Here is a 63,375-nt window from a genome sequence, read left to right on the forward strand (position 1 = left end):
TATACACTCAATTAGCATTTTCGTCACTCAATTGTCCATCAATTAACGTGCTAATAAAATGTAATGTGGTTAGTCCACCCTTTTACCTGCAAGGTAGGCTACAATGTATTCAGGGGCTAAACACATTAACATAAACATGCATATTAAAGGCCTGTGTTTACCCTTATTACATATTCCCTCGATATAATTTATGAGTCGCGTCTGGCATGAAAATCCTTGAAGATTGGAAGTGTATTCTTTGGAGCCCGAGATGTTACAGAAAATTTGTTTAATCTTTCTTCGTATAACCGACTGCACGAAAAAATCTGTCTCCCATAGAAGAATCCTTGCTACCAAATAACTGGAAAGTTCTACTTAATTGCAACAACAAGTAAGGTCGGAACAAGACCATATCTTAGATACAAAAGATATTTTGTTTAGTTATTATGAAGGTCCATTAATTTGACGTCTACCCCAACTGGAGCATCCAATCGCGCTAGAAATTTGACAAGAATTACACAACCTGGTATCCGGGCCATGGACGTCTTCATCTACAACGAACGCTTCCACTAGACAAGACGGTAGCTATAATAATAATATTATAGCTATTATTATATACTGTCCCACTGTTGGGCACGGGTCTCCTCCACTACTAAGAGGGATAAATTAAACAATATTCATAATCACAAATATCGCGTCACAGAATCAATAACTCGAAACTGCACCATATCGATTCGCATTTAAAAATTAATAGTATTTTGTTTTCCGCCCCTTGTTTTTCCAAGGAAATTGCCGGATCCGCTCCCCCCGGATAGGTACACTCGAACGCATTAGGTAAACTTGGTTTGCGTCGGTGTTAAGGCCAAGTTTTATGAAATAATCATTTAATTCGCCTCTATTATAAATGACTAGAAGTTTTTCTTAAGACACTCGTATTTAAGTCTTATTCCTTATCTATTATTGTTTAGTAATTCTCTTTTGAAGATTCAAATTAGACATTTATTTATCAGTTCTGTCGATTTAATTACCATGTTTATGTTAAAAGCTTTTTTACTCTATTAAAATGGAATGTTTTTCTTATACTTGAACGGAAAAGCGAACCCACTGCACCTTGATAGTAAGTGGAGTAAGATCCAATAGAATTCTGGCTAAGGAGAGATGATCACCCCTCAGCATGAGACATAATTATGCCGGCCTATTGAAAAGGGATATACACAGGCTGATCCTGGAATGCGACACATTTACGTGGGCCACTATGGTGGGTTTTAATACTTTGTGGTAGTCGCTATCCGTCCAAATATAAAATATATCCTACCACCAGCTCTACTTGATGACCATACGCATACTAGTTTTCAAGAAAAAGACTTTTATAAAACGTAGTAAAAATAGGTAGTTTGCAGTATAACAATGTAAATACCAAACTTGTATGAGCTATGTATGGGTCCTTAAAACTATTGTGAAATTTTAAACAAGATTCCCTTTAGCTTTATGGTTATAGTTTATCCATTAGCTGTTCTGTTACTGCATTGATCTCACAATTCATCAGGGATAGCTTTTATGCTAAGTATTATTACATTATAACAATTTAGGTCATAGAGCCATATTATAGTCAGCTTGGCTGTTACATATGGGTTCATGGAATGACCTTGTTATATATTACTCTTTATTTTATCTCTTTTAAAAATCAAATCAGACATTTATTACTAGCATTGTCGATTCAATTGATCATTCTACAACATTTTTAACTCTGTTAAAAACGGAATGTTGCATATATATATATATATATATATCCTTCCTTTGCCACACTATATTTATTTATTTCAAATTTCTAGCTTACACAGCCTATACATTTATATATTAAGTGCAATAAATAAAAATAAAAAGAAACCTCGTCTAAAATGTGCATGTTGACGAATGATAGACCATTTTCAAAATATTTTGGCCAAATGCAAAAAAAATGGTCTACTCCTTAACACCGGATCTATAGCAAAACGATGCATAATTAAATCGTAGACGTTTGATCTCCAGAAATAAACAAGATAATGCAAACAATAATGTATTTTTAACGTTTTTACCAAGTTTGCCAAAATGGGGAGATCCAAAAAAAATCGCTAAATATAAAATTGCTCGTGGAAACTCTGAGAGGGTACCGGAAATTTTATACTCCAATGGATAGCATTGTACATAATATATATTATAAGAAATCGGCTATAGTAACTAATTTAACTACCTGCATCCTTATAGGGTCACCCTATCTTCTACAGTAACATAAGTCGTCATTACTTTATCCATCAAAGGACGCAAACCTACCGCCACACCTGAAACAAATTACAATCACAAATAAACTTAGAGCTTTTTTTTAATTCCTTTGAATAACGAGACGAGTTTGCCGTTCGCTTTATCGTAAGCGATACGACTGCCCATAAACAGTAGAAACACCATCTAACACCTTGAATTACAAAGTATTATTTGGTATTCCACCGTGCTCGCCATCCTAAGACATGGGATGCTAAGTCATATATTGTCCAGTCGTTAGACTGGCTACAATGTCCTTCAAATCGGAACACAACAATGACTACACACTGCTCCTTGGCGGCAGAAATAAACATTGCGCTAGTACCTACCCAGCGGACTCTCACATATGAGACACCTACCACCAGTAAAATTTATATTCAATAAAAAAATTATAACAACCACTACCCAACTTATATCAAAACCAGTACCGGCCGAACACTCATCAACCCCTTTATAAATAAAACTTTATTAGTTTTAAATGATCGTAAATATATTCCTCTGCTCCATTAGGGCTGCGTTTGAAGCACATCAAGCTGTCCAGTCAAGAGTATACACAACGTTAATTACGCATTTTACGATTGCCACTTGTTTTACTGGATATAGCATTCAACTAGGGCGTGGACGGATGCTTTTAGATTTTATTCTGAATGGGCTAGGAGTTAGTATATTTTTATAGATCAAATGAGCAAGTCGCTTGATGGTTAGTGTTCGACACAGCAAATAAATTCTGTAATACCAGAGGAATCATCACTGCGTTGCCTTCAAAGTCTTTTAGGAAGGTCGGAAATTGCGAGTTTTAATGACATTACTCTTTAATATATTGGACTAGTTATCGTTTGCAAGCCAGCCGTGTAAAAGTCTTTTCCTAAATGAGTCATAATATTATTCATAGTCATAGTCACTTATTTTATTTGTGTGTCTTTTCATCGGATTCCAACTTCTAAAATGTAACTATCATCTCTCATTTAAAAATTATTTTAATAATCTATAACCAATGAAACTACTAAAAGCTTATTAAGGAACCAGAATTACATTAAGAACTATCGCAATTCCGACCACTTAATAGCTACCAACCTAAAAGAAAACACAAACACTTCAAATCAAAACATGAAATGGAAACAAACCATAACTCACACATCACAACGTTTGCATTATCATCACAAAGTTAATATCAACTCTGATATAAAGTATGTAAAGTCCAGAATTCAAGGATGAAGACTCTTGGAATGACATTGCTCAGTAAACAACTTAATGTAGCCGTAGACCACGGATTATGCAAAGCGGCGGTAGATAATTTCTTTCTTCTATTACCATAGTACATGGCAAAATGTTTGTTGTAATAAACCGACGTGGGAAAGGCTAACTACGTTTATTCGACAGTGCTGAATACTGGGCATACTTTGCACTCGACATGTCACGCTACAATTTAAAGCTGGTTCACTCGTGGCAGTTCTCTCATAAGTGAGAGTCCACCTAGGTAGGTGCATTGCACTGTCTATTTCTGCCGCCAAATAACAGTGTGTTGTCACTATTGTATTCCCGTAGGAAGAATATTGTAGCCAGTAACATTTCATGTCTCAGGATGGCGAGCGCAGCTGAATATCAAACAATACTTTGTAATTTAAGGTGTTGGATGGTGTTTCTACTATTTATGGGCGGTTGTATCGCTACCATCAGGCGAACGGCAAGCTCGTCTTGTCATGCATAGTAATAAAAGAAAGCATTCAGACACAACGTTTTTCAAAACAGCTAGAGCTTCATTCTCTGTGTCAGTGTAAACTTAGAACACGGTGTTTTATTATCTTGTAAAATTAGAGTGCTACGTTTTTTTGTATGCCAATTTCTGTTGTCTTTTATAGGACGTGGTGCGTCATGTGCCTGTTACGCGTTGTCAAAATAATGAATGGCATAGAGAATTAAATCCCAGATGACGTAATTTAAATACGAAGTAAACATCAGTCAGGAACTGTCTAACGTATCACGCAATTTTACATACGCATAGAGCGCGTCGATGAAGCTATAGATAATAACACATTGTGCATATCAAAAAAGGCAATTTATACGAACTCATCATTATGTCTCATTGAATTGAGTATTCTAATTTTATTATAAGAAAAACTTCATTCTCCATTTTTATATCTAATAACTACAAAATTGAAATGTCACAAGATTGTAAGAATTGAAATGCTAACTTTATCTCATTTATCTGCACATCTTAAGGTGGTAGCTCAAGGTCCATTTTCATACATTTTGTTTCGGCTTTAATCTGGGTAACTAAACAAGTATTGGCAAGTAAAGAATTTAAATTCACGTCTAGTTAGTGATTAGTTCTCGCAGTTGAAAGAAAAACGTAAAAATAATTAATAATCATGGATATTTCGGCCTTTAAAATTTAATATGACGAAATTTTAAAGGCAGAAATATCCATGATTATTAAATATTTTTACATTTTTCTTTCAACTGCGAGAACTAATCTACTAAAAGCCGAAACAAAATGTATGAAAATGGACCTTGAGCTACCACCTTAACAGAGCGTGTAATAAGTATGCCTATAATTATACCATAATAACATAACCGTGTACAGACAATACCCGATCTTATTTCAAAAGCAATAAGAAACATTATAGTGCATATGAAGACAGTGGCAATATGCGGGCGTTTTTTGTATATTTGTTCGGGGTCGTTATTATCAAATTTCAGCAGTATTGTATTACACTCATCCCTCATTTTAGTTTAGCTTTTTGATTCGTAATAATCAAGTGTCAATGGCAGACAAGGAAGATAATATTCCGATACATATGAAAAAAATAATATTTGTAACCAGTAAGTAGAATGAAAGAAGTAGATTAGTTTTAGGCTTGGATTTTAAATTAATTTACGTATTCCGAGCCTGAGTTCTAAAATCTATTTTAGGTCGCTACTTTTCTTCGTCAAAAATCGATATTCGTCTTCATTTTTATTGTTGAAAACTGAAAATAACACATAGATTTAAAGCCTCGACAATTACCAACGATTTGTATGTAGATACCTTATAATTAATATTGTACAACACGCCTTATAAACGTTACTTTAAAACGTCAAAACAGTATTCTACCAGATGTCTCGAAATAAAGAATCATGATACATGGCCCAAAAGATTTATAATACTCATACATTCAAATAATTACATGCAAGCCGTTATCAAAAATACAAGCTGAACCAAGGAAGAAATAAAACAATCCGACGTATGTAAATCATAAATTTAATTTGTTTTCATTGATTTCTTTTATTTGATTTTTAAACTATATGTTGGACAAGCTTACTGTTCAAATTAAATGGGAAATTAAGAGAGTAACTTCATATAGATTTATATTGTGAAACCCTGTCATTATCATCATCAGTGCCGTAACGTGAGCAGTGATAGGCCTTGGAGGGGGGCAAGATTAAACAGAACAGGACTAGGTTTTGGATCGCATAAAAGGATAATTTTGGCACTGAGCATCATTGCACGTCTAATACATTGTCTTTTCTTTAAGTATATATTATATATAGTAACAAAAGCGTATATTAAAAACATGTCTCTCTCGTTTTGTCATAATACTTATTAAAGTACTACCCATAATTATCCACTCATGTTTTCCATTCACAGTATGGTATTAATACCATCACGTGACTAACTTACTCGTCTCTGTATTAAGTATTATTAAAACATATCAAAATAATTTCTGTTATTACAAATCTGGGATTACGCACATACAAGAATATGATATCAGTATTAATAAAACATATAAAAAAATTGCCGTATTACAAAGATGGGATTACGCACACACAAGAATATCCTCTCTTTCTTACATATCCTAATAAACAGTAACAACCTACGTCAACATTAGGAAATATCAATTTGGTTCGTATCCTCAAGCTGCGGTGCGCGGGAGTGGCAGGAATGTGCAGCCAATTAGGAGGGTGGGTGACAAATGAGTCCGGCACCGCAGGATACAGTTAAACACATATTCTCATGCTTACAAAGACATATTTACTTTACAAAGTCAAAATATTTTGATAAAATTACTTTTCAGATGACGAATTGTTTACTTTTATTATAATTGTGTAGTAAAGTACAATGGAGTGCAAACGAATTGTCGGCCAGCGATAGTACGCAGTGAGTAATTTATCCCAGGTTTTGATGTTTTTAAAGGTAGACGAGCTAGCAAACCCAAGAGTAAGCAGTCATTGGCGCCATATCACATTAGTCTTGAAAGAACAGAAGCGAGTCTTTATAGCGGAATTTAATAACAAATAAGTTATTTTCTAGTTAACACTTTTTATCAATTTAAATTCAGAAAGAATCGCTAGTTTAATGATACTCCACTGTCACCCTTTCAATCGCACAGGCTTCATAAAGTCTTGTCGCATTCTGGTTACAAAGTCTAAAACAATATACTCAACCAAAATTTGCTAAGTTTGGTACACTGAACAATTTCTCGTCAGTTGTACCACATGCTACGTTTACTTTGAGTTATTGGTGACACAGAGACCGTTTCGCAAGACGTATTCAGAGACATGCGACATTTAAATTTAATTTCACACAGTGAGTTGCAATGTACGAGTGTAAATCTGGAGGTGACACCTTTGTGCCTTTTGTTTTGTGTTAGCTTTTAATATAAAGGAATGAGACAGCAGATTTTTCGCCATCAAAGGTGAAGGAAAATATCGTGAGGAAATTGCATACTTGAGAATTTCTCTATAGGAATTTTGAAGGCGTGTGAAGTCTACCAATCCGCACTAGGCTAGCGTGGTGGAATAAGGCCCAATCCCTCTCGATAGTAGAGGAGGCCCGTGCCCAGCAGTGGGGCAGTATATAATACAGGGCGGATATTATTTATTATAGGGAGACGCCACGAGCTAAGGAGTGCTTGGATTTCTTTATGTAACTCAATTGCTTGTTAAGGGCTATTTTTTTCGATTTAGTCAAATTATAGCGTGCCTAAAACAATAATAAAATAATTGGAGTATTTTAATAACATGTTATTCGATTGTACTTTTACCCGACCACGCCAAATGAGGAAGGGTAATGAATTAAAATCCATTCTGTTTATTGTATTTTCTTCTGTTGTATGGTTTTTTTTTTATTTAATGATTATAACATTCGACCCTAAAAGTCTATATATGTTCAAATAAAAGGAAGACACACTTAATGAATGAAAACACAGAATAACCGCGAGCCTTAATCTCGCGTCTACATTGTGTAAAAACAGTTCCTGACTGCATTGCGTTTACAATACATTTTAATTAAAGTCCGACCAAGAAATTAGAAAATAAAAACTTCGCCATTTTGCTGTAAAACATGGAACTAATTGCTTGTACTGACCGCAATAACTTCAAAACAAAAAGCTATAGTGACGGCACCTACCACATTTTTTATTTACCTGGTCAGGTTATATGTTGTTGAGGTTGCATAGGCAAACACAAAGCCTCTTTACAATATAATGTAAACTGGCAGCATAATTCTGTAAACTGTAGCATGTAAACAGGCGTATGTTCAGCAGTAGACAGTTGTGAGCTGATGAGATGAGATGGGATGGCAGCATAATAGTATCTATTTGAATTATTATATTTGGAATAAATAACAGTGTAATGTTGTTAATAAGCGCTGTGTGCTATCTTGTTACGGTTGTGTTCCAACATGTAATATATTAGAAAAATATAAGTCTTATTCAACGGAACACCTAGTTTACTTTCACGCTTATTCTGCTGTGCAACTCTGCAAGGGCGACTCGAATCCCAAGATATATATATATACTTGCGTGTGCGTCAAGCTATACGGTATGTCATTTTATTTTACAAACTTAGTATCCATAAATCATATGTCGTATCTTAATAGACCTTCCTAAGTTTGTTCAAGTCTATACGACAATAGGATAGCAAAGTGACGCTCTCTGCTCGCGTACTCCAGCCATAGACAATTTTAATAGCCCTCAAGTCCCTCTCGATTGGAGCAAACAGTTTTACTGTAGTCCTCTTCGACTTTGTCTTACAAAACAAACATAGTTTCACCATCAGTGCACTCAATATTCGTCTTTATATCTAAAGGATTAGGGAATATGTCAAGCGCATTATTAACACAGTTTTTAGTTCGTGCCGTTGCCATAGTAACGGATACCGGTTTGTTAATTTTTTAAAAGTATGCTCGATGAAAATCATACTCTGTCACCGATGGGTAAAGTCCGATTTAGTTTCTCGTGTAAATGTGCTCGTATTGTTTTCAAATACAATATTTCCTACAATCGTAGCTTTGTTTAGTTGGTATTGATTATTGTTCGTTCAATTTATTTTTAAATGCGTGGATACTGAAGTTTTCTCGCCATTTTGTTTGTTTACGGTTCGCTGGAAAATAACAGATCGGAAATATAAGGAAATTATTTTTATGGCTTGGCAACTATAATGAATTCTCGGAATACATTAACGGTTTTATATTTTTAAGACTTTGTTTTTGTGGTAAAATATTACTTGTAAGTGGATTACCTGATATTAATTGAACTGATAATAGACAACTATTTTTCTTTTGATAATAACAAGCATTATTAACACTAGTAACACAGAACTTGGAGTAAATACTAGATAAAAATTCGACTGCCTTGATGGCGCAGTTGTAATTGTACACGGTACAACTACCGCGCTGAGGTCCTGGGTTTGAATCTCGGGTCGGACCAAAAATAATATTGACTGGGTATTTTCATCTTAAAAAATTACTGTCGCAGCTCGGATTCAAGAAGTTGACACCGTAATACTGCTATGCTCCGGGAAGCACTTAAAGCCCTTGGTCGTGCGCCTGATCTCTCTGCGGTCATGTCGGATTGCCGTATCACTGGACTATGAGAGTGAAGCAACAGAGAGTGCACCTGTGTATTGCGCACACACTTATGCACTGTAATATCTCTTGCGTACCTGGCTGATCTCCGTTAATATTGACCACCGTGTCCGAAATGTGGATAGGAAGAAATCAATTAATCACTTGATAGAAAGCACTAGTCATCCTAAATCATTGTGTTAAGTCCTAAAATGCCAATAATTATAGAAGCTTTATTATCCTTTAAATAGGAACCTGATTGTGCAATACACACTTGTGATTAGTGTCAAAACGCGACAACTATACACTTGAAAGCCCTACCTACTATTAAAAATATATTAAATTTCAATATAAATGACAATTTCACACCTTTAACCCCCATTAACATAAATAAACCTCTCTGCCGTCCCTTCACGAGCGTGGGGCCTTAAATTTGTTCTATTTTTGTTCAGGGTGAGTGTGCATTGTGCTATGAGAATAAATCGCGGGCCGAGAGAACAAACTGAATTGTGCACGTTCCCGCTGAGACGAGGTTAGATGTCTTGCACATGTTCCGAGGCTAAATGTAAAGGTAATATGTAAAAATTACACAAAATCGAGGTTTTAAAGAAATTAATATCATATGTTCCGAAGCTAAACGCAAAAAAATTCGCGATGTACATTTTAGAGAATCTCAAGTGTTTTTTTTTTTTTTTTAATTAAGCTATAATAGTCGTTATGGGCAAAAGTGTTATTCGTTTTAAATACGATTTGCTAAGGTTTATGTCAGACAGCTTCTTTAATCTGACAGGAAACTGAAGTAAAGTCGTATCTCAATATTAACCAATCGTAGTGCCCCGTTCTACCTATACCTACGCTGTGCGACAGTTCCCATGCTAAAGGCCCTGATAAACCGAGTTTTTATCATACCATTTCTCTGCATTGTCTGTACGATATTACTCTTATAACATTTGTAAATACAAGCGTAAATTTAGACAACAGTGGTTTACGAAATCGAAATTTTCAATAAATTTTTGATTGCAGTTTAATACGATACTGTCAAATAACCTGAAACTGACAATTCAAATATATTGCATAACCCCGGCCAGTGTGAAACACCTTTAACATTAAAATATCTGCACTTGATATTTTCTCCGTTATCTCGGAGCGCGCAATAAATCCCTCAGCTTGCGGGGGTCCCGTCCGTATGTAACCTGCAAATATGAAGTATGTTTTCAGTGATAATAGTTTGTCTTTCAACTGCTTGCTTATTGTTGAATGACGTCCCTTGGGAATGTATACACAATTATCACTGGTGAGCTTTGCTCTCTTCCATTACACATACTAAATGAATCATCATCATCAGCTGTAGGATGTCCACTGCTGAACATAGGCCTCGTTCAAAGATTTCCAGATCGACCTATTGGAAGCGGCCCGCATCCAGCGACCTCCTAAATGAATACAACTTAATTATCGTATCTTACTAACATAATAAATGAATATGATTGTATGTTTCTATGTTTGTTATTTATTGTTTGAACTAAAGACCGAAACTGCTAAACGGATTTGGATGGAATTTGGCACACGCGTCAAGTATGTTCTGGCTTATGAACACAGACTATATTTAAGCTAATAATTTGCTACCTTAGAGGTTTTTATTTGACTATTAATTAGATGGCGCTGACGTCTTACTGTTTAAAAACAAAATATAAAAAAAAATTACAGGGGAAATTTTGTAGATTTCAGACGTTATTGAAAAATGTGTTTTTTTTGTATAAATTAAACCTAAAACCTCTTGCATAGTTTGTAAAACAATTCACACCATTTAGTTATCATCAAAAGCGTGCCCTCATCAAAACTTTCCTAGTACTATGAGAAACAGCACATGGTACAAACAATCCCATGCATTTTATCTAGAACAAAAGCGCATTAAACCCTGCATTGCAGTTAAACCGGACATAATACCCGGATAAACCGGCGCGCCCGCGGCCGGTACATTGCATCAATTAACAGATTAACGCCCCGCCAGATTGTCCGACTACTAATTGTTCCGAGTGATTTTTTAAGGCTGAAGTGACCACTTCAGCTAATAATAAGGTTGATATTCGAACATCCTATGGATAAAATCTTTTATGCTTTGAATGACGATACGAGCTTGCCGACTGCCTGATGGTAAGTTATGACCGCCCATAAACAGTAAAAACATCAATTACAAAGTATTATTTGGTATTCAACTGCGCTCGCCATCCTGAGACATGAGATGTTAAGTCTTATTATATCCAGTAGTTACACTGGCTACAATGTTCTGCAAACCGGAACACAGCAGTGATTACACACTGCTGCTTGGCTTTAGTGCGAATATAGTGCGTCTGACTGAAAGTATGATGTTGCCCCTCCTACAAATTCTCTTCATATAGTAATATGCTAGACGCATCGTGCATCAACAAGTTTAATTCACTTATTTAATTAAACAAAATAACTAATTATAGTGCTCGCTACTTTGTACGTAGTTTTACTAATTATATTTTGGTTAACAAGGTCCATAATTGTATGGGTTGTGCGCATGACCTTTACGTCCATGGCAGGTGGTAACTTAAATATAGACTAACCATCTGCTTCGCGGTATTTTTGAAATGATCGTACATGGCCTGCCTCGTTGGCGTAGTTGTATTACGGTACGACTGCAGTTTTGAGGTCTTGGGTTCTATCCCCAGGTCGGACAAAGTTATATTGTTTTTTTCTACTAAGTATAAGCCCCGATATTGAAATTAGGGCCCGATATGGCGATAGCCGCACCCTCTATCACATCATGGAACGAAACGCATACGGGGGAGTGGGAGCACCAGTTATGCATCTGCCTGCCCCTTAGGCGATAAAAGGCGTTAGAGCGTGTACATATCTATATAGTCTTGGTTTAGAGACAATTTATAAGTAAGGCCTTGAGTTAAGTTTTACCTTAACAGAATGGGTATTTAAAAGTTGTTCGGGAATTTACAAGTTCAAAAGATGCTCAATATGGCGATAGGCTCCCCATCAATGGCATACACCTTTAAGAATGAAGGCAAATGCCAAAAGTTTTTTAATAAAAATTCTAAATTATAACACCTGGGAATCAAACCTAGCCCCTCCAAGTACCTTATCAGACAACTATAATTGTACAGTTTGGTCACATCTCAATCATGACTATTTGTATTAACTGGTCCAATTTAGTTGTCGAATTGGTTATCCAATTGGTATGAATAGACGAACGGAGTCAGATTATTTGACCCGTAGCGGCGTTTAAATTAATTTCGTATTCCTCAATAATTGCCAGTTGCGTAGAGGTTCCAAGTACATATCTAGGGTTCAAATATGCTATATTAAAAAGTAATAAAAAGTAATAAAATGGTAAATCCTACTAATATTATAAATGCGAAGGTTTGTGAGAATGGATGTGTGGATGAATGTTTGTTCCTCTTTCACGAAAAAACTACTAAACAGATTTGGATGAAACTTTACACTAATATTGATTATACATCAGAATAACATATAGGCTACAACTTATAATGATGTTGTGTAATTTGGTCATAATATAACGATGCATATCAAGTAAGTCGGAAAAAAAAATCGAAAAACTCATTCACGCGGGCAAAGCCGCGAGCAAAGGTTAATACCTAATAAAAAGAAGAATAGCAAGCACACACGGAAAATAAAACGCCATAACCCGTTCCCTAAGGTGTGATCAGAGATATAGGAAGAAAGGATTGTCTATTTCTACCAAGCAATATTATGCAACTGGCCAGGCGATTAAGCGTGGTGGTAAGGCTCTACTGCGTTCATGATAGCCGACAAATAACTTGAGTATACTGCTGTGTGGTAGGAGATTTCTTTATAAGTTGTTGTAGCTACACTTTGTGCAAAGGGAGCCCGACAACGCGATAGTGTGCCTAAAGTTGTTTGTCGCCTATTATATATTTGAATTACTAAGCCTAGCACTACAATGAAATCTTCCAAAGACAAATGTTTAGTCTAATGCCTAGAAATGACAAAAGTTTTAGCATCAGCACAGTTGTAAATATTGACTTGCTGTTATTCGACCAACTTAGGTAAATTGCTGCTCGATTTCTCTGCGGCCATATCAAGCTGCAGCATAAACACATATTATTACTGTCGCGTGATCACATACAAAACAGCATACAATTAACTATTTCACTTTACAAACTACAACATAAATATAGGTATTTCGCAGAATGTCATATAGTTTATATGTCAAAACGTCGACCAAATAGCAGCGTGTCGCAGCAAAACACGTGAATGTGTTAACGCGAGAAGTGTCTACAAGATACCAATTATTGTACCGTCGTATGTTCGGCTATGGAATCCGCGATTTTAAACAGTACATAATTTATTCAATAAATATATAATTTCCTCTGCTATGTTAGGCAAATTACCGCTACTTTCCCTTTCTCTACTCTATTAATGAGAGGGTTTTGGAATTTGAAGCAAAACCTTAGTCTCTTGCCAGTCTCTCCTGTATAATTCACTGAGGGAGTAATGCTAAGAATAAATATATAAATTATCCATAGAGTCCTTGACAAGTAAATCATGAGGTTCAGAGTTCAATCTCATATCTACCAACATAAAGAACACATTTGTTTACCGGAATTTCAACTTGTGTCCGTTATATTCTTACACTGTATCAAACGTATATAAGCCCAATGTCTAACCCTTTAAGTAAGCTATGTAAACTCCCGTAAACCACCGCGTGTGTTAAGGCCGTACATTTCAGGAGCAAGGTAAACGTTAATTAGCGCCCGGGCTCTACTCGCAGGCCTCAAATTGGCCACGACACTGCAGACGGCCGGTTCGTATTTATTGATTCGCTTTGTTTGATAAACAACTGACATTACGTTTGCTAAACAATTGTCATTTTGCTGTTTTATTAAACGGTATATTTCAATGAATGTTAGGAGAATATTTAAAATCTTTTGTATTAGAAAGAAAGAAAAACGATTTATTAGTCACAGTCGTAACAAACAAACACAATGTACCTAATGAATTAGGTATATGCATGACGAAATGTTTGCTGGTTTATTTAAATAGGTGAAGATTTAATTGTGAATTAAAATAAAACTATTCTACGGATTTATATACCTATTAGGTTTTTAAAACAAAATGAGTTTTTGTTTCATAAGAATGCAGATAATTTTGAGTTTCGAAAATGCTGCAATTTTGACCTTTTGAGCTAGAATATTTCTTTATAACACGGTTGAATTAATTCACAGCAAAAGAAATAGCGCACTGCATTAAACAACAATAAAGCCACCCATTAAAAATACCTTTTCATTATTAATGAAAGACATCTCTAAATATAGAGAACCTCCCCCAAAAGGAACAAGAGTAAACAATTTAAAATCAAATCCGTCACTTTTGTTATATATGGAACTCCAACTTCCCTAACTCTAAGAAACATGACGCGCGAAACCCATCCTTATTGCAAAATAATAAAGTTGACAGTAAATACGATAGACATTGTCGTATTACAAAGTTACGAATGCAGTTGGAAAACGTAATTGAAGGCTATACAAAATAGAATAGTGATATATTTTTTTAAATATAAAAGAATTTAGAATTATTTAAGTACTTTGAGAAAAACCACAAAATACATGAGTTCTCTACATTATTTAAGTGTACTCTCCTATATCTAGAACTAACTATTGCACCAATAAAAGAGTTAGCCCTTGAATCAGTACCATATCTTAATAAAGGTTATTATAACGGCATTCTCATGAAGAGCTTAGATGTGTGGAATTTTAAGAAACAATGTTATAACCAACTAAAAACTTTTTTGTTCTCTAATAAGCGTGGTGCGCCCTTAAATGCTGATATCAAGCCTTTGTCTTGGAATTTTACCTCCATTGCTCACTAGACTTCTCTTTTTAGCGGAATCATCTTCATATTTTAATAAATCCTATATAATAGCCTTGACCCTATTTAACTTAAAGTTAAACTTTATCCACGTCTGTAACAATTATGTTATGTGTTACGTTTGGTATATCTATTGAAAATAATTTTTACGTAGTAACTTTGTCAACAACTATAATTCTTATATTTATTATCTAAGTAACCTCATCTTATGAGGATACTTTCCAGGACCTTTCCATCGAAAGAAACCTCTATGGAACGAAATATACATGGACCTATACTGAACATATTGCAAAAACTGTAAGTATAATTTATTCCACACATTTATGAAAAATTTGTCGGCCACAGCTTCGGAGCAGCAAAACAACATTGGCACGTCAGTGGACCCTCGTTGCATTGTTCGAAGACGTTTTGGGAAGAATGTCGCAGCGATTTTGGATGTGTCAGTAGCGGGCGCGCGCTGTCATGTCAATGTAGGGGACGCTGCGGCTTCCAAACCAGCGGACACACGCTAGGAACTTTCACGCAAAATGTGGAAGTTTATAAATATTATGATTAGTAAAGCATTAAACTGTATGGATTATGGATTTAGAATCTAAAGACGTCAGATTTACGAGGTTATGTTGGTTCAGACTAAGTTACCTTAAGTTACTGCTAGTTTTACATTATATTCATGACGTGTTTATCACAATAAACATACGCATTTCACCTACGATCATGTAGTTTATTTCGTTTACTTATTTAAGATTTTTGATCATAACTACTAAATATTCCTGTACTAAAAATATAGATACCCTTTTTACTATAACACCATTACATTCAAACTTAATCACTACAGTTTCTACCATGATTTATGACTAATTATTCGCATTATTTAAAAATGCAAAGATTTGTTTTCATTTAAAAATATTTGTCTTCTTCGTACTGTCACAATCTTCGCCGTTCTCCTGGCCCGCGTCCCTACTCTCCCCACCATCAAGTGATTGCTTACATCACGGGGGCAGATTGAATAACGTTTTGTTTATTTTCGTTTCGTCCTTAGCTCGCAAACAATGGATCCTGTCTCGGGATATTATGGGACATAAACCCCGAAACGAAGCGCAGGATTAAGATTTAGGTAAATGATTGGTGACAAAACTACGATTCAATTATTAAAGTGAGACAGGCAAGTATTAGAAATACTACATATATGGCGAGCAAAGACCTCTTTTTTTCTATTAAGTTTAATTTATCAGAAGCATTTATCGAATACTAAAGGACTTGTGCTCCAGAGCATTGTTTTGATAAAATAATTTAAAACCGTTCGTACACAATTATAATTTTAAAGACATTGTAATCTAGTTGGAATATTCACCCCTAGTTTCTCTCCAACTGAAACAAATCAAATAAAAGTACCTATCTCTCATACCGGCGTGTACTGTTGGACCAAAACGAAACACCTGCCTCAATTAGTACCTACTGGAGATGTAGAAAAAGAAAGGTATGAAAACATTACAAATGTACAGAAAGAAATCGCGTTTGAGTCCAACTAGAGGATGCTGAAAGGAGATTTCTAAGACTTGATGTCAAATATATGCATCTGATATTCTCATTTAAAAAAATAAGCTAATCAGTTGAATAGAACGGCCAGATAAAGTAGTTAAAGATCAGATATAACAAGCTCATAAATGATGGGCACTCAACAAACTTAAAAATAAAACTTGAATTAATACAGAAAATTTGCTTAGTTACAAATTCAAGTACAATATAACATTGATTGGTAACCCTATTTTATATTATCCCTACCCTAATGTACCGTATACATTAAAATATAATGACGTCAATCGATAGGGTCCTGAAAAGTGCAAGCCAGCAATGCAAACAAGGGGCAAGGGCGGCCAGGTAAACAGACCTCTGCGGGTAATTTAACAATTTACCCCGATTCCGATGCTACGGGTTAACGGATCTCTGATTATGCGGACTTGACCCCTTTTTGGATATTTAATAATTTGAGTTAAATTTTGCTATTATAAGATATTTTTTTAAGGTATACAAATATTTTTGCGTGTTTTTTTCTAAAGTAGGTGAGGTGATCAATGCATATCCGAGTATTTCTTTTCACTTAACGTTTAACTGTAACTAAGGCGATCATGAAAAGCATAAAAGAGTAGGATTAGGGCTTATGTGCCTCTGACAATGTTAGTAACCAAAAGGGAAAAACGTCAGATTACGAAATTCTTCTGATACTGATCAAAACTCAACAACTTAACACTAACACTTGAAATACATTTCTTTAACGAAGGTGTGAACAACAGATTGATCTAAAAATGATTTGGCTTCACCTCTGGCACTATCATTTTGGCAATAGACTGTCAGACAAATGAAGTTGCAACCTAAAGTTATCCTTATAATATATTGTTGAAGGACGGAATTGCGTCCATAGTTTTCGTGGTCGCCTGCCTAGGACGAGCAAACAGAATATCGTTGACGCATGACTGACAGAGCAGAGCGCCAAATACTTCAACATCAGAACATTATGCCGTCTGCGAACTTGAAGGGTTTAAACACTATTACTTTGCAAGCTTTTATCCACACTCATTATTAACGCAAAAGTGGTTATTGGTTATCTTTTTTGGAGTTATTCTTAGAGGGTAGGATTTCTTTCAATTTCCGACACTTGCTCTTTTTTGACAGCCTTTATATTATGCTCAGCTATAGAATTACGTTTTATAAATACTTAACCTTCAAATGCCATCTCTATCCAACTCTCAATTCTTATCTCCAAAAGGTCCAGAAATCACCCTCAATTTCCCTAGCCGTTAGTGTTAGTGTCCAGTGATCACTATCTGATCGATCTGAAACTTAAAAAACTGATATTGTAGTATTCCAAAAGTGCTCTAAAGAAAATCAAAAAACGAATTGTATTATTTTTGTTTTATACACTGTAGTTTATACCTTTGAACTTATATTTATAACTGATACTAACACTGGAGAATCTTGCCCGTTCTCTAGTGAAAGCTGCTTTTCAAACTGGTACCTAGAGGAATAAATTATATATAATACAAATTATATTTAACCTTAATTTATGGGTTGAAATTATATAATTTATTTTTTTAATGAAATATGTAACATAGATGTAAGTTCTGACAATTCTAACTCGTTCTCATTATCCAAGTTCACACAAACATAACCTAGTTTGCGCCGTGAAGTGTCAATTACAGCGGTCACGTTAACTTACAGTAACCGCACCAGTTAAACGGACACTCACGCCCACAATAACTAACCGAAAGTTCAATTAATATTAATTAGACGGCTTTGTTTGAAGTTCCGTAAAAAGTTGGTCGAAATGATGCGATAAAATTGGGTAAAATTACTTTGACTTAAAAATATGATTCGTAATGGCTGCATATAGGCTATCGAACGAACATTGAAAACACGATTACGATTTTCAACAAAACTTCTCGTATTGATTCGAGGAAACGTGAATTTCTCGGGTTTCGAATTTGCATCCCATAAGACTATTAGCTCACCGCCTGTCGTATCGTGGGTCTTATCTCGAAAAACCAGGATAGCAACTGTGGTTAAGCTTCTGTTTATTTCTTTCTAATTTTTTTAGCAATAAATCAGATATTACTTATTACTAATTTCATCTCCAGTATAATAAATTCAAAAATGAAACCTTATTATAAAATCTTAAAGTTCAAATCGACAAAAATTATGACGCAGTATTTGAACTTAGAACCTCATAAATATACACCCAACTTATACATAACGAAACAGTTGTTTAAAAAAAATAAAACAGTCGCACGGGCAGTAAATAGCAGCGCACGCGCATTTAATGTGACGTTAGCAACACTTAAAAGATAATAAGCCACAAACGTCATTGTCGAACAATTCCCCTGGTTCTTGAAAAGAGACATTAAACGGATTTACGACGCGGAAGGCGAATGACTCCGCGGCTCCAGTCATACTCGCAAAGAGTATCACACAGATATGCCAATGTACTCCTGGGCATTTTATAGCCGTTTAGTGCATATTATCTTTCAGAAAAATTTAAATATGTTCTTAATAGTACTCAAATACATAACAAATTATGTCAACAAATATATTTAAAATTATCATACTTGTGGATGAATAGTGACACTAAAATATAGGTCGAACAGTTTTGGCGTCAGATTTAAATAATTTTGGGAAATGGTTTATGTTTGGATCTTTGTTAGAAAACGCAGAAATCGCTGCATGGAATTAGATGAAATTGTATAAATAGGTAGATCATGATCTGGGTTACCATAATATAGAATACTTTTTTATTCCAGGCAAGCGTATATGTTGCTGGTTGGGCGTGTAAATAGCCCAACCAACGAGAAAAAAAAAGAATGATTGAGGGCCAAGGAATAGCAAAGCCGAGCAGGTACTACCTACGATGTCCCCTCAAGGGAGGAGAGCAAGGGTTACCAGGTAATACTGCGCAAAAATTACTCACCGATCTTGCAGCAAAGTCAGGAGGCGCACACCGCAGAGGAGGTCCGGGATACCAGGCGATGCTCCGGTTGCCGTCCACGGGCGATGTGGCAGGATGAGGCGCGAGGATCGGTGAGGAAGGGAAGAAAATTAAGAGGGAATTAGGATTGATTGCAGGAAAATGTAAAAGATGTTTTTGACGTGTAGAAATTTTTACATGAATATATGAATTAAATATGACAGTCGTATGCCCGTTTCGAACAAACGGAGCATAACGGCCAGTATTCAACCAAAGAGGCGGCATCTCCTAACTAAGCTACAAAGGTCGGATGAATAATTTTACGCAAACCGCACCCTTGCCCTTAGCTGATGTTGAGGAGACACACATACTCCCGGCCTTGGAAGTTCTTAGAACTTTCAAAGAAAGAAAAAGAAAACCAAGCCAGTTGTAAAGAGTTAACAGAGAATTATAGAATAGCGACTAAATTCGTTACGTATTTATGACTGAATCAGACAACTTAAATGAGTCATTTCGACCCGGGTTATAAACAAAATATCATGACGTATAGAATAGAAATAAGTAAGAGTAAAAAAATTATTTTAATAATATTTCACTTATTTCGTTGGTTTTGGGTATAACTTTACGATTGGTCGTTTTAAAGAAGCTAAATCTCGTTTTTACCAAAGCTACGCGAACAATATTATCTTTTCTCGGGAAAACCTCAGTTATAACCCCTAAAGGCCACGATAAAGGTGGCACGTTTTCTTGCCCAACTAAGACCATAGTGCCAACAACAACAGGACAGTCAGGTGTTGTCCATTTTTGCCGGACCTGAAGAGTGTGCAAGAATACAATACGCCATTTTTCCAGAGAGTTTGAACAAAATTACTAAGCATCTTTTTCAATTAAAAAATTAATAGTTTTCTTGATGATCTTGAAAGTCCATAGGACTTTCAAAAGGAAACAATACCAAAGTCGATTGTATTGTAAAAGTAATAAGTAGGATGGATAAGACGTTAGAGCATAGTTGGCTTGGATCAGTAATATCAATGACTCCGTATTACTGACAGCACTAAGGAAACAAAATATATTTATAATTACAAAATTAATTGTATTTTGTAAGTTGTTAAGCAAATTAATAAGAATAATATGAAAATATTATTAGTATGAGTGATGGCTTCTATGACATGCAAGGGCAATGTGCAAAAGCCAACATAATTAAAATTAGTATAGGCGTAGGATCTCGTTAGCATGAACTAGCCACAAAGACAAATAAGACTTATTATGTAGAATACTTAACAGGAGTACATTGGACCTCCAAAAGACAAATACAACAAGTGACATTAAATAAAGAGGTAATTAACTTGGACCAAGGGGACAAACAAGTTTTAATCCTTAAAAATAATCTAATGATTTCTCAAGGGAGAAATGTGTTTATGAGAATGAACTGTTTCAAGATACTGCATGTTAGCTCCAAGAACAGTTGCTCTTAAATCAGATGACAGTTAAAATAATATATTAAATTAGTAGGACATTCGGGTATTATAAGCCCTTGAGTAAGTAAACCGAAAAATAATATGTGTGTTAAAACATAAGTCAACAAAAAGAGCTTCAAAGACAAAAAATACTTATGAGAAATAAATGTTATGATAGGCAGAACATGCATTAAAAGGGAAGAAATGACTAATAGTTAGCATACATTGGCATTGAGCCACAGGATCATTTACGAAATATATAAACCAGCCTTTAAGGCGACTAGAGAATGCCTGGAGACACGAGTCAGTGAACACATATAAATTTGCAAAAGGTTTGCGAACTTTATATGCATCAGTAATGACTTTCACTATCTCGGGCATTATTAAAGAGACATACAACTCAATACAAGCAAAGGCTGTCATATTAGTAAACGAAGGTGTAATTATTGTATACAGAGATACGATCAGTACAACACCAACTGGTTTAGTAGTATGGAAGTGCATCATAGTACCACTATTAACCATACTTACGGGACAACATATTACATAAAATAATAAGTAAGATTCTAGATGCACTTACATGGCAACATAATTTTACATTTCGCAATGTTATGAATTTCGACAATTTATCAGGAGGAATAGTCATAATATACCTAGAAGCGATATCACCGCAGTCTATATTATACAACTATGGTTTAGTAGAAAACAACTTGCAATTAGTGTACCACATCACATAAGCGGCTGAATGTAGTATTTTTATGAACAAACTTATCAAGTATGTCAGTATCTTGCATACGATGCATCTAAGTTGTATCTTAATTATGATGGAATAAAAGTTATAATTGAAGTTGGTCCAAAATATAACATGAATTCTCAGGTCATAATTATTCTGATTTCTAGAAAAATCTAAAATAATCGTCATAATGGAAGCACAGTGGATGCTCCATTTAAATACATCGACGATACCAACATCAGACAAATTTATTAATTTGATAGAGTCAAATAATAACAAAAATAAATCAGAGAGCAGACTAGGCTCTACATATCCGATGTTACTGAACAAAACTCTAGTACTAGACTTGGTATTAGCGACCAATATCGACCAATATGTGATACTAATTGTGTCAGAAACAGTTTTATGGGGAATGTAATAAAGTGCATTCACAATTTCCGAATGTGGAAATATTGTTAATAAATTATTGTTTATATTGTGATCACAATAAATTAAGGTTTTATTGATTATTTTGTCTGTACGAAGACTAAACTCTGTTTGAGACAAATCGCCTAACAAAATGTGACCAAACGAAATCGGCAAAGGAAGAGGAGAACGAAAATTGGGATAAACCTTCTCTGTCAAAGAAGTAAATGGGAATGATTGAATGTCCAGTGACATGCCAATATTCCCAGGAATGTGCCTGGTAGAGTTACCCAACGGCAATTCCGCTAGAAATGACATAATGTTATTATCATTATCACAAACGGGAGATATAAATTTATTTATTTTACAATATAGCATTGAAACCTGCGTATAGTAATCAAGCTTCCAATAAAAACGAGACACAGTGTCTGCGTACGCGTAACCAAAAGTTGGTTGCGGAGAAAATTCATACCCCGAGACAAAAGTACTATTCAACGGGACTATAAGTACAGAAAGTAAATTATTCTGCAAGCTATTATGGACTAAAAAATTAACAAAATATCTGTTATAATCGGTGTTAAGCGCAGCATTCATATTCAATGGTGCTAACGGTGTAGCAACGCTTTGATATTTATTCACATTTAAAAATAAAGAGGAGTCAATTAAAGATTGAATGTCAGCTGTGGATGATAGAAGTGTCGGACATGTTTTGTCTGCAGCGCAAACATCATTATCCATATTTGACTCTCCGGATTTTTCTTCCTCAACGGGAGGCGACAGTGACATGTATGGTAATGGTGATAAATTTAAATTATGAACATCGAGATGTAGAAGAGTATGATGTCGTTTATGGCATGTTGCGCAAAAAGTAGATGAAGGACAATATGAAATGGTATGATCAAAACTGCAACAGTTTACACAACCGGACTTAGATATTATAAAATCATATCTTAGTTGAGGTGAATCTATATTAAATTTTGTACATTCAAATAAAAGATGATCAAATTCATTGCAGTACGAACATTGTTCATTTCTAGTTGGATAAACAGGAATGTCATTTTGACCTACAACTGTTTGAAAATGCGATTCACTGTTTTTATCTGGGGACGTCATAACAAAAGCAGGTTGCTTATTTATAATGCCACCATCTATATGCTGTTGTGTATTTGTATCCGTGGCAGTACATTGAGAGTCGCTCAATAGTAAATTATTAAAAATGCACGGTTCGACGGTACCAACAACGAAAGGCCTATTAAACGATGGTATTGGGATATAAGGCGATGTTAGCGGCGGATCACAAGAAATATATCTCGACTCTGCCTGACAATCCGTAGCGCTGTCGATAGCCTCACACATACTTTTTATATATGAGTATAAAATTTCGAATGCACACCAGTCTGAATAATCAGGTTTCAATTCCGGATTCGCTTGTAATTGTAGCTCTACAATCCGGTATACAATAGTTTTAAACCTCTCACGTATATCATCAATGGTTTCTGATTCAGTCATAAAATGCTCATGTGATGCTACGTCTAACTCAGAAACGGTCATTGACAAATTGTGAAGTCGGTTCATACGTTGGAAGTAAATACATTTTTTCGCTAATAAGCATTTTAAATTAAAAGAAGCCATTTTTACAAAAATGAATGTAAAATACGATTTGACAACAAAATATTATGACGATTAATATACCAAAAAAATTACGTATTTAGTCACAATATTATGCAATAATATTCCGTGATTCTATCCGGCTCGAAGGACCAAAACTATGGTTGGGCGTGTAAATAGCCCAACCAACGAGAAAAAAAAAGAATGATTGAGGGCCAAGGAATAGCAAAGCCGAGCAGGTACTACCTACGATGTCCCCTCAAGGGAGGAGAGCAAAATTACCAGGTAATACTGCGCAAAAATTACTCACCGATCTTGCAGCCAAAGTCAGGAGGCGCACACCGCAGAGGAGGTCCGGGATACCAGGCGATGCTCCGGTTGCCGTCCACGGGCGATGTGGCAGGATGAGGCGCGAGGATCGGTGAGGAAGGGAAGAAAAATTAAGAGGGAATTAGGATTGATTGCAGGAAAATGTAAAAGATGTTTTTGACGTGTAGAAATTTTACATGAATATATGAATTAAATATGACAGTCGTATGCCCGTTTCGAACAAACGGAGCATAACGGCCAGTATTCAACCAAAGAGGCGGCATCTCCTAACTAAGCTACAAAGGTCGGATGAATAATTTTACGCAAACCGCACCCTTGCCCTTAGCTGATGTTGAGGAGACACCAAGCGGCTCAACCAGTTGCAAAGCAAGCAATTGGAGCCGAAAATAATTTTACCCAGCAATTACATTGGCCGCAATATTTATTCCGCAGAAGTGGACAAAATGAAAAATATCTAGATAAACTCATGAACCTACCTAGTTACCCTTCTGCTACCCATCTATGGGCGTTACGCACCAAACAAAAAGCATGAATCCGTTCAATAGTCATAAGGGGAAATCTCTCAACATTGTTGCTTTATCTGTTACTAAACGAAACGTTTTACGATCGCAAATGTATGGGACGGTGGCGGAGCTGAGGATTGGGATGATAATATTTTGTTGAAAGTCTAAAGAATCAAGGTGGCCTTTTCATAACTGTACGTATAATACTCAATAAATAATTATAATTATAGTATTAATAGCCGTATATACACTATCTCACAGCTGGAAAAAGATATCTATTTATTACTGGGAGGGTACAGGCCTCGGTCTACTAAGATACTAGTGCCGGTTAAAAAACTTCGCATGTCCTCGAAATTCTTACGAAGAATTCTAATATGTAGATTCCATTAGGATGTTACCTTACACCGTTAAAGCAGGGGATTTCTTTTGACGAATTATTGTAAAATGAACGTTAATTTAAACATAATTACAAAACATTTGCTTACCTTTAATTCCATTTTAATCTAATCATAACAACCACTTTCTCATAAACAAATAACAAAATCACTTAACAATTCTCGATTACATGCGAAATATTAAAAAATAACATCCGTCGGAAGGAAATTCAGTTTCCGGGCGGCTCGGTTAAATCACATTAACTGGACGGGCTGTGTGACCCCCACTGACCCCCCACCAACCCCCACTTCAACATGGTAAATAATAGTACAAGCTGCCGAGACATGGCCACCAATAAAACACTTATTTTTTCCACAATAATGCTGCGCTGTAGTACAAGATACGCTATAATCAATTAGTTTAATTAGTTTATTGTTAAAGTTCATGTTTACAGAATAGGTAGCCCTGAATTTAAAAGCATTTTACCCTTACAATGGTCTTCCTGGTTAGGAGCCAGCCGAGTACAAAACTTAGTATTCTCCCATTATTATTTGTATCTTGTTAATTTTTTTTTATTAACTTATGTGGCTTTATCTTTTATTGTTTTGTATGGAAGCCGTTTTAGTAACGGTCGATTTCAATAAACGAGTCTAATCCTAATTTTCTATCCGATACCGAAAATAAACCATTTAGAATAAGCCATTTGTAAGCCTTAATTTATTTTTATTTAGCTTGTTTATTGAAATCCGCCGTTATAATCACGACACACACTCACGCCGTTTCTCGCCGAAGGAATTGATAGAGGTGCATCCACTATTGGGCATGTGTATTTCGTTCCATGATATGATAGGAAGCGAGCCTGTCACTATATCGGGAACGAATTCCAGACTCCGAGCTAATATTGAGTGGAAAAACGCAATATAACTTTCTCCAATCCGGGGTTCGAACCCGACACCTTAACACTGCAGTCGTACAACTACACCACCGAGGCAGTATATTTTATACCTTATTCTATTGATATTTTTTTCCATATTATATAGACGTATTTACAAACTTTCATAGCATATCTCGCGCTGGACGCCATCCCTTACTCCACAAACTGGACGAAACAGGAAATTAACTCTCACCCCGTCGCGTGACAATTTTATTAACAATACTTTTTCTTTACTTATTTGCGATTTATATTTCCTCTTGTTTACTTGGAGGGATTGACTTAGAACATTTTTTATTTTTTAATTTTGTCTGCGACGCACCGACGTGTCGTAAATATATCTACTTTAAAAGAGGGGAGTGCCTCAAAAATTACTTGTTTAACATTTATTTTTTCAAGCAGTAAAGTTTTCTAATTATATGCTGTATTAGAACTATTAAAGCGTTTTTAAAAATCCTTTCACTATAAAACAATAGCCGTAAGTTATATAGGTCATTTTGTTTTGATCTCAATTCTACGTTTAGAAAAAGATATTGCGAGTTAAAGATTTACTATTATATCTTTGAAACTAAGAGGGCATTTTCACGCATTTAATATAATCATCTCTACACTATAAGTGTTCCATTTAATTGTGGCGCCACGGCATACGTTTTTAAACAGGCTATATATTTTTTAAATAATTTATAACATGCGATAAAATTTACATTCACTTCTTCATAGGGATCGAATACTAGGTAGATAATGTAAATAAAACCTTTTTAGTTTTGCATAACCTGGGAATCGAACTCAGAATCTCCTTTCGACAATCCAACTAGACATGTAATATTTTAATAAAAAATACTGCTTATTTTTCCCCCAAAGATTTTTAAATAAAGACCTAATCAGCATTCAAACACGATTCAATTTAATTAGTGACTAATAACCCCATACAAATAAAGTCTAATGTATCTTAAGAACCCCGTCAAACCACGGAATTAAGCAATTTACGTACAGTTAAGCCATACTTAAAAGATTTGCAATCAGACCGCTATTCTTAGGGAGGGTTTTTTGATTAGAGACTCGAGGGCTCGGGACAAACGGAAGATAATTTTAGGATTAGGGGCTCCATGAATAGAAAATGTGTGTGAATAACTTGTGAATTATACTATACAAATAAATACAAAGGTATATACTAATATATTGTTAGGAATTGAAGCGATTTTAATTAAAATAAAAAGAAGTATGACTGACTACAAATATACTTTCTATTAAACGAAAAAAAAACCAAACGACCGATACGATAGTCAATGAACAACTGCTTGCTGTCAACTGACAACTGCTTCGGTCTGTCAAATGTTCAGTGTTTTATAGCAAAATGTATATTCGTTTTTCATATTTGTGTTTATCGGAATCTTATACTTTAATACTAAAATGGTCAATGGGCTTCAACCATACAATTTTACAAAAACTCACATCCCAACAAAACGCAGTAAATTCCGTGAAAGACTCGAGCGGGCGGAGTCGTGGGAAATGCACAGTATATGCCAGAGTTCGTCTATATGGAACATGATTGTATGAACTCGATGGGTCAGTTTGCACGTAGTGTTTATGAGTGTTTTTGTTCGAATACTAGTAAGAAGTACATTAGACTCACAGGGGCAGTATTGGCACTTTTTACAACATTATACTAGAATTGCATACGTTTTTTAGAAGAAACAAGTAAATTAATCACTTAAAAAACTTATATCAGCCGGTATAAAAACTACGGCAAATTGATTGTGTTGCTGAAAAAGCAGCCAAATTGATTTCAATATGCTTGAAAAAGTGCTTCGATCGCATATGCATAATGCCAGGTGAAAAAAGGAAGTTTTATTAATAGAGTTCCATTAATAGTGTCTACTCAATGGACTATGTAACTTACATGCAGTTCATTACAACTGGCTAATATGCATATTTTAATTTTATAACGTGCATCCGCTTTACTAACTTAACCGTTAAACCGATTTCGGATTTGTTATTAGCATCAAAAATGTATTAGAATCTGATTTGGAACGAAAAGAACTTTCTCAAGTATAAAAGATTGAGAAAATTATATTGGCTAATTACGGATTTTTCTCTAAGCTAGAAAAACAAATAGAAGCTCGCATAATAAATTGTCTGGGAGCTTCAGTTGTAAAAGTTAAACAAGAAAAAGATTGTGTATAAGTTTCCACCGACTGCACGCCATACATTTCTCTGTCGTAAAAACGACACAAACTTACAACTTCCCACTCCCAATTACAGAAGCGTCTGATTGAAAAGCTTTTTAGTTTTCAGCTAGGTCTTCGGAGCTTTCTTTTAAGATGGAGCAAAACCTATTCTAAAGAAGAATTTACTTGTTTGTGTAATTTTAAGTATTAAAATTCAAAACTAAGTTTTAAACACAATTACAAATATACAGTAGTAATCTTAAATGTATTAGATAAAGCCCACATATAATTTGTCAAATAATTAATTTATGGGACAGAAAATATAGATAATAAACATTAAATTACCATTTATTTGGTTGACATATTTTGTATTTGGTCGTCATGCTTTATAAGTAAATAGCGGCGACAGCCTAGTTGGGTGTGCAATGGACTGCCGAGACGAATGTCTGTAGATTTAAATCCCAAGCACACACTTTTACCTTTTTTTAAAATTCCGTGTATTGTTTGTGAATTATCGCTTGCTGTAACGGTGAAGGAAAACATCGTGAGGAAACCTGCATACCTGAGAACTCTTTTATAAGAATTTTTGAAGGTATGTGGAATCTGCAAATCCACACTAGACCAGCGTGGTGGACTAAAGCCTAATCCCTCTCAGTAATAAATGAGGCCAGCAGTGGTAATAATTAAGACGTCACGTAAAACAAGTGCTTGAATAAAAACTTTCAAAATTATTGTCCATATTTATTTGGGAATATAAAGATTTTTAACTAATGCTATATCACTCACAATCGATTTCCAAAAATACAGGCCTTGCATAGTTTGGGTATCCCTGGTAATTGCCATGTTTATAATAATCTCCTGTAATTTTATTTATTTTTGTACAACATTAAACTTCTAAGTCTGACTTGTAATAAACAATTTGTATTGAATTTAAATTATACTTTACCTTAAAGGGATTAAATTGCAACACAAATCATTACCATTCTAATACACTTCGACCGCATTGAACAACCTTTCGATGCATGAAATGACGTCTAATTAACGAGTTTGTGATTAACCGCTATTGATATGACGTGTTATCCGACCGAACAGGCCTGGTAGTGATAGAGTGTTAGCATAGATGGATAATGTACGTGTTTTTAGGTTGAACGCTTTGGATTATTGTTTGTGCTTTGGAAATGAGTATTGGAATTTACGTATTGATTTATGGTTGATTCGTGGAATTAGGTATAGACTTGTGAGTAATTGGGTAATTTTTTTGTGTGTGTTTAATTCCGGTTTGAAGGATTGTTAGTGTTTAATAGTTATGAGACAAACTGGTGTCTCAGGTTTGATGATTGAAATTCAAATTGTGTGGCATTTCACGAAATTATAGGAAACTATAATTAAGTGATTACACACGCAGGCAGAAGCACAGCCGTATGTATTCCGCCCCATGATATGATAGGGTGCGAGCCTATCGCCAAATTCGGACACATTCCAGACTCCGGGATGGTACGATCAGCAACAAAAGTCGATGAACAGATACTAATTTACAAAACACCTGAACACTGAAACGGATCATAAATCACTTACCAAAGAAGAGTACAGATTAAGGTTATCATTTCAATATGGACACCAAAGTAAAGGATTGGCTGAAAAATTATGAAAAAGAAACTGACGTTTACCTTGAATCCTTCGAAGAGAATCTCCTGCCAGAATAATTTTGAATTTACACATTTGTTTCTTAAACCGGCCAGTGCTCTATAAAATAGGATGTTTACAATGTAACTAACCTATTCCTATTAATGTTATAATATTACTTACTAATATATTATGATGTTTTGCCCATACTTAAAAAATATATAATTCTGGTTATTAACTTCAATATGTACTATTATATTAACCTGAAGAATTTGTTTGTTTGAATGCGCTAAACTCAGGAACTACTTAACTTATTTTGAAAATATTTCACTAATAGAAAGCTACATTACTCCTGAGTGCTATAGGCTACTTTCTATCCCGGGTAAATATATAGCATGACTTTTGACCTTGAAAAACTTTTTCACGCGGGCGGAGCAGCGAGCCAAGGCTAATATGTTATAAAATAACAATTTAATTGATATTCTGGACTGTTGTATTAATTCGGCAATGTTTTGATAGTAAAAAACGCGGTGCGCTGCGTTTCGCGAGATGGGTGTATTGAAGCTTGATGGGTTCAATTTAATGAATAGGAAAAAAGCTTAGGTCAGGTGGGGCAAGTGCGCCGACGGGGTAAGTGCACCTGCCCTAAAAAAATCTAAAACTATTGATGTTATACAATTACCGCAATCTTATATCTATGCTACTAACTGAAATACAGTTCCACTAAAAAACATAAATGGCTATGTTCATTTTAATACGATTTATTTGCCATTTTATTTTAAGTGTCATTTAGACCTGTAAACAGATATGACCCCGTGAAAGATAACATCAAATATTTCAAGATATTTAACATATTTCTGTAAACCAGTAAGGTGAATACATAGTTTAAACCTTTTATTTTAACTTCCTGCCTGTATTTTATTTATATATACTAAAATAAAGGATTTTTTAGCAATGCGAAAAAATTTACCTAAAAATTGTCGAGTAGGGCAAGTGCGCCACAGTTAATAGTCGTATGGCGCACTTGCCCCTGATGCATATATAACCAACCTTTTTTGAGAATAAGTTTTACTAATATGAATTATTATTAAAATGTTATACTTAACATCAGAATTTTTTGTACACAAGGTATTTTGTTTTGATCCGACTTAAAAACAAGGGCGTATTAGTTAATTCGTTTTTACAAAAGAAAAAATGAAATACCTTGGTCTAGAGCAACTTTACGTGAATAGGTTGCAACTGTTCGATCAGGCACGTTATCTGGCTATAATGCAGCTAAAACATATCAAATGTCATAAGGCCAAATTCTAAGTAATTGTGTTTTAACGCATTCAAAATTGTTAATTCCTACATTTTTGTAAGTTGTTTTTAGTTTTTAGAAATAAAATGGATTTAATATTAGGGCTACCATTTTTTTATTCCAACATATCTGCACATAAAACTCTAATATAGCAAAAATCTTATATAGCAAAAAAAAATCTAAAATGTTTTGAAGCCCTGATTTACATATATATGGCGCACTTACCCCGAATTTAATTTGACAGCCATAGTTTGTTATAATATTGAGTGATTAAAAATTATCCAAGAGCAATGCGAGTAAAACTTATTTCTCTATGGACTAAAATGAGTGTTTTCTTTATAATGTTTCATATTGGCGGTTTTTTTTACACAGGCGCACTTACCCCATTTCCGTAGGCAAGTGCGCCTACTACCATTTTTTTTTACTTTCAGCAAAATATTATTAATTTATCGTCCGATTTCCTTGAATGGCTATAGGTTGTTATCACAAAATACCAAATATTCTTAAATGAATAAAATTACATTCTTAAGTCAGCACCAAAAATAAATTATTTTGCATTGAATCCAGCTATGAAAATTTTATGGCGCACTTCCCCCGACTGGCCTTTATACTTATATAAAACAAAGAATGTGCTAATTTCAGCCACATTTGTATTTATTACAGATCATAAAAAGAATTCGCTAGTAATATTTGACATTCAATGGTTTGACTGCGTTCAGCTACTTTTGTAGTTCAATTATGACAAGTTATTTTGAATTTAATGTAATCAGTAACTTATGGTAAATGATAATGATTAGGAAATATTGGAAACAAATTATGTTCAACGACTTCTGTTGCTGACTGTACCTACTGAATAGAAAAACCCAATATCACTTTGCCCGACCTGGATATCAAACCTGAGACCTCAGTCCGCACCGCACTGTACCGCAGTCGTACCGTAATACATTTCTACGCACCGATGGAAAAATTTTATTGTATTAAAAAAAATATATGTTTGTATAATTCACCGTACTTTTATAAAACTGCGTTACAACTAAGTATAAGGTAATTAAAAAAATGATCTACGTTTTCACAAATAAATAACTAAATCCCCTCTATATATCGGGAAGAAATTATAAAAAAACATAACATGTTGAACTGCACATCTTGAATACCCTAAAAACCAGCCCTACCACATCGGAATCTAGTATTAGATAACATATTCCTGAAATGCCCAGCATCCAGTTGAAACATGATCATCCGACCATAACAATCGGTGTTGCATAACCGCACGGTCGTGAATGGAGCCGAGATTCATCGTCAAATTTACATGTCTGGGTAAACAGTGCTGGTCAATAGATTTGCGGTCGCTGCCGGTTCGCTTAGACGCTCCATGTAACCAAATTGTATAGTTATTGAATTTGTCTTTGACATAATATTATTGTATTGTGAATGAGTGTGTTTATTTAGCTCCGCATATATAACTGTTGACCCGACAGACGTTGTCCCATCTTAACTATGAATTTGCAGCGCGCATTCTGTCAATCGCTGACAGTTATTTCAAACAATTGACAGTTATATAAAATTAATATTTTCGTTAAGTTTTCTTAAATTTTCTAATTTTCCGCGCAATATTTCGTAATTTTTCTTTCATAAGAACCTTCTCCTGACAATAACAAACACAACAAAAAAAAATAGTGAAATCGGTCCAGCCGTTCACGCGTGATGGCGTGGCCAATGAAAATAGGGATTCATTTTTATATATATAGATTATAATAAAATACAAAATGTGAAGCCAAGAACAAAATTAGAAGCCTGTTAATGAATCTCAAAATGAAGATATTAGTACATTATGTTAACAGAATGTAAGGAAATATACAGTCCACATTTACAACGAGTAATTAATTAGCATTACATCATACAGGGGACATAACAATGTAGATGTCCACGTTATTAAATACAAAACTTACTAAAAATGTATACGTTGACGATAATAAAAATGAGTAGATAATTATTATAAGTAAGAAAATAATCTACAAATTCATTTCGTATTATTTATTTATTTCAAATAATATACAAATGTATAAAGGCAGACTTAATGCCATAGGCATTCTCTGCCAGTCAACCTTAAGGTGGTGCAGAGATAATCATGGTAGGTGCATCACGGTAATATGACACTGAGAAAGAAGATAAATATATAAAAAACCTATAAACACAATATGAGTAACATTGCAACTATCAAAATAGGTATTACCCAAACCGCTACTAACAATTATTCCATTCTGAGTCCATATTCCAAGATATCATCAGTATGTTGCGCATAATTCGGTTGACGGCAGCGTGCATTCCCGATCTGTCGCAAGCGTTGACGAGCCGCCGGCCGCCGCGGATGTCTGCGAATTGGACGGCACGAGACGATGGTAATATGCTGCATCAGTCAAATAACTGTATAAATGTTATTTACCTGTAATATTTAAATTTATTCCCCCGTTAAGAAAGTCAAAATCCAGGATGACATGGTCTGAATAGATACTGCATAACCGATACATCTTTATTCACAAACATTACGCATGTAAATAATCATCGATTTTTGTTTTGAAACGCTCTTTATTACATCAATGAGACTTCAAAGACTCAAAGATTAAATACTACTAAGATAAATTATCAAAAATATCCATATTATTACATGTGGAGTATAAATGGATGTACCAAAGAGAAAACGCTAACTTATTTCAAAATTTAATCATAGTATAAACATCGTCAACCTCTTGCGTAAACCCATTTTGGAGCATATAGCCATACTTTCATAGGTTCATGTAAATTACGTTAATTTACGAATATTCTCATGCTTGTCGTGCTAAAAGTAATAGTAACATGTATTTAGGTAGACATATGAATTTCCTTTAGCCATTTGTCTATTTTTATTTCAAAATGGTAACTTCGTAAATTTCAAGGAATGCAATAAATATATTAAAACTAGGATGCGGTATCTTAACGCTGCTCAGTCCGAAGCTCGCAGCAAGACCGTCGATTCCTCTGCAATAGAACATCTCCGGGACATTCTCCTCGTTGTATAGCTTCCAAATACACAGGAATATGCCTTCACCGACGCACCAAACAACTTTCAAACTTATACAAATAGAAATAACGTTCAAAATCATTTCATATTACTTTGTATTTATCAGAAAGTTGGAGACGAGGTGCATTGCCTGTGCATAGTCTGAATGAATGAATGAATGATAGATTCTGTTCAATGTTTCGATCATTGGCAGGTAGATGTATCGCTACAATACCGTCTCGATCCCGACGATATTAAAAGAAATGTTTAAGAGACAGTGAATGGGAAGGGAAATATGAAATTGTTTATGTCTGTTTGTTTTTGTCATTTCGAGTGGCGTAATATTTTCACCATCTATACATATTATAAAACAAAGTACCATTTTCTGTCTGTCTGTATGTTATCGATTTTCTCAAAACCTACTGAACGATTTTTTATGAAATTTGGTATGGAGATAATTTAAGACCCTAGAAAGATTATAGGCTACTTTCTATCCAGAAAAACTTGTTCAAGCTAGAGAAGTCGCGAGCAAAAGCTAGTGTACTTATAGAACTATAAATTATTTTGTACGTCTATCCAATTCGTTTTTTATCAGTTGGATAAACAGATAGCAACGCAAAATCCTATCTAGTCTTAGATGGGATACACGCCTTACACCATTATATGACTAAGTAGGTATGAAAAAACTAACCATTGTATTCTTTTTCATAAAGGAAGCAGGTGGATCTATAAAAACCGCCTGAGAATCTCTTCAATTGTCAACGATTTCACATGTTTGGTTCATTAAACTTTACAAAGTGTTATATGTACTATGTTTTACACGTAACTGCACACGGTCAGGATGGATATTCTTTAGGGCTAGACTTTGATACGTATTGTAAGATAATTGTAATATAGAAGTCATAATAATTGACCTCAATTTGCTGATACGAGTGTCAAAGAATCGCTTGTAGTGATGCTCTTTAGTGACCTGGTATAAGTTTAATTTAAAATTCTTACCTAAGCGATATTTTGGGAATGCGTTTGAAGGGATTTGTTTGTTAAAAGTAAAAGCAGAAACAGCTGATTTAAAGAAAATTTGGCACAAACATTCACCATGTCCTGGATTAGCACTTCGGTTTTTTATCCCGGTAACTTGCTCCCGCAGGACTTAATTGAATATTTATTGTTTTTTAATAGATAGAGCTAGCGTCTTACAGATGGCGGTATCGGTATAGTGATTTAATGATTTAGAATTATTATTAGCGGAAACTGTATGTGAACTTACTGCACCTGATGGTAAGTCAAATGGGGACTAATAGAAAGAAGACTAATGAGAAATGAATATCCCTCGGCAGTCGACACAATTATGCCGGCCTGTTGGATATACCTACATAAGCTGATCCCGGACGCGACACACTTACGTGAGTCATTATGGCGGGTTTTAACACCTTGTGCACGGTGGTCGCTGTCCGGGCGAATACAAAATGCGTCCTATCACCAGAAAGCTTCTTTTATTTTAATTTATGTATTTCATTTCCTAAACGTATTTATATAACAAGTACTCCCAATATGAAAGTAAATCCAGGAGTTAAGACAACACATTCAAAGCCACTGACATGGCAATTAAGGTAATGAATACGCGGCTAGTCTTGTGTTCCAAGCAAACAGCATGTTTGTGTGCACGAAGGCTTACTGCGAAACTAGAGGTCTGTTTACAACGAGAAATACCTTTTAAGTACTTAAAGGTATTGTCTCATCCATGGTTTTACTCGTATTAACCTTTTTGACATTGAACTGTTCAATTTTCTTAAATATAATGTACTATATTCCTTGGTTTGTCCACGTCAATTCCATCCATATCCATTTAGCGATTTCAGATTTCACTTCTAACAAACATCGAAGTAATTTTGTAATCATTTTTGGCAATAATAAGGTTTCGGAGTAGGGTTGATGATTCAGCCCAAATACTTGTCAGTCTTGAATCATAATCAGAGATGGATTGGTGTAATTACCATTGTTACGTTACTAGTACAGTCACCAATACATGCTAGTCCTGTATTAGATAGATTAATAGTGCATAATATGCTATATTTAAACACATTCTTTTTAACTTCTTGGAACATTTTCAACATAATCTCTTTTCCCACTGGACATTCGTATCATTTCAATCCGACATGAAACTATGAAATACAATAAATCAATATGGCGTCGTGCGGCGGTGAGCGACTCGCATAATTGACTAATTGATTGATTAGTGGCCGAGACAGGAGGCTGTCCACTGGCCAGTGTCGCAATTAGTTACGACAATTACTACTGTGCAGATCTTGAGGTGGATAGATAGAGGTAAATTTGACAATATTATATAATGATTTCTTATTTTACGCGAATGTTGGACAAATTGTATAATGATTTCTTATATGTAATTACGCGAATGTTAAAACTAAAACAAAACTATTTTGCGAATTTTACCACGTTTTATATTGTTATAATTCACAATAAAATCCGGAAAATAGTTTTATTTTAATATTATAATTTTTAGAATCGGTTAGTTTAAGAGTACTATGAGGGTGCTGATTGAAGGTTTATACCTCTAGCAGCAATTCACGCTTAGTATAGTATTCTATCGAGTATGTTAAGGTATTTAGTACTCGTTAGACGATAGCATACGTCCAGAGAGACACGTGCTCTCGTTTTCCATACATTTTGACACATGTATATGGTTACACGATTTACTATTAGAAGTTTAAACACGCGCCATGTTACGCTGTCGTTTTTAATTTCGAATACGCTCATAGGAAGCTATTAAAATTACCAAAAAATTATTTAACCGACCCCATGGCGTTAACGACACTATTACAAGTAAATTCGTGCTAGTAGTACAAGGGTACGATTCTGACATTAACTAAGCTTTGGGTGAGTTTTTGTAAAACCCAATTTTTTTAAATTGTTGAGAATAGGTTGTTTTTGTATTTATTTTGTCACACATTACTGCTATTTAACCAAAAAGGAGTTTCTAGCTTTGACTTCTATAATTTAATAATATACATGACGAATCACAAGTCTATCATTGTTTACTTTTATGAAGAACATTCCAGACCCTCAAAATAACTTGATTAATCATACCAGCAAAAAGAACTAATTCATAACTGTCACTGACTCATCCTAGATTTAATGAACTTGTTTTTCGTATGAACTCATCTTGAATCTTGGAAATAATAGTTTGTCTGTTCCTGGAACGCGACACTTATTTTAAGACGACTGAGTGGACGCCATTGTCAAGACAATTTACCTCCTCAGAGATTACTTCAAGATGCAAGCAATTGTATTTTAACCGAAGGAGCGTGGCTGATTATTCACTGTTATCCAAAAAAAAAATATACCAGAAAATTAACTAAGTCATCGCCTGGAAATAGATATTAAGGTGGTAGCTCAAGGTCCATTTTCATACATTTTGTTTCGGCTTTAATCTGGGTAACTAAACAAGTATTGGCAAGTAAAGAATTTAAATTCACGTCTAGTTAGTGATTAGTTCTCGCAGTTGAAGAAAAATGTAAAAATAATTCATAATCAGGGATAGTTCGGCCTTGAAAATTTCGTCATATTAAATTTTAAAGGCCGAAATATCCATGATTATTAATTATTTTTACATTTTTCTTCAATCACTAACTAGACGTGAATTTAAATTCTTTACTACCAATACTGTTTAGTTACAGATTTTATCCACCTTAATCTAAATTTTAATGATAGTTTTGTCTGTGCAACGAAGTATCTAATTATTTTTTATTATTACGGCAATATGACTCCACTGCACCTGGTGGTAAGTGTAGAGCGGTCCAACATAATGTCGTCTGACGAGAGATGATTACCCCTGGGCAGTTAACACAATAGGGGACCGTCCTGTGTTTGATTTTATACATTATTCTACATTTAATGGTTAATAATACGAAAAAGAAACCCATCTGCGAAAACTGCATTAAAATTGGTTAAAAAATGAGCCAGTAATTCATATTTCAAATATTACTATGTGCCGAAGTGGGCGCGAAGTGGGAATATCGCTTCATCTCTTTCTGTCGCCCGTGTCGTAATGCCCGATGACGTCACACGTGGGTATTGCGCCTCTTTTCTGTTTCTTGTTACTTACCCCTTCTACCGAAATTAAAAGAGTTATAACTTGTTGATTTTTTACCGGATTTAAATAATTCTTTCTGTGTTATAATTTATATAACGTAAATATTTGATAATAATAAAGAACAAAAATGAGTCCGGTCCCCTATTACGCCGGCATTGGATACACACATTGGTTTTATTCTTTAAATTAAAATGGCGTTGCTACATGTAAGCATTTATCTATTATCTATCGAGCCACTTATATTCGATATAATTTATTTTAATGACAATAGTGAACCATACAGAATATGTAAAATATGTGTATATCCATCAAGTTCCCTTATACAAGGAGACATAAATAAAATCAAAGTGCTGTTAATAACTCGGAAAGTATCTGAGCCCATCACTTAAGTGACAAATGTGAAAGGGTACTTTGAACTTGTCCTGTTTACCCTTTGACAAATGGCGTGATACAAATAAAGCTCTTGTTGGTCCCGCGTTATTTATAGAGAACGATATCTGTAGGACTTTTTATGATGAAACATTTCGTGGTCTTTTTTCAAATGGTAAATTAATTGTGTTTAGGTATAGACTTGTACGAAAATCGACCAAAGACGGAATTGCGTTTCTTGCCGTTGCTAGAATTATGGCGGCCTTTTTAATTGCATGCACATAAAATTCCTGGAAACGCTCAGAGAGCCATAGCCATGACTAGCGACTACCGTACACAAAATGTCAAAACCCGCCATAGTCACACACGTAAGTGTGTCGCGTTCCAGGATCAGCCTGTGTATATCCGGTTCCAACAGGCCGGCATAATTATTTCGACTGTCGAGGGGTAATCATCTCTCGTCAATCAACATTCTATAGGACCTGACATTCTATAGGATCCGCAAAGGTAATGTACCTTTTAATGCAGTTTGTTTAAATTTATATTTAGTATCCATCCATCTTAAACTCTTCCTTAAACTCCGATCATAAGCAATCGTAAACCTATTTAAATCCCATCCGTAAGTGGAGAAATAAAACTTAAATTAAACACCGCACTTATGACCAGACGTAGTCCAAAGTTCTTATCGGTTGATATGAAAGTAATTAAGCACTGACGGTCGTATGTAAGTTGAGAATTATTGGGTGGTCGATATTAATGATTCATTGATGGGCCGTTGACCCTACCGACCCTACGGTACAGTTCAGTGAGTCAGTTTGTTTTTAATAGGATGTGGTAGTCTCAGTACCAATTTTCGATCCATTACTTTAAAGGTCATACAGCCAGAGGACTTCATTGAGTTCGATTTCCGTTTAGACCCTTGAAAGTTGTATAATTTTAATTCCAAAGAGTACTCATGAAATTCCCAGGATTGGAGGTTTTGTATCATAAAAGTATTAGACAATAGACCCAGTATGACAATCAAAGTGTCGCTAATTATTATTTAATATTGCAATCGGAAGTCTTCGCACATTTCAAAAACAACGTCGTCATAGACCAAAAAATAGTTTGAGCAACTTCAACATTAATTCTAAAAAATACGTTTTAGAGTCAAGTTTACAAAAGGTTTTTGGTGCTGCCCGGACCGCGGTGTTCAGCGGCCTGCACATAATTTGGATTGGCTGTATAACAGTCCTTGAGCTGACCAACTAACCGCGTTGCTACATTCCAAATATTATGACAATTTACTGGACTCATATTTGTTTAGTATTTTTGTATGGAGGTTGTTTTGCATTTTGATGAAGTTGCAATTTAAAAATGTTGTCGGTTTTAGGCTGTGAATTAATGCTCGGTTCAATATGAAGAAACTATAATTGCAGTATTTAAATCGAAAAATATACCTGTTCCTGGGATAGTAAATTATAGTCTATCTAATCTTAGTTCTTGCAACGTGAGTCAGAAAGCTTAGAAAATCATGTTGTGGTAGTATCTACGCTTTACTATATAGACATAGATTAAATGTTACACTTAAGAATTGCCATACCAAGAAATTAAGAAAAAATCTTTTGCTTCACATTAAAGTTGTCAGTATAGAAAATGAGTTTCATGTTATACCTCATTATTATTTTCTTGGGCTGACTATATATTTCTTTTCAATAGTAAAATGTTACTTGCAAGTTGTGAGACATCTGCAGCATCAGTTTCATAATTTTGCAACAAGTTGACGTCAACCCGGCGCCTAAAATTGCCCCTACCGGCCTACATAACAAATTAATTGAATTACGACTATTCTAGATTAGCGCTGTCTTCAAACCACTTTAGCTTGATATAATTGTGTTATTAGGCTTTTAACCTTTAGATTAAAACATTACTCTAATAAGGAAGTGAGTTGTAAAGCAATTTATCGATTTATTTTGTTCGCTGTAATATCCGTCTATAATTGCTCTCTCTGGGATAATGCCAACGAGATGTCGTATGGCTTAATATAACTGGTTTCGTAATCTTTTAACTGGTAGTGTAATATTCTTCAATATACCTTTATGTGGGGATCTTGCGCGCAGCTCTCGCTCGACTTAGCCACGGTTTATGTAAACATGGATTTTGGTTAATAATTGTGGAGAACATTTGGCACACAATTAGAACAAGTCAATGGCGAACAATATCTCTTATAGCTTCGTATTCCTCAATACAGAGGGTCGTGAACTCCCTTCTGCATCACTTTCTCTCGAACGAGCTTTATCCATTTGTTTCTGCCTCCGAAGGTGTAGAGACCACTGTAATCTTTAGAGTCAAGAACGGATCTGGTCAGACCAACGCATTTGTCTGCGTACACGACGCCTTATCCCGCCTACTGTGCCTGTAATGATGACCTTTACGAAGTTGTCGCCGACTTTTCTTGCAATATCCGAAGTATTCCAAGATTATACAGTCATATGACATTATATAGGCTACTTATTAAAAACATGGACATTTCTTACAAGTAAGCACGGAACTCCTCAATATCCTATTTGATTAATTTCGTTGCGGGGTTAAGACTATAGTGTTCCTAAGACTCTGAGCTTCACCGCTCGGTGTCATAAAATGCGTGTCACTGCTGATCCTGGCTTGTGGTAGTTGGAGGGGGTATAATCTCGTAAGTAAACACAGAAACCACTATATTTATTGTTTGTTTAATTTGCTGCGCTTGAAATCACTTTTATATTAGACTAGCTTTTGCTCGCGTCTTCACCCGCGTGAAGAAGTTTGCCGGGATAACTTTTTTATCGACTTACTTGATATGTATCGTTATATTATGACCAAATTACACAAAATCATTATAAATGGTAACCTGTGTGTTATTCTGTATTCATCCATCCTCACAAGGTTTCGAATGTATAATATTAATATGATTATTTATATTGAATAACATGTCGAATTTTCTTTACTTGAGATCACATTATAGCTATAAGTTATAATATTCTAAATATTGTAACGTAGTGTTAAGTCTGTTGGAAAGCGTAATAAACAAATATTTGCCTGGATTTTAAGTGCACAGGTAAACAGTGTTGGATATACACAGTGTTATTGATTATCCTAGAAAAATGAGTGATGGAATCTCTATTCCGGAAAATACACGCATGCGGAGACCTGAGCGAATAAATTAAAAAGGACACCATCCGAACCATTTACAAATAGTAAGTTCTTTTAAAAATAATATCCGTTTGCAAATACTGTAACGTAAAGATGGTTCCACAAGGACATTGCAAAGAAAATATCTTGCAAATCGCACCGTTAATGCGCCGTATTTCCAGATGGCAAGGAATCTTAACTTGTAAGACTGCGATTACTGAATTTTCGCCCTTAGGGAATGAAATACGGAAGGAAAGTTGCTTAATTGAGTATTAACGAACCAATTTTGACGAAATTTGGAATTATCTTCATCCCTTAGAACATAAAATAATATTTTTGAAACGAAGTTCCGTTGTAAAATGTAATGTCACCTAATATTATATTTGTATGCGGGTGGTTAGGCAACAGTGTTTGTTGTTTATTATAATATTTAATATATGCTGAAAAAACAACGGATCATATCTTCTTTGAAAAATATTTTAATTAGGTATAAATAAATGGAAATTGAAGTAAGTATGCAAAATACAGATTTAGAACAGTAAATAAAAAATATATATATTTTGAAGCAATTGCTTACTGTTTACTTCGTTCCTGACGTGGATCCTCTGACCAGGCACGTATTTTCACTACTTAACCGCTAAGTACTATGAATTAGTGAAGAATCTGAATCAACCAACATGTCATCAATCTCTTGTGATGAATTTGTCACGTCAATTCGATCTCTATCCATCATCAATCCTGATGTCATCAACCTTAGTCATTAACATGCCATAACACAATAATTATAATTGTATAGTTATTGACTACGAGCAACGTGGCGCGCTCTAGAGAAGGCCTATGTTCCGCAGTGGACAGTTGTAGGCTGATGAGATGAGATGAGATGAGAGTTATTGACTCGTTCTATAATGATGTAACAATCAGATAACGAACTATATAAATTTAATATGTGTAATGTATTTTTAATTTCATTTTAAATTTATAAATACAAATATAGGGATAAGCTTGACCCTTTCACATAATGGGACGCAACACACGTGACAAAAAGTGGGTGCTCTGGTTGCACCCCTGCCTACCCCACGGTGATAAAGGTATGATACGTGTTTGTGTTAAAAATAATTGTAAATAATATGATTATTTCTAGCACGTTTCATTACTTATTCATTAATCACTACTCCCAACATGACTTTATTATTTTAACTATAACAATATTAGTAAAACTGTACACCTTATGTTTCACCTCATATCAGTCTAATTAGTATAATTAAGTAATCATTGTTTGTCATTTTAGCTAAATTGTTAAATATAGGTAACATTTATCTACCAGAGCGACATAATCAGGTTATGATTTAGCTCTGTAATAAATAGAAAAAAAAAAAAAAAACAATATTATCTTCTGCTTGACAATGTCCTTGTAACATAAGCCTCCACTAAAATTCAAACACAATACCTATATATACAATAAAAAACAAAATATTACGCATTACTTTATTAAAATATCACAGATTAAAATACATTATGTACATATAAATACGGCAAATGAGAAATTAAATGCATTGGCAGTGATCTGAATCAGTCTTAGAAACAAAAAATGCTGGTAGAAAGATATTTGATAACACAACTGTCAAAATGGCAGTATTTCCTCAAATTCACTGGTTACTTTACAATAAAAATTATATCCAATACCCCACCAGCAAAAATACATGGCTGTAGTAAAATTATACTATCGATATACACTGAAATAGCTTTGTGCGACGTATTGATATATTTTCAGTCTGTGAATCGGCGCGTCAACAATTTGCTATTCGTTATCTTTTACACTTGGATTATTTTCATATAGAATAGGCCGACAAACGAACAAACTTGTCTCTACATTTTAAGTCGCTTAGTAATCCCATATAGGCCGAACAAATGTGCTTGCAACGTTATTTATAAGATAGGGAGAAGGGATATAATTGGGAGGGATATTTAGGCCTCTAAAAATCTTCGTCTTCAAAATAGGCAACAGCAACTTATGACTTTAAGGTGGTTTCCTGAGAGAATAGTACTATCTAAACTAGGAAACAGTTATAGCAAAAACAATAAAATGTATTAAAAAAGCAATTTTTTATTGATACTTTGTTAATTTCCAATATTGCCAAAGCGCCATAGCTGCGACAAACTGCACCACTTTAATTTAGCCATTGGTCCAAAATGTATTTTTAATATTAAATGTATATTTTTTATCCATAAGTACTTTGTTAATGGGCTATAATGATCGAAGATTTTGTTTCTAAATTTAACTAAAAAAAGGAATATAAAAATTGTATTTTATTTTAGTTCGTTTTGTAATAAATTTATTTTGTGACAATGTTTTTTTATCTGATAAAGGAACGTAATATAGAGAAAAAGAGGGTGAACAGAATTAAAATTTATATTAATACACAAAACAACCTTTATCAACACCATCGATTTCTTTAATATTACAATCAATACATTTCTCGGATACAGATATCATGTTCCCCAGGAAGATAATTTTATCTTATATTATAGGTATAAGCAACTCTATGTAGCTTCCGCTCTGCATACAGATCTGAATTATATTCAATCTGTTTATTAATTTAATAAAATCTAAATATATTATGCAGCCTTTAATTCTCTTCACCCCCTTTCATTGTAAATCCTAAATTTTAGTAAACTAAAAAAAACTATTTTAGGGTTAATAAAACTTAATACATATCTTTAGATACTAAGTAACCGCTAACATTTACAAAAATAATTCTCTACGTAATATATACACGCTCCTCCTCCGCGAGGTAGGCACAAACATTCGTTATAAACTACATCTTAATTTAAAGTAAAAAAACATAGTATAAGCAACATATTTTCATGCATTTTAGAATAATTTTATAAGTAAACAGGTCCGTATTCAGTGAGAATACTTGAGAAAAATTACTATTATTAGAACACCTTTGAAATTATTTTATGTTGTCGTTCTAAAATTAATTACCAAAAAGAAAAAATACTTTATTAAATATTGTGATTACTATTTTTAAATAATTATTTCGTTAGAGTACTTCTACTTCTCGATTTATTTTTGTACTCGTAGAAATATGAATTAACTCTGAAGATTAACTATGTGCTCGGATCAGGAACAACGAGGTGCGTGTAATAGAGAATATTCACCGCAAGCTTATCTCAAGCTCGTCAATCAGGCGCTTGACATATCATACTCTATTAAGTATATTAAGGTAGTATCTTTACATAACGATAACACTTTTTAGATAGTAGTAATTACCTTAATACATTCACTTTCGATAAAAAATACAAAACATATTTTTTTTTTAGAAATTACAATAATATATAAGAGTTAATCATCGTCTATTTATTCGTGAACATTTGACCCCCAAATTATGTACTAACTACGGACCTGTACAGAATAATCGTTGTAATAGTCATAAATAAAACATTATTTGACAATAGTTAGGCATATCTTATCTCTATAACTTGTGTCCAGTTGTCCCACGGGTAATGTTACTGCTACGTCCACCTTCGAATGTGGGGTCGGCATCAGTTCTAGGGGGGATGAGCACTCACTAGAGCGTGACGTCATAGTTCGAGCTGTAGAAAGTTTTAATATAAATGTAATTATAGATAATTAAAATAAATATCAATTAACTCGATTACAAGTTGGATTAAAACATTTACGGTTGTCTGGAAGAGATGGCTCTCAGCGATAAGACCGCCTATTGCTGTACTAGCTGTAGTTAATTGTATATAGGTTTTTTTTACTTAGGTGGTGTTCAATAAAGAATTATCTATCTATCTGTCTATCTATCTATATATTGCCAGGTGTAATTGCTATATGCAGCTATATTAGGGCTGGATTGTGTCAAATCATTTTATATATCAAAGTATTCCAAAAGAGTACGTATTGATTCAAAAAAAGATACAATATTATGTTTTGTTTTGGTTCCTTTTTGCTTATCTACGTCCTCTTAACGAGAATAAAGATATCACAATGTTCTAATAAATGATCGTACACCACTTGCATTTTAAAGGACAACATTTCATAAAGTTCTCATCAAGAGATTACTTACAATTAGTATAACAGCTGGAAGCGGAGTCTCCCGAAGGACTGTACGGCTTCATCTCGTAATGATTACTGCCTTGAGAAGACTGCTGCCTGCTCTTGTTGCCGAATGGCGAGGAATAGCTATAAACAACATAGCTAAAATAAAACCTAGTAGAGAAAAGCATCTGCGAGATGAAGGTTGTTCAAATCTAGCCACTAATGCTGTTTAGATTTTTCGCAGACATGCGTATAACATGGTTATATCCAGGCCTTAATTTGGTACTTCTTCCATGGCATGGATATGCTAATTCTCGAAAGTTTCCATAATTTTTGGGCCCCCTACGTTCCTGTACATTTTTATGATAATTCTTTCGACATTTGCGCAATTTCCTTATGCCCCAACAAAAAAGCCCTAGTTATATCTTAGTTTAAAAATGATGAAATGAAACTACTCCAGAATTGTCTTGTAAGAATTGTGAAGGAATATGAAGTTCGTAAACCCATATTATCCAAGTAAGAAAGGCTCAGTAGTAACAGAGACTCGAACTTAGCATTACAGCAATAGATCATACAGCACTAATTTGATATTCAGTATACGAATAACAATGCCCATTATTCATTGATGTAGTACGGAAATAAGAGCACTCAAAACGACTCCCGTATGGAGTGAATTTCAATGTGCATGATTATTCCGTCAAGAATAGATCTAATTTATCAATTATTAACCTAAATGCAATAATTATCCGTAATTAGTAAGCTAATTGGGTTCAAAATGGAATAGGGAGGAAATTATAGGGACATATATTATCAGATTGAATTACATCTAATTGTGTGGAAGTTCAGATAACTTATTCAAATTAAATTGTGTGTCGCGCAGTTTAAGAGTTATTAAGTTATAAATTTGAATTCGTATTGATGAGCCTGATTAAAATTTGGAGCCATTATAATATTTGACTACACATTTTATTTATGAAATCTAATTTGAAAACTTGATGCTAAAAAACAACAAAGTTACAATTATCTTCGGCAAATATAAGCAATAGAAAGTTACCTGTCTCTCACATGGGGCATGTCGTAGTGGTTGTCGGGGCCCCCCATCCAGTACTCGTTGCAGGTTCGAGTCAGATCCGGCGCTGTATTGCCTTTATCTCGACCAGGGCGGGTTTTAGGTGTACCTAGACGAAAGGGGTCTTCCTTTTATTCTCTTTCAGATAAATTGATAAAGTTTACTGAAACTCATATCCAGTCATCTATATTCATACCTTCTCTATGAGTACAATAAAAAAATCACTGCTAATTTTAACTTCCGAATCTCAAAATTTATCTTATGGTTTTACCATAATAAGCGAATTTACTGATCCTGGTGTAACCATCAGGATACTTACGGGAAAATATTATATCGGCCTTTATTTTATTTTTTTTAAGTTTCGCAGAAAAGGTGCATTATAAGTACCGCCCAGCAATCACTAAGATTACATTTGAGTCGCCTTACCTCTTACAACCCCTATCAATATTATGTGCCTACATAGGACAGATGAAGTTAAGCCAACATTTTAGTATATAACTATCAAAGCAGATACATTTTTACGGGCGTGGCTTACAAATTATGGACCTTCATTTTTGGTGACGCCAACGTAGACCCCCGTCAAGTCTCCCGAGAACCACTGGGATTCCACCTGGATCACTTCGGGAACCAATGTTCTAAAGGTGCTCTTACCAACTCTAGCTGCGGAGTACCCTGGCCTGGTGTTCCTGAACTTGCACCACACGTACAGTATAGCTGCTGCTGCTAGGAGCGTGCCCGCTGTGATGCCGATGCCCACATACAGGGTCACATCATTGTTGTACAATCCTGGTTGACAATTGATTGCCATTTGTTATTGGCTGTTTACTAGTAGCGAAGAGTCTATGAAGCCGGATTCCTATCGGCTTCCCTTTTGTAATGTTATATGAAAGCAAACTATTAAAATAAATTATAGTTGTTTCATTTAAGTATTGTATTGTCTGTACGTCAGTCGGATAATAAATGCTGTCCTAGAAGCACGTCTTTTATTTGTCAATATTAAATACAAAAAAAAAAAATATCATAATGGCCTAAAGTCTAATGAAAATTATTATTAGGACCTATTTTTAAGTCGGATGCTCTTTTGAAAAAAAACACTTTTCGCTGCCGTTATTTACTCATTCATCATTGCTATTATAATCTAGAAAATAGGATTCTCTTGCATCAAGAGTTACTAGTTGGAAAAAATGCTAGTCAACCAATTTTCAGTTTGTTTAATTTTTTTTCCAGAACGAAGGATTATAAACTTACTCTATCAGTTTATAATGCTGAGGCAATTTAGAACCTAATTTTTTTTTTATTAATACATTGAACGCAAATAATATTTCAATAATCTATTTTCTTTTAAATGAATTATTTTATTAATTTTTTTGTATTCATTCAAATTTATTACAAAAGTTTATTTATAAGACATGCCTTTGCATATATACTGCCATTATAATAGGTGTAACATTACCTACGCATATACAAAGTAGGTAACTGACTAGACTCTGGATCTTCAACGAGTTATGCAAAAACAAGTAACTATAACAAGTTTTTATTCATCTGACGAGTATGAATATGATACTATAGCCAACAAACCTACGTTAATCACAATACTGAGTACAGATCCCTTAGAACTTAAGAACCGCTGAAATAAATAAAAATAATTTAATGAAAATCCAACCGCCTTCAAAAACCGCTAAAAACTAAAAAATAATTTAACACAACTGGTTACCAATATTACATTCGGTGACTAATTACGTCGAATTGATGATCTCCTCTTTTTTGAAGTCGTGTAAATATTAAGAGAACATAATTTTCAAACATGTATAACAAAAAATATTTGCAGGTTGTTATAAATTATCTTTAACATATCTATGAAACAATAATCTAGGAGCCATAGTCAATACGCCTTTCTACAATCTTAAACGCTAATATGTATGGAAATGACATATCCAAGCGACAGATTTATCGCTAGTTTGGCTAGGTTATACATCTTGGATGACAAAGTTTTAGACAATATAAAACTGGTCTAACGGCAGCATTGAATAAACACTAGTAAAGATTTTTACTATAAAATAGACTTTAAATGACTTACTAAGGCCTGCAGAGCACATCCCGTCTAAGCAGTTGGCATGTTGAAGCGTAGACCCAGAGCACTCTCCGGTGCATTGCCGTCTGCGCACTCTGATGCAGTCTCCATCACAAGTGGACCACGCACTCCAAGAAGACCACGTGCCTCCTAGTAATACATATAATTATCACCAGCTTTTTTTTAAATATGAGGCAAATTTAAGTACCTATATTTACGTCACATAATTTCGTTTGGTATCAAAATTTTATCCCATATTTATTGGTGAGGGAATGTGCCTAAATTCTATATAATTTCCAAACACTCAAATAACTTCCTTACCGTTCTGACATCTCATGCAATCATCATCGTTTTGTGATGACTGCCCTCTACACGGCGCCCCTCCGTTAGCAGGGGCTGGTTCTGTGCAAGTCCTCGTGCGTCGCCTCCCACTTGACTGCGAGCCACATTGGCATTGCATCCATGGAGACCAGTCCGACCAACCTCCATTTACTACGCAGAAAATAAGTATAACTGAGGTATAAGAAGTTTCACAGAAAAAATATAATATTCCTTCTTCTTTCAACTGCATTTATACCTTTTTAATCTTTGGTATGAGAAACATATTTTTACTAGCATATTACACACAGGTTATATTATGAGCGTTAGATATCTATATTAACAATTATCATGCTAGACAGTGCTTTGTTTTAAGTTCCAGCTATCCTAATACAGGATAGATGCCCCATACTTTTAAAAGAATGTTGCAACAAGTATAGAGGCGAGTCAGTCAGATTTCAGAATGACCAACAAAATCAGTTAAATGTAATGTTAATTAATTACACTATTTACAAAATAAATACCGTAGAAGTCACAGCTTTTGATGTTGAAACAACGAACATCTAAGAACCTTCTATTATCTTTAATAACAAAGGATGAAGTCATGAGCGATGTTAGTCTAGCATACCGTAAACAGAGAGAACAGCGACGTCCGACTCGCGGCGACCGGCGATGTTCTCAGCTATGCACGTGTAGTTCGCCATGTCCTAGACAAATTATCATCCTGCTTGAGTTGGGGAGATAAGATTTAGGAAGAATATTGTAGGAAGAGTTTTTTAAATAAATTGTTATCAATTTAATTTGTCTATTCTTGCATACACTATTAAGAACTATGTAGTTTGTGTTATTACTGAATACTGTGAAATTTACAAACTAAATTATCAGGCCGATTGCACCATAGTGTCATGTAGGGCATGTATCATGCCAAGTATTCTGGGTGGTGCTATTGCTTATCGCTAATCGTAGTTCTTATTATCGTGGTTATAAGACGAGCCACTGATCTGAATATTAATATAAAACCAAATACAAGAAATTTAAATACTATCATTTGGCAACAAAGAGAGACTACTTAGTATAAATTGTTATAAAGTTGCTCAAAGTCTCTAACCTGTAAACCAACTCTCGGCAGCACCAGGTTTTCATCTGTAGGTTCTATTGTTATTCCATTCCTCGTCCATTTGAGGGTTGGCGGAGGCGCCGCTAGCGGAGGGATGCAGCGGAACGTCACCCCGCGACCCGACTCTACTGTCGCTGACTGAGGCTGCTGGATGAACTGCTTCTTTATGACTACGATTTAAAAAACAAATTAGCTTGCTTCACGAATAGCAAAATCGTACTATGAATTATGGTCATAAGTGTGGATGTTTGAATATATTTGATAGAAATTGATGCATAAACTGGTGATTAAATTTATATGTTGTCACAAAAACTGGCCGAGAACAGGATTTTACGCGTGCGACGTTAAGTAACTAGATAGCTTAGTCAGTGTAAATTTTTTGCATGTTCTTAAATCATAATTATTACAATAACTATCGCCTAATGTCCGTACACCAGGCTAGGCTAATACCAACTTTAATGACTATCATCTATACACAAATGTCGTTATCAACGATATACAGTACTTAAATCACGTCACCTATCGATCCTCCATCACAGCAATTTTTCGTTTTATTTTGTTTTTATAAACATTTTCCTTCCGATCCCAAGCACCCTAACGGATAATAGTCTGCCAGCCGCCACGAGCCCCGCTGGCGCACAACGGGTGGCAACTGGCATCTCATCGATAAATCGCTGCACTTAACAACTTGTCCCTTAGTTTAAAAACTCCAGAATATAGCCCCTCCTAGTGCGAACGAATTAAATTGCCACCATTCGAAAAAACGAGAAAGTTATCCCCAACTTTCCCCGATCATAATTTTTAACGAGCGATTTTACTCTCATCCCCGGGGAGGGAGCGGAACCATTACGTGCAGGAAACGTCACTTCCGCCCATCAAGCCGAATGCACTTTGACGGATGCTCTGAAGCACTTTGGAAAGTGATTCTCAACGAGTAGGTTAGTTATTCTTCATGTCCTGAGGCGTGTGGGAATATAGTTTATATAGATGAATGACGTGATTTTTGCGTATATGGTAAAGAAAATTATGACATTACACCTCTTAACCTATTTAGGTCAAGAGATTAATCCATATTTCATGTATTTGATGTAACAGATCGCGAACTTAATTTACTGTATATAATACCAGAATTAGATAAAGGTTTTGCATACAGAGTCTCGCAAATAAGACTTATAATGCATGAAAAGGCGCTAGACAAATACAAAGCGCTAGCACTAAAGAGATGCTCACTCGCATTCACTCAGCACTTATGATCCCCTTGGTTAGGGAAGAGCAATTGTACCCCTAAAGAGACCAAGCACCTGTTAAAAAGAGTTACTGCCCGTGGAATTGTGCGTTTTGGTGTGTATTACAAATTTATTACTGTATACGCATTTTTTACTATGTTAAAGTATGTGTTAACCAAAAGATGAGCAAATACTAAAGTCGTATTTAACTATTCTCTTGAATGAATGATTTTTATACGAGAGGATTAATTGAAGTGAATATTACAAAGTGATTATAACTTAGATGGATCGAATAGATTGTTATATAAGTAGATGGTTATATTTGAGTTCACACAGGTACGAATTACAAAAGCTATCAATGGACAATGGAGTAAAACAATAACCGGAACGGACCGCTATAAATTCGCGAATAGCTTCCAAAATTAGAAGAATCGATATCCGCCGATATATTTAGCTGTGCTTAATATCGCATTCTACTGTGAAATATTAATCGTTTTCGAACGTGGAACGCAGACCGATTTATTGGGGCGGAGTTTCGTTACAAAGCTCTTCACAATGAATTTTCATATAAGTTTCTTAGCCTAGTAATTACACTGGCTTTGATATTCTTTATACATGCCTACAAGGGAATTTACCTCCTGACTGGCATAAATAGACAAAGCGATTAATCTCCTTAAGTTGTCGTATATTCGACATATGACTAAGTAAATAAAATAGATATATACAGTGAATATTTGAAAGGACCCATAAAAATATTATTCAGGATGTAATATGAAAATTCAAACGCTGAAGCAGTGAGACAATTTTCACTGTAGAGTCGGTGGGTCGCGATAGTTTGAGCCAAATGTGACGCTAAACGGTAATGCTAACTACAATACATGCGAGAGAAATGGTGCCAAAACTCCGCTTTATAAAGAACACTGTTTATTTTTTGCAGCTTGTGTAAAAAAATATTCAACATTTATGGATATTGTAATAAATGCGCTTATGCCTATATCACTGTAGGTATCCGTATCGATCCATAACTAGCCTTTTGTGCGCCTAGCTTCTACTCCTGCGCCCGCACATGATCTAATGCCAATGATATAGGAAATAGATACCGTCTTTATACTATGTAGTAGCGGTAGCTATGTCTTATCAGACGCACAATATAATCAAGCTAAAAGTTCTAACAATGTGATGTGTGAATAGTAGAGAAAGCCAATTAAAATTCTATCTAGTAATAAATCTCTGTTAAAATTATGGTAGTCTATATTGACTACACTTGCTGACCTCATTACGCGACTGTACAATGATCCTTTAGTTTGAGATTTGACCACGCCATGGTTGTTTCATATTCGAGCACCGAATTCATATAGATACTCCTCAACAACAATTATATTTATAATTAGGAATGAATAGCCATTCCTCTGAGATATGATAATGAAATCGATGCCTACGATATGCTATTATAGACTTACATGCATATTCGATGTACACAGCTTGACTCCGAATCTTCCCTCTACTATTCCAAGCATTGCACTCACAGCTATACTTCCCTCCAAAATACTCATCCAGCTCATTCCTGCTAACATTCAGTTCAGCTTCTACCACCCTGATTCCGTTCTGAGGGTCTACGTGCTCCAATTGAATGGTTTTATCAGTTCTCACTTTATTACACTCGAAGAAAACTTGAAGAGCATTCGCAGCACGGCAAAGGAGGCTGGCTGGTTTTGTTCTAAGAACGTAAGAATTTTTAGGTTCTAGTAGGAATATTGGTAGCCCGTCTACCGTCTCGTCGTTCTCTGGTAGAGGTATGTAGTCATCGTCCTCCTCTGGCTTGATGTCTGAGAGGTAAGGATCGAAGTTGAGAAGACCATCTGGGTGGATGTATTCAGGTCTCGTCTCCTTCTTGGTCGTTTGTTCGGCGTCTGTAACAATTGAGAATTACATTTTTTGCAACTTAATGAAATCATTAACTGATGATGTGTGTACGTCGCTGATAAATATCGTTCGAATATCTATAAACAATAGAATTACTGTGTAGAACTTGGAGTGAAGTAGGACTATGAAGCACTTCATCGCGCTTGTTATCCAGAGATTGAAATATCTAAATCTTGTCATAATGGCCCCGCTGTTTAGCGACAAAAATAAATATTGCGGTGGAACCCACCTACCTAGACCATCGTATAGAACGAACGTTCCTTCCTCGTATAGAACCATTATTTATATTATTATATGCTCCCGACGTTTCGAAGACCTTGCAGCGTTCATGCTCACGGGGCGGACACAGGTATCGGTCATCCGAAAAGTCAAAGTTACAATATCTACCTACATTTTTCAACACACACACAACATCACGCATTTTATCCCCGAAGGGGTATGCAGAGGCGCAACTATGGCACCCACTTTTCGCCAAGTGTGTTCCGTCCCATGATGTGATAGGGGGCGAGCCTATCGCCATATCGGGCACAAATTCCAGACTCCGGGCTGATGTTGAGCAGAAAAACCCAAATATCACTTTGCCCGACCTGGGATTCGAACCCAGGACCTCAGAGCGCTGCCGTACCGCGCATGCAGTACAACTACGCCACCGAGGCAGTCATTTTTCATACATACATTTTTCAATTACCCGGAAAATCATTTTATTTCAATGCCCAATATTCCCGAAAACATTAAATCATTAAGATGTTTTGTCTCTCTATCTTGAGTGACAATTAAAAGCATCAGGGTGAGCGAGACAAAACATTGACTATGACCGATACAACGCTTATTGGTAAGGTCCAGTAAGCTTATTTACATTTTGATAAGTAGCGGGGCAGGTGAATAATGCAGGTGTTAATTATGCCAATCTATTATGCTAATACTGCAGCATCTACAATATGTATCCACCTTGTGAACTAACTGTACTAAGTGTAAACAAACATTTATAGAGACATTGGTCTTGGTTATAGATTTTGATAATGTCTATATATCTATACATATTATAAAACAATGTGCCCTTTTCTGTCTGTTTGTATGTTATCGATTTTCTCAAAATTTACTGAACGCATTTTTATCAAATTTGGTATGGATATAGTTAAAGACCCTTGGAAAATTATAGGCTATTTCCTATTACGGGAAAATATATAGTGAGACTTTTATCCCGGAAAACCCTTACACGCCGGCGAAGCCGCGAGCAAATACTTGTTAAATATAATCAGTTTTTATGTAAACCGAAAAATCAAAACCGATTTTATAGTCCACACCTGTATTTAGAACATTTATCCGTTTATTTTACATTATTTTTATTAGTTTATTACATTAAAATCTTAATGGTTTACATAAGTGATTTACGTTCGAAGAAATTTCTAACTTTGTCGGGCATTAGTTGAAAAAAGTGACAAGTAAGAGTTGGTATCGGACACCAAAGATTCTGTACTTCACACACAGACCCACACCATGCATTTATCCCCGAAGTGTTGTGCAGAGGCGCAACCAGGGAACGCACTTTTTGTTAAGTGTAATCCATCCCATAATGTGATAGGGGACGAGCCTATCGCTATATCGGGCACAAATTTCAGATTCCGAGCTGATACTGAGCAGAAAAACCCAAATATCACTGCCCGACCCGAATTCTAATCCGGCGCCTCCTAGCGCTGCTGTACCGCACATACAGTACAACTACGCCTCCGAGGCAGTTTTTGTACTTAATTTTGTTAATTAATACGTTTTAAAAAATTTGCTGCCCCCTCTTACACTGCGAGATAGAGTCAAAACAGACATTCACAAAGTTTCCGTTTCCTTAGAGTACGGAACTCTAAAAATAATGTCAGTCCACACGTTTCTAGTTATGACAATACTAGCGCCACGACGTCGCGTGGAATATTAAAACTGTTTAATACTCTTTAATACATGTAAGGAACGGATGGTGCGTTCATTAAATTGTCGTGTCGTGCGCTGACTCACTTTATTGATATGCTTCTGTGGTTATTTATATCTGATTATTGAATAGGATACCTTTTTTGATGCCGCTTGTTATATACCTCAAAATATATTCTGTTTTCATATCATTTTTTTTTATTTGTCATAATGCAGTCGACGTTTGTCAAGCCATACTGCCAGTTACAAATCAATATTGTTATTTTTTTTTTCGGAAAAATATTGATAAATGACATTTACCTCTATATTGTAATAATTACTTATTAAACTATAACTATAACAGTATGTTACCGAAGATCACGTGTCTACTATGAGTTGATTATTATATTTATATATTTAGTGTATATTATGAGTTTAACATAACTACTCATACATCGATCGATTCCAGAACATATTTACGTCCAAAAACGTTGGCTGTCACCACATCAGTTTTCCAAACACAGACAACGATTATTTCTTTTCATTTGTATTTATATTATAAAAAAAATATCGCTATATTACAGGAAAATAAAGATCAAAATGTAATTATGCTAATATTTCTAAATAATAACTACTTACTTAATCAGGCTAAAGCTGCTACAACGTCAATAAAATAAATACTGAGCCAAGATTCAATACTAGAATACCTATCACATAATATTTGTTTTACGTGGACGATAAACTGATCCCCCTGCACCTGATAATAAGTGGTGTGGGGGCAATAGAATCACGACTGATGAGAGGTGATTACCCCTCGACAGTCGAAACAATTATGCCGGCCTATTAGAACCGGATATATAGGCTGATCCCGGAACGCAACACACTTAAATGCCACTATGACGGGTTTTAAGATTTTGTTTACGGTGGTCGCTATCCGGCCGTAAAATATATCCTATCTCCAACCAATCTATATTACAGAATCCAGGAAATAAATACTAAGTCAGGAGCATCACATCAGCGTGCACGTTCAACCCGAACGGTACTACAGTGGAATGCGCAGTTGCCAGCTACCACCGTTACGCCGGAACAAAAACTTCACGCATTCACACAGCGCGTCGTGGAGGGAATGCATGGTTTGAATGAATTCGTAATTTTTTGTTCATTTATTTTTTCTGAATAACCTTGACTGCATTATCTAATAGTAACATGAGTGGAAATGTTAGTTTCGTATAATGATGTAGAAAAAAATTATATCACACCTTTCACAAGACGAGGTTAAGGTACAACCAGATTTGTGTTCTGTCCCGTGATATGACGGGAACAAGCCTGTCGCCATATCGGGCACAAATATAAAACTCCGGCCTGATGCTTAACACAAATCCCTATAAATATAGAAGAATCTAACAATTTCTCTTCTTCCGCTTGCCAATCCTCAACCATCATCCCTAAAAGTCGACAACTTATACTCCATCTGGAAGTGAAGGCGATTATAAATTCAAAGAGGTGCAAACGCATAAGTACGAACAACTAATCGACACGACGCCCACCCTGTTCTGTTCAATGAATTTGGTCCATGAATATATCAAGTTCCGAATTCACACTGATATTAAGTTAGTATAGTAAAACTACTTGCATGTCGGTAAAATATTAACTAGCGAAATTTACACGCAGACCGAGACGTGAGCCAAGCCTAGAATATTGTATGAAGTTAGTCCATTCGGATATTAGAACATACTCCAACATGTCTGCAATGCGCTGAGGAATTCAGCTAAAAATGCTTGCAGTCTATTTCTATTTCTGTAGACTGCGCCTTGTTGCTGTTCTCTGTGGGGGATCGATATGATGTACTGTGATTTAATTTTGAAAAGGTGACACATATTTTTGTGTATTTTGCAAGAATTTGGTTTAGTTTTTATCGACCGCCTCTTTGACATCTACACTGTGTTAAAAATTTATGAGCTTAAGACAGATTTTTATGCATTTCACAAGAATTTATAAATTTGTCTCGACCGTCTTGACATGTTAGACGTATTGTGTTAAAAAATATGGACCCAAAACAAGAATAAAATTGAACTATTTAATAAACTTCTTTCATTACACATAATAGACACACATCAGGTAACGTTTTTCGTAAACTTAAAAAAATAAAAGCATTAATTGAGAACCTTCTGCTTTTGTAAAATCAAAATACATGTTCCGTGACTTGGGAATTGAACTCAAGACCTCCCTATCTACGTAACTTATGATATAACTAGATCAAAAAGGAAAGGAGGCAAAAATAGTTATAGTCAAAATTCCATGTGTAGTTAAAAATGGCAATGTAAAGTCTTCACCTTTACAGTAACCAGTTAAACCCGGGGCAGTTTAAAAGCGATAAATGCTACTAACGTTCAAAAACAGTAAAACGCAATATCGAGTTACAGTAAACAAATCGTAAAAGTTCAATACAAAGGGATTCTACAGAAATATCAAACTATTTAAGTTATTCACAATCGTAAAAGTTTTTAGTTCGCGTTCATATTTGGAACCAGCTAAGTAATAATAATGGTTTAGTTATAACATTAGAAACGATGGTATAACTAGCTTATCCCGAGAATCTAATTATTCCAGGGCAACTTTTAGTTGCCGCTACCGGCAAATGCCAACACTCTATCTACAAAAACGATCAACAGCATAATTTCCTAATTAAGTTCGGTGGTTAATGATAAGCAATAATCTTCCCCTTTTCAGAAGAAGGGCGTGTCGATGGTACTCCTTAATTTGATCATCTTAGTCTATTGCTCATTAAAATACTAGTAAGACTGCACATCACAGAGTTATGAGTTATAGCCTGACCAGGAAAAAGAATCCTCGCCATAATATATAATATCAGCCCTGTATTATATACTGTCACACTGTTGGGCACGGGCCTCCTCTACTACTGAAAAGGATCCTTGCCATGTCGTAGTAAAATATAGAACTAATTTCTTATATAGACAACGTTAACTTAAAAACGGAAAAGGAAAACGCGTCTGTAAATCAGGTTATTTATTTTCCTATTCCGACTCTAAGATTGGAATTCGCAATATAAATCAGAACCTAATTGACAACTTTGGGTTGCCTTCAGTTGCTGATACCGTCAACAAAACGTTGCCATAGCGCCCCTTTAAAAAAGTGTTACAGAGTATAACACAATGACAGCTCCCTAAATGCTATGCAGAGGGGAGTGAGAGCCCTACCATCAAGCAGGTGGTCGCTCGAAACCCCTTGAGAATGAATAGTGCTTTTAGGTATCATTCAAAAAATGGGGTAGCAACTACGCTTTAGTGACTTTATACTCCGGATATGCCATTCATTAAGGTTAATCGTAAAAAGAAAGTCCCAGTTATGAATGCCATGTAGAGAAATAAAACGAAAAAAACCTGACTTAAATCACATGGATTCCTAATTAAAAATATTGGCCCCGAAACAATAATTATTTGCTTATTTTTCCGACTGTTATTCGTTTTAAAAAAAATAAGTATATAAATTTCCAAGAATAAATATTAAAGTCGGAAATTACTGAGTGTAGTGTTTTTCCTTTTATAGACTCTATCTTTATAAACAGATCAATAAAATAGGTACTTTCATTAGAATCTTAAGAACTTAATCTATGTCTTTTACCTTGCATAGTAGAATAAATGTATATTTAAACATACAACATAGGTAATTCTGTAAATAACTATTTTTCTACAACTACATACATATAATGAAACAAGCTAATTGCTAGTTTAATAAGCGCTGGAGCTCGCCATAAGTAACAACACTAGTAACTTAAATTACTGGACAGCACTACACTCCGCTCATCTTGATATATTTAGTAGGTAGAGCTCAGTATAATAGCCGACAAACAACTTGTGCACTCTGATGCGTGGTTGCGGGTTTTTTGTTCGTAAGTGTAGCTACACTAACGTACAAAAAAATCACCCTTCAATAGTGTGCTCAAGTTATTAGTCGACTATTAAAATTCTGTATAATTCCAATGTACATCAAAGCAGAACACAGAGCACAACGATAGAAATAGACAAAGCATGTCACAAATGAACGGTCTCTACCGGCTTTACCTTTTGTAATACCCTTTTGTAAACATTGTCGTTTCCAATAACAAAAATGAACCAAAAACAACGACCCGAACGCGAAGGTAAAAGTAAATATTTTTGTTTATTGTTCGGTCAAACAATTTAATAAACCGGTTTACGTAAAACAAATATTGTAACGCAGGAGTGAATTATCCCTATTCTTCTTTAGGTTATGTTGCCCGGGTATGCTAATTTCCACATTAAAATACTTAACGGGATACCGATCAAAACAGGACAAAATACTATTTATATATAAAATTTACCTCCATTTGTAACTTTCCCAACGCACATCACAATCAACATGAAGATATTAAGTTTTTCCACCAACATAACTATAACACTTGATCACGAATTCAGTGAAACATTTTGTAATATTTTCGGAGCCCGTCCGATGCACCGACACACGCGCATTCCCCGCGGTGACTCGCGCCTTACTGATGATCCCCTATTCCTTTGCATGCTTTTAGCATTTCATGGTGTCATAAATACAAGAGTTTCTATACCGTTCGATACGGTATCAATCATGTTCGAAATTTAAACTTCTATTTGTTTATAATTAACCGTACGCAGTGCCAACAAATTAAAATAAAAATATATTAGAACTTACGTGAATTTGAAAATAGAATACTGTTACATTTCAATTGCATAAAAAGTTTGTATAAAAATGAATATCTAAAAATAACACAAAATAATATGTTTAATTTAATAATCAATTTTAATTAACCCTAAAGTGGTAAGTTATAGTCAAAGTTGGTCTTTATAAATAAAAATACTATTAGACTCCATTTTACATTGATGAGTCACTCAAAGGGTTTAACCGTTGCTACAAATTGTAATTTGTAGAAACACGCGTTATTATAATATCACAGAACTGTTACTGCCACCTAGTGGTATCATGAGGCAAACGTAAAAGCTCCGAAAGCTCTACTACTAGCGAAGCTTTCTGATTTAACGGCGACGTTACCTCTACCTGGGTTTACAAGTTCGCTATGTGTTTTCGAAGTATTTTCATAGATGGCGCTACTTGGAATATGATCAGAGCCCTCTATGAAAGCAGTACTGAGATAATGTAGAGTTCCGTTTATGTTCGGAAAATTAAAGTTTACCAATAGATGGAGCTATACAGTAAAAAACAATGCGATATTTTAATTTTGAATAGATGTCACTATAATCAGTAGTGGAAAAAAAATATGATTTATGTCTTTTTCCAATTTGTAATAATAATAACTATAAGTTATTTTTGTACATTTGTATACTTAAATAAATTATTCTGATCTCAATAGATCATATAATTATTACGAGGCCTAATATATATTTATTCAATTATTGGTATTCAAGGCCATAATCAAGACTAATGATCAATGCTACAACAAAATATAAAAAGGCAGTACTTCAGCTCAGAAACGGAAAACAAAACGCATTAAATCACTCCACCGCATTTCTCACGGTGAGTCATCTAAATGTAAGTCCATAATATTATACATTATTTAGATTGAATAATATATTGTTGCTAATACTGCCCACAACAATTCTTGTACGCAAATTATATTATATTTTAAATATCATTGGTATACTTTGCTTCGTAGAAGATCTAAACCAATATATAGAGCTGAAGAGTTTGTTTGTTTGAACTTGCAGGAACTATTAAACTGATTTTGATTTTTTTTTTTCACTAATAGGAAGCTCATTAATATATATTCCAAAAAATATTTTTCACGCAGCGGAATCACTAACAAAAGTTAGTGATAAGTAGAGTTGTGGTAGCAAATCTATCATTTTATTTACATATACGACTAAAAATATGATGTGTTTAAAACACGATTGTAGAATCCGCCAAAATGGATTTACGTTTTATAATTATTTTCTTTTTGCGGTGTGAATAGAAGTCTACTTCCTGTGTATTTCAATACAGTACAGAACGAAAAAAAAATTTTGTATTTTTCTAATTATGTTATTTAAATATAAAAATATAATATTATAATATTATCACAAGAAAGATAGTTATCTGTAACATATTTGTATTGTGTGTGGGGTTCACCGCTCTGAAGTTCCCGATTAGAATTCTGAATCAAGCAGTGATACTGGTTTTTTTTACTGAGACTCAGATCGGGCTTTAGAATTTGTGCCCGATATGGCGATAGGTTCGCCCCCTATCAACATGGAACGGAACACACTTGGCAAAAACTGAATGCTTTGGTTGCACTTCTGCCTACCCTTTCGGAGATAAAGAAACGATTATGTAATGTGTATGTGTATACGTGTGTGAAGGTATCTGGGTGAAAAATAAACCTAGAGTAATGAAATACCACAGAAAATTCCCTCTTAAGTATAATTTATTATCATTCATTCAAACAAAAATCTTCCAAAGCGCGCATACATTAGGCATTTGCAAAAATTTACACATCGAACGTCTTCGAAAATTTGAAATTCCGAATGATTGATTCCGAATTCAAACGTGGCTAGCAGTGTTGGCAACATTGAATATTGATTGCACAAAAGGCGCTTGGCGCCAAAGCGTATTCTCAATTCAAAATTATTCCTAAACCACACTCCTTTTGATGGTGCAAAAATATGTAAGTAGCCGATTTTCGAGTCACATTTTTATTCTGAACAACATTTTGTTTCTCATTCACTCTTTGTGACACATCGTATCTTCTACCTCACTCACAATTTGCGGTACGGAAATTCAAATTTGACGGGTTGGCTCGCCTTTCCGCTGTGGATTTTCAAAGTATAATGAGCCTTTAAAGGTGGGACAATCAATGGAATATCAAAGATTTCTCACGTATTTTGGAAATGCTTGAGTGAGATAAAATTCATACATCATATAGGTATAAAAAAGTGATTTATAGTAAGTAAAAATAGCATACAACTATAGGGGAAATATCCGTGTCTTCACATACTAAATAGAATCCATAGTTACGTGAAAAATATTTTAGCAAGCAATTTATTGTGAAGTGGATTTAACTCAATTTAATATACTGTCGAACTTTTAATATTGAATTACAAATAATAGTTTCCCGATTCGACAAGAGTGAATGAGGTAACAATAACAATATCTCAATGATACTTTAACAATACCACGAAATATTTTATAAATAAATATATAGAATGTAGTTGGAAATGACCAAACTGAGGAGAGTAAATCCGTATTTCTGTTGAGTGGATAAATACTGCGGGAGACGGCACTTCAGTTAGCTGAGCTCCCGGACTACACTACAAGACATTTACAACCCACAACACGTGAAAATATGGTAGAAAATTAGTTTTCTATTACTTATGGCTCTGTACCCATACAGTAAATATCTCTATTACTAATTCCATGTTATCAGTCTGTATGTGTAATTTTTTTATCAAAACTTGAGGAAGTGACTTCACTACATCTGATGCTAATGAAGCCAACAAAGATATATGTAGATACATCCCTGGACCGTCGGCAAAGTTCCGTAGACCATCTTAAATGATTCTTCATACTTCGTACAGTGATCTATCTAACTTGTTAATAGAACAGGTAACTTTTGTATACGTTTTCATAATCATATGGTACAGGAAGAACTCTTTCACGAACTTATTTGTCAATCGATCTTGCTCTAGACTTCTATCTTTTGAATTGTAATAGCAGGCTGCTTCTTACATAATCTGTTATAATGAATATTCAAAAAATAAACAAAATCATGTTTGGAGTCTCGGGCGTTTCAATCCACAGCCAATATATCTAGATCGAGTATATGATATTTAGGCACAAAACTTCAGCATCAATATTTAGTAACAATAACAACAGTCTATCTGAAATTTGCAGGAGGCCTATGTTCAACAGAGGACTTCCCATAGCTAATCATCATGATCGGCACGTTGCTATCCAGTGCTGAACATAGGTCGCTCCAGAGGAACGTAACAGAGCCCGGTCTGCTGCTTTATACAATACCGGCCTTCTTGTGTAAATCGTCCCGTGGCTAATGATGATAAATATTTTTTGTGGTGACTTGCCAGTATTTACACGTCACTTAAGGTACCCATTGAACACCAGCGTTGTGCTCCGACACAGCATTATGCTGAGTGCTCACCTATCTG

General features: G+C 34.9%; 1 protein-coding gene across 1 annotated transcript; it reads right to left on the reverse strand.

The window, feature by feature from the left end:
* Positions 1-43,010: 43,010 nt before the first annotated feature.
* Positions 43,011-59,746, reverse strand: LOC115454460 (netrin receptor UNC5C). The gene is made up of 10 exons (XM_037443659.1): positions 59,568-59,746; positions 52,849-53,298; positions 50,154-50,332; positions 49,674-49,752; positions 49,049-49,219; positions 48,734-48,877; positions 47,308-47,442; positions 46,642-46,765; positions 45,616-45,731; positions 43,011-45,136 (listed from the first exon to the last, which is right to left on the reverse strand). Exons 1-10 carry the CDS (start codon positions 59,632-59,634, stop codon positions 44,985-44,987), a joined length of 1,617 nt encoding a protein of 538 aa, XP_037299556.1. The 5' UTR covers positions 59,635-59,746; the 3' UTR covers positions 43,011-44,984.
* Positions 59,747-63,375: the final 3,629 nt, after the last annotated feature.

The sequence above is a fragment of the Manduca sexta genome, chromosome 26 (genome assembly GCF_014839805.1).
Source record: "Manduca sexta isolate Smith_Timp_Sample1 chromosome 26, JHU_Msex_v1.0, whole genome shotgun sequence".
NCBI classification, from domain to species: domain Eukaryota; kingdom Metazoa; phylum Arthropoda; class Insecta; order Lepidoptera; family Sphingidae; genus Manduca; species Manduca sexta.

Excerpts from the sequence above, each read along its gene's own strand:
- LOC115454460 (XM_037443659.1), bottom strand. The coding sequence starts at position 59,634 with ATGTTGGTGGAAAAACTTAATATCTTCATGTTGATTGTGATGTGCGTT. Across the intron at positions 47,443-48,733 it reads GATGTGCTCTGCAGGCCTTA|GATTGTACAACAATGATGTG; the intron begins GTAAGTCATTTA and ends ATTGTCAACCAG. Across the intron at positions 46,766-47,307 it reads GTACTCCGCAGCTAGAGTTG|GTACACCTAAAACCCGCCCT; the intron begins GTAAGAGCACCT and ends CCTTTCGTCTAG.